The sequence below is a fragment of the Colias philodice genome, chromosome 12 (genome assembly GCF_061535455.1).
Source record: "Colias philodice isolate Cphi_HAF_F1 chromosome 12, ilColPhil1 Martin Lab GWU primary, whole genome shotgun sequence".
Taxonomy (NCBI): Eukaryota; Metazoa; Arthropoda; class Insecta; order Lepidoptera; family Pieridae; genus Colias; species Colias philodice.
In genome coordinates this window covers 11,726,694-11,784,831 of record NC_143097.1, presented here as the reverse complement: position 1 = coordinate 11,784,831, position 58,138 = coordinate 11,726,694, and the positions used below count along the sequence as shown (strand labels likewise).

Below are 58,138 nucleotides of genomic sequence, written 5' to 3'. Positions count from 1 at the left end.
TCAAAGTGGGTTTATCTTCTGTTCTCCAGATATTGGATAGCGTTATCTATCATTTGCTTGCATATTTAATGATATACATACATATTTAAATTATTTCCAATAAATATTTAAAAAATAAATAAACAGAACATCGTATGATGAAACTTCACAACAAATTCGACGAAGTCAAACGAGCGTCAGCAAAATGACAGCACCAAGGCTTAAGGCTGCAGTCTAGCAAAATTGCGTTTTCAACAAGTTATTTGACAATTTTTTCCCGGCTAATGAAATGATAAACTGAATTTTTTTTTCTTGTTTATCAATTAGTGTTATATACGCAATGCGCGTGAATTTTTTCACATTTATAAAGTTACTTTATGTTACCTTAATCAGGCCTTCAAGATAAGTCTCTTTCCCCCAAAATCATTTCGAGCTAAGTTTGTGCACTCACTACGTTGCAACCGATTACAATTTACATAATCTGATCAGCGCATTATTATCCTTATATAGTCGTTATTAAAAACTGCTGAATACAATTGCCGAAAAACTTATGATTTTCTTAATTAGAGCGTTATAAATTCATTAAATTTCCCATTTTTTGCCTTACAAAATCGATTGATAAATACTGCTAAAAGTTATTTTTTCCATTAATTTATTCGAGTTGGTTGAAGACCAATGAGTATTAATCCTTTAAAAAAATTTTTTTTGAATTTTGATAATTCTTTAAATATTAAAAAAATATTTAAAATAATAAGGAAAAATCCTAGCGAATTTCTTTAGTCGCGCTCCTTGGGCCGGAGCGTTCTGACGTGTGCTCTACGCTCGATTTTCCTTCATACCGAAGTGAAAGTTGCTCTACTTCATTAAATTTAATATTTTTGTTAATTGATTATTTTTATCTTAGTTTTGTGCAAATATTCGTATTTTTAAACATTTGATTTCGATATGGAAAATAAACGAAAAAAATACGCGTGTAACTACTAGAAAAAAAATTATCTTCGAACATAAAGTTAATGAAACCAAATAGATTGCAAAGGTAATTGGCAACAATTTCTTTATTTTACGGGGTGTCAGTAAAGGGATGTATATTTCTTTAAAACTAAAGTAAGCTCATAAATTTTCTTATAATATAATTTTTTTGAAGTACCAAAAATGTTTATTTTTCGTTTGAGAAATACGAAATATAATATAAACTTGTATTGAGAACTTGAACTTCCCAAGTTCATCCGGGGAAATCCCCATACGGGGAAAATGATTTGTTTACTCCAAAATTGATCCGAGGTGTTTTAATTTTTTCTTCTAGTCATTTTCAACGTAGCGGCATGTTGTTTGATTATTAATTTTGTAACTTAAATACAGGATGTTGGTTTTATATTCTGATCTTACAGACGCGCTGACAAATTTAGTCCACCATTTCTAGTTTAGTCTAACTACAAAACTACCAAAAAACTCTAAGTACCAATATTAAAACGAATGGATTATCATCACATCATCAAAATTCAGTGGGGTTGAGAACTAAACAAACAGAAGTAACAGAGACGCGAAGAATAAAAAAAGAGGACGAAAACGATAATTCGTTGATGCTTTCCCTTTTCGACGTATTGTTAGGGTACATCACCAATCTGCAAAAAACAAAACTGATGATTCCCAATTGCTGATTAAAAATGAAAAACAAATAATCGACAACAGTGGTGAAAATTTGCTGATCACAATGAAACATCCTTCAGTGGTAGCAGATTTACTCATTTAAAATGTATCGGTGAACAGCGTAAAGGAGAGGAGGACAGGAAAACATTATGAATGTGGATGGTGGATTGTATACAGGGTGTAATCGATAAGTATGTGCAGGCGATTATGACGTTATTATTGCAGGTATCAAAAAACTTAAAACTGATATCGAAATTACTTTACCTAATGAGCAAAATGACAATAATAACTTTTTAAAAGTATAACGAGAAATATCTAAAAAATTTACTTTATACACTCCCATATCAAAAAGGGAAAATGGGACTAGTAGAAGTTAAATGTCTAATTCCGGCAAAAGACATGAATGCGGAAGATGCGGTTAAAAAAAAAATTAATATTTGAAATACAATGCAAAAAATAACACTTTTGTCATAGATAAGAATCATGACTATTTTTTCCAAATTCAGGGACAACTAAACGTTGCAGAAGCAGAAGTCTGCTTATTTGCTGTTTGGACTGGAGTGAATCATTCGTTAAAAATAGAATATGTATATAAAATAGAATATATAAAAAAGTATGTAACGTTTAGGCAAAATAAAATGATGGACCATTATTGGATTTTACATAAATTGCCTACTGTCAGAATTGATTGATTCGAGACTTCAGCATTCGATGCCCATCAAGGACCCATCCTATATCATTCAAGCGATTGAAAAAAAAGAGATAAATCCAGTGCAACCGATAAAGCATCAGAATGCTAGCAAAAGATTTATTAGGTTTATCAATATAAATCTATATATTATACATAATATAATAAATCTGTAGAAGACGCGAAGACTGACATCCGCGCGGACGGAGTCGCGGGCGGAAGCTAGTCAGAAATAAATATCTTTTGTTTTCATTTGCGTATTTTTCTATTTTATAATTTTTTAACACAAACATTATGTACATTTTTTTTATTAAATACAAAATTTGTTTATCCGTTTTAGAGTTATGCATTTTGTATGGAAAGCTTATTTTTTTTATATTTCGTCCAAATTTCTTTGTAAAAGTTGATCAGTTATATAAACATGAAGTTGAAGATATCAATAGAAAGTATTCGCAAATTTTGTGTACTGATAAAAAAAAATCACCCGGTGTAATTTTCACGAAAATTGTTTCAAATTGTCATTTTTGGTACTTATTACGAATATTAAATTATACGAATGATTTAATTTTTAAAAATTAAGTGGAGCAACTTTCCCTTAGTACATTTGTATTATTTACATATAGGATGACAGGATGCATTTGTTTGCACTACTAGACCAAGCCCTTAACCGTAGACAATTTCAATGTTTTTCATAATTTTGTGAATGAATTGCGACGTTGCCGCTTCGCGCCTATTGCATAGCGTGAGCATAGATACATCGACGTTATTCCAAATTTATTTGTAAGAAATTATGACATCCATATTCTTTATTTATTCTTATCATATCTATGCATTGCATAAGGTTTGAATAAGCAAGTTTTTATTTGTACGGCTGATAGACTTTAGAGCATTAAACCAACAGAATAAGTCTAATTGAATAAATAAATGTTAAGGTTTGATAAACAAAGTAAGACATTCCGAATTGAACAATGAACATGTGTCAGATATAATGCATGAAGTAGTTTCGAGAGATTTAGTGAATGCTGTGATAGAACACACTATTAGCGTATTTGTTATGTTATTATGTCTGAGAATGCAAAGACAAATTATTACCAATTGAATTATTTTTACTTACAACTGGAATATTCTTTCAGTTAAGACTTGAGGTGGTTGTTAATCATCTCGATAGATGGCGCGCGGTGTGTCCCTTAGACACATAAAAAACTGAAAGAATAGACTAAATTCGATCGCTCTGGCGGGTCACGAACTCACGAGTGGCCGAGTTGGTCAGGCATCCGCCCCGGAATGGCGCGAAAGGATGCGGGTTCGAGTCCCGCCTCGTGATCGAATTTTTTCTATTCTTTATAAATTTATATTTATAAAGCATTTGAATGCCATTAAATCAAAACTATCAATTTCAGTTAAGACTTAAGTTCTTTACTAGCTTGGATGTATAAAACAGAATTAATAAATAATCATGTGTAAATTTAATTTAACTATGTAGTTACATTATATCAATATATTTTTACCATGTCAAGAAATCATACAATACATATTCCACTGTGCACTATTATACACACATATTTGAGTTATTGCTTATTAATACTGTAAACCTACGTTTATTCAAAAACTCGACGAGTCCACACTAGAATTTGTAAAGATATCAAAAAACGCGCATTACGTGTTATAACTCGCAAGTAACGAGTAAGACTATGTAAAGAAGCGAATACAACAATTATATACTAAATATACTACTTACTATACGAGTACAGATCTCAGTCGTTAAGCGATACAATATAAAATAAGGCTTTAGTATGGAGGCTCTACATATTTTTCGATGCACTTTATAATTGACCCTAATATTTTATAGAGTTCAGTGGATTACAATTTGGTCAAACATATAAATATACTTTTGATATAATCTAGGTAACCATTTCAATACATATATTTTGTTAAATATGTAGAGCCCATCATTTAGTTATTTATAAAATAAATGCATAAGATTCTAGATACAATAGATTCGGCAGTTTGCGCGAATTGAACACACGATAAGGCAGTAGTCACACCGCGTACCTTCCGCCGTCTTAAGGAAACAAATCGATTATATTTTATTATTTTATATTTTCGAATAAGACATCGAAATAATGATTATTGAACGGAGTAAGCTTTTAGCTCGTAGATATAAACAAATCTTATATATAAAATTCTCGTGTCACAATGTTAGTCTGCATACTCCTCCGAAACGGGTGGACCGATTCTCATGAAATTTTCTGTGCATATCGGGTAAGTCTGAGAATCGGCCAACATCTATTTTTCATATGTACCACGGGCGAAGCCGGGGCGGGCCGCTAGTATTTTTATATTATGTTTCTATTCGACTAATTTTTCATATAACGTGTATAATTTTTCATCACGACTCAAGCACACGTGTCCCGCGATCGATTTGTCTTCCTTGAGACGGTTGCGTCGTTCACAACAAAACCCACGTCTTTCCTGCTTACATTATTATGTTTTTTTATATTACTGTTAAAATACACTACATACAAAATTTAATACATTCAAATTCGAACAAAGCGTTATATACATCGAAATAGAGCAATTTTATTAATACAATACAATATAAATGTAAACCGCCGTAATTAACATCGTCCGAGCCCACCGATCGACTCGACCGGCGATTTGGCACCGGCACAATATAGATCGATAATTTCGTACATTATGCAACATATTGACGTCCATCACTCGACTATAAAATAAAATGGCCGCCCTTGAATTTTTACACCGCGGTTTATTCGCCGGACGTGCCGCGACAACGTATTTATATCGCGCTACATTCGACTCGAACACTGTATCTGGGGATAGTTTGATGCGTTATTGGATCGAGGAGCGTTTATATTGACGAGCGGCGGCGATAAGCGGGCGCGCTAGAGCGTGGCGGGTCGCGGGCGGTACGGGCGGCAGCACAGCGCCGCGAGCGAGCGCCGCTAGTTGCGCGGGATGGGCGTGCTGCACGCCGCCGCGGCCGCCAGCGCGCGCCGCTCCACCGGCGACCGCGGGGACGTCACGCCCTCCCCCTCTCCATCCCCGACCCCAGCACCCTCACCCCCCGCAACACCATCCCCTGCACCCTCCCCTTCGCTCGCTCCGCACAGCGATGTGAACACACTACTAGATGACACTTCGCGGACGCAGCGACGCTGCTCAGCTACGATTAAAAACATACATAAATATAACTGAAATTTAAAAATGAATTACGACGTCCGCAAACGTGTTCATATTTATTTTATTAACGTGTTAAAAGTTTCGAAAAACAAATTTTATGCGTGGTCCAAAAATAAAATATGTATTTCAAAATCACAGAGCGAAAGGTTGTATGTTTTTGTTTATTGTGCGGTCGCCCACTGCGGTACTACGCTGAAAATTGCGCGACCGAAATCGTTACTGACAACAAATAACCTGTATCGATGGTTGGTATAATAAAAACAAAATTTTTACCTTATATTATTGAATAAATCGTGTAACCTTTTTGTAGACAGTGGTAACTTTTCCAATTATTTAAGTCACTTTTGTATAAGGCTCTATTATGTTATCTATAGCAATGAATACCCTTTTATTTAATACGGAAAGTATAGTTCATAATTAATTACTATTTACAAAAGTGAGAAACAAAATTCAGAGCTTCATCATTTCTGCTACATACTTATTCACCGGAAACTTCATAACGCCTCCGACCAAAAAAACTATTAACTTGTTACTTGAATTTTGTCATTAAGATAAAATAACTAATTAGGGATGATACGCACCAATCATATTGTGCAGGTTGTCGATGACCACCTCGGTGTTATAAGTGGCGTCCACCGCGCGCTGCAGGAACGCCGTCCACGTGCTTAGCTCGGCTTCCTGCAAACATGTTCTATTGTAGATATGTGCAAAACTTTGCAAAATTCTATAGACTCTTTGAACGCAAATGAGTGACGGTTTGCCTCAGTATATATATGGAAAACCAACCAACCCTAAAATTCTCGAAATATGATACTCTTTGTATGCAGGCAGAAATCGTGTTTCACTCATGCATAAATCTTATAAAACCATAAAGAATTCATACATCCATTTAAATACCATCTCATCTACATAAATATTGTATCGGTATACCAGAAGCCATCTTCAGATAAGCTTAATTGACAATCTAATCGAATGGAAACAAACAGCCATTGACTAGTGTTCTGGGAAGCATCAAATCGTGCACTTGTGCCCGAAGCCACCGTAAATCACCCATTGTATGGGTCGGTCGGTCAACGTCACCAGAAATGATCGTCACGTCCTATTTGTATACCAGCTTTAGCAGCACATTGTTTGCGGCATGTGGACCGTGACGCAGGACATGGGCTAGAACAAGACTACTAACGCGAATCAGCCGTGAGTAGACTGCCTAAAGCACAAACAATGGGAGATTAGGTCATGAGCTGATCGCAGCTGAAGCACACCCTTTATTGTCAGGTTCATTTACATCAAACATACGCATGTTATACCAATCAGTAACGAATATAGGAAGATCAGTATTATCTCACGACCCTAAAACTCTGAAAACGGCAGATAAGCTTGTGATTTTTTCTCGCTTATTAGGCAATCTCTCGCTCGTTTCGGCTACACGTATAGTAACACTCAATCAATGGGTTCATTGTAACAGTGATTAGCGCGCGTGTAGCGAGACAGTGGGGAACCGCTCGCGTCAGACTCCGTGGCTCCCGAAATAAAACATGACATCGCGCTGCCGCCTGGCAACTGGATGTGTTCAGATTTGCACTATCCGTTTATGACTATGTTACTCTAACAACTATAGTTATTATGGTTAACACACTATTTTAGACGTATCGGAGTTTCATTTTGTTTATTTACAATTCGAACTCATAGAAGATACAGCTACATTATTTAACGTAGCGTATGTTTTGTGAATTACTCATTTTTTTAGGAACACTTTGTTTGTTGAGTATTCAGAAAGTATGGGAAAAAGACAATGAATGTTGAGCAATGAAAGTTTTAGTCCGAGTTAGTGCCATTTGTATAAGTTACCGATATTATGCGACAGTTGATATCACATGTGGTGAGAGTAGACCACCGCCGGTAACATTATCGTTACAGTGATCTATTATCACACTATACCGGTCGGAAATATTTCTCAAATATCTATTTTTATGAAATTAACTACAATGCACTTATTTTTAATTTTGTCTCAGAAAATAAATCAAATAAAATTTTAAGATGTATGTACTTCCTGAAGAAAGAAAAGCCGCGGAGTCCTATTTTCCTTTCGAGAGTCGAGCAACGACGCAGCTAGCAGTAGTTTACAACAATTCATATAGCCCTAGATACTAATAAGGCGATCTATCTAAATAAGCTTATATAATCACATTGCAGATCAACACTACTCATGAGCTTTCCCTAAGCAATAAAGGTTTAGTGTCCTCATTCAAATTGCATAATAGTTATCTTTGGCCTTTATCTAGTCCCACTTTTTAATGGTCACAGCGCCCTTTAAGGTAGTATCTGGGGCACGCATAATTTGCGTACAAAATATAAATAGTAGTGACGGTCACGGGCGCGCACTGACCCATACCCGTCACTTTTATCGCTACGTTTTATCGTTATTTTTGGATACGGTACAAAAAGGTCGGGATGGATTAAAACTAGGTTCCTAGTAGGAGATAGTGATGATACGAAGTATCATGTGACAATTATGTATATGTATTTCATTACACTACCATGATTTTAATTGATTTAAAAACTTTAATCCATCAGAGGTAATCTAGTCGGATAATGTTTCATTCATGAAACATTTACTATTGACAATTGTTCCGTCAATATGTAGGAAAAACGTGAACGTACTGTAGAAATGTTTAGCAAGCAGAGTAGGTATAACCCCAGGCGCCCGGCTTACATAATGTAACAGATCGACCTCAAGGGATCCTGCCTAGATTTAGGGCGCATATTTTATTTCCAACACCTTGCCTACCTTATTTACATGAAAGGTGGTTTTAGAAAATATTGCTTTTCAGTTAGATTGCATTCATAATAAAATATATTAAATTTGTATGTAAGTAGGCAATTATAATTGTATATTCCTCAATCAAGAACCGTTCTTTTCCATTCTTGACTAAGATTCCGAAAATACTCTTGAGATCTACGTTTTGCTGATATGTGATGGTATTATAATATAAGTTTTCCTTGTATTCTTTCCGTTTACTAAGCTTGCAATTACTTCTGGACCCGTGCGGCGTGTCTTAATGATATCCTCTGTGGATATAAATCTCAATGGCAGATGTCGCGCGATGTCACACGGTGTGTGTGATCGAATTAGTGGATTCAATGAGTCCTTCCTTCGCCCGCCACCTAACGTATGGCGCGCGATAATTTGCTGACGCCATGCACTAATAATAACTCTGATACACGCTTCAATAATAGATTCATAGACGAAAATTTTTATAACAGCCGTACTCGACATCCATGGTATCGTCTATCGGTGTATGCCCAGAATCTTCCATGAGAGTCTCAAGAAAGGAGATAAAGATTCCAGAAATAAGATAAAGGTATATCAGATACCCAGCAAAAGGAAAGAATAAAGCTGATAACGTACTGTACCATATAACCCCGCCTTTGTTACGTAACCTTGATCTTGCCTGGCATTCCTTTACAACTTATAACATCTCCCAATTAGGCGTGTGGCACGTGCTTCGCTCAACTACAATGAATGAGGATGAGCTAGATATTACAGAAACGTTTATTGTGATTTTGTAATCATTCAAGAATACAACAAACGACACTGAAGCCAGTAACTATATATATTACTGTCTTTCAGCCAATGATGTGAAAGTTTTCAAAAGTAAACAAAGAATACATTTTTGTAAAGAGATACATAACATAAACACGATATGTAGGTCAAAGGCTCTATTCGCTAGAAGATGTATAGCTACTCAGCTCCGAGGAAAGGGGATCAATGTCAGCTCCTTGCAACGCTGGCTTGGAGCTAAGAAAGAAGCGATTCCTCATACATACAACATATTGCATTGGCAGTCTTTTTAACATTTCAAAACTTATACTGAAATACTGAGGTTACGAAAATTGCAAAATATTTAGAATAATGTAAATTGTTATTTATTTAAAAGTATACAGCGTACCAGAAAAATTAATTGCAGTGGTATACTGCCATTTATTTTTCTGAATTTCTTTAATTTTGAAAGTTACTTATAGGAAACAATTATTTTTTAGCAGTTGTTACTTTTATTTATTTGAAAAAAAGTCCATCTCCTGTGTCGTCATAAATGTCTAACATTAATTCGTGCCAAAAGCTTTCGGAAAAAATCTATATAACAAAATATAATATCTAGTAAGTAGTTGTCGCTGTGTTCGTGGCCGTACCCTCCTCTGAATTGGGTCAGTCGTCGGCGCAAGGTTAAGGACCAGCGCGCGCCGCGTTACTTACACTGCCGCGCGATCCCAGCCCGCTATCCTTTGACCTACCACATAGCGGACTTGCTTGTACTTCTAATGTTGCTATATTACTAGAAAGTAGGAGTTTGTTAGGAAATTATAAATTATCAAAGGGAATACTTGTTTACTGATAAGTAACTTGTATGTAATTCGAATGGGAAAAACATATCTCATGCTTCTTGAATTGGGAACTATGTAATTTGGAAATTGGGACGTTCATGAAGTCGCCTATGCGCGTAGCGTGATTGAAAAAAAATCTTAAATTTAAACTTAAACGTAAGTATACATTTAAAAATGAATTCACTGCGCGTCTCTATTGAAGAGAAGAACTTTTACACAAAGATAAATTTAGTGTTCCATTACCATAATCGTTCAAAGAAAGTGGGTTGGTAGGATGCGGCGGGTCGCTTCGATAATGTTTTGTGAGGAAATTGAATTAATTAAGCGTCGGCGTAAATAGTACAGAGATCTGAGATCATCTGAGGCCACCGGTGTTGGTGACCGAAATCACTAATTATTATTAATTAACCTCACACCGACTTGCCAACTCAATGACGCCGAAATAATGGGACACCATCTCTTCGGCGTATAAATGGTCGAATTATGCAAAGGATGTTTTTGTTTGTTCAATGTTTTCGTAATCCTGGGTAGGGGATTCAATAACGAATAACGATGATTGCGATTTTGTCCATAGATTTACCAAGCTTTTGAAAATGTGAATTTTATGATTTCCTTGACCTCCTGACGTAAGCCCATTTCTGTGGCAGGTAAATTATTATCAGACACAAATATTTCTAATTATTTTATAAAAGTAAAGCAAAGCATTATTTTTTCAATACAAGAAATGATAATATTAAATTCACCAAAGACGTGAAGCGTGTGATGGCGTATGTCATTAGACAAGCTTGTTAGCTTGGGACTTTTGCAAGGACGTGGGATGATCCTTTTTTTCCTGTTTTATATGCGTTTATAACGAAAATTTTAATCCGCGCTCGTAATATTCAACGCACACGTTCTTTGTCATCACTGTGAAGTTGTTGAATATTTTATTAGAAAACAGAATGAGAAAATATATTTTAACATTCGTAGAAACAGAATAATAAATCATCAGAAGGTCTTAGATGTTAAAACAAATACTATTTAAATAGCAAACGTTATTTACCGCAGGTAACAGCGAATTTCCGATAAGATTGCAATATTAAATTAGGCATTGGGGACACCCTCGAGTTCTGTATCAGATAAACGAGTAACGATATCACAAGCAGACTAATGTTTCGGATCCGCGATAAGTTATCGAGACATGTGAATATATGTTAATGTGCTATTGGAACGGAAGACTTGACTTATATCCTCGTCATTTGGCAAATTTTATTACAATAAATGTTAAATCTACGTCGTTTTTTATTAAGCAAAAAGCAAAGCAAAGCAAAAGCAAAGCAAAGCAAAGCAAGAAAGCAAACATTAATAAATTTGAAGATTAGTACATTGTAGAGTTGTAGACACGGTATTTAAACAACGCTAAACTAAAGGTTAGTCATATGAAAAGCCTTGTGTGGTAAATTTAATCATTATATGTATCTCTGATTTTTCAGTCAATAAAAAATGTATGTAATTTTATTTTATCATATGTAAGTTTTCTTTTTTATTGTATGAAAGCATTTCAAAAATATATGATAATGCAAAAATAAATAAATGTACAACCGCGGCCGTCGGGTCACCCACACCGCGCACGCGACTGGGCGGTCGGGGTCCTGCGCGTGCGCTTTCACTGAGATTAACGCCAACAATAGATCTAGTAGGGCTGCCACCGCTTTAAAAGTATTCTTAAATTAGATCGTTTTCAATTTATCATAGAAGTAAAATAATTAAATAAATCTCAAAATTTATAACGGAATGTTGATTGGAAGCTAGTAGACCCATACTTTCCGTGAGTATTTTTTCAGAATAAACTCTATTTAAGAATTGCTTTACCAAAAAATTGTTTACTAAGACGCAATAAACACACATTGTTTAAAAGAGATTTAAGGATTAACGCAATGATATTGAATTATGACACTGGTGATTGGATATCAGATATGGGATCAAAGTACTGGATAACAAAGCTCATAGTATTGTATTATGTAGAAAATCAGTTCAAAGCCCTTAACGTATATTAATCACGAATTTTCGACATACACTAGCGCGGAACGCCACTATTGTTTTTTCGATTGAAAAATTCTGTATAACTTTTTAGTTACCTACACAATCAGGAGGAATAAATAATAAAATAATCGAAAAATAGCAAAAGTATGTTGGAATACGGAAAATCTTACTGTTCTCGTTTACGTGGATAAAATAAATGATAATATTGTAGTGCAGTAAATTCGACACTAAATTTATTGACGAATAGGACGCTGTATGACAGTATGAGCTCGTCAGTTCGTCACAGATTAATATTTGGTTGTAGAAGCATTACAATAGTAATTATTGACAACGGCAACCCTAATAGTACATTAGAAAGTGAAACATGTAAATCCCATGCGATATGATTGCGGTAACCCGACTTCCGTCACGGTCCGCGGGCCCACAAAGGATAACTGTCGCTAGCGGTACACACACACACACACACACAGAACACAATGCTGTAATTAATACGTACAACTATTGTCTAAAATCTAGAACACGTATGTGATCCGGTGTAATAAAATACTGAAAAAAGAAATTTTTTGAATGACAGTTATCCGCTTCCGAGTTGTTACATATTTCTGAACTAAATAATAATAGTTTAAAAAAACTAAAAAAACACGCTTTTAGTTCGGTTTTCTATAAAAAACGTTATTTTTTTAACTATTATTTATTTTATCAAATTAGTGTATTGTCATCGGTCCTCAATAAATCTACAAAGTTTGAACGAAATCTGGCCGTTTAAAGTGGGTCAAAATTGCGCCCAAAGAAGTCGGTTACAAACAAACATACAGGTGAAGCTAATAAAAAGCGTGTAAAAACAATTTGATCGATACAGGTTCTATAGTTAAAATTGTCGTAATACGGTAGCATTCAAACCATGAAAATATACTTCAAATATATGCTGTGACTCTGAAGTTACACCCTCTAATAATCTATTTCAGTATCAAACGTCAGATTCTAAACAAAGCCTTCTAGAATATTGGCACGTAAAAGTTTTCAAGGATCTGCACATAGATACTGTGAAGCACCGAAGCGAGCTATTCATCGCTTGCCGGTCAAGACGCTGTAGGATCCCTCATCCCACTCGACGGCTAGGCACTAAGTAAGCACTAAACACAAAGCAGCTCTCGACTCGTCTCGACGTCGCTTACGCCACTTTATCCACGGAGCTCACTACTCGTGTCATTCTCCCCAAAATCCCAACTAATATTCCTCAAAACTCCGGGAGCAAAGTTCTTTTCGGTACCTCAGTAAACATATGCATTGTCAAACACGAAATATATTAAATGCGAACAAGCTACGATTCTCTCATGCATAGCTAAGCAAAGATGTTTCATGCAAACTCAATATAATTTCATGATGTTGGGTTAAAAGACTGGAAAATGCACCGGCATCCGTCCGAGAAAATTCAAGTATTAAACGCTTCACTGGAGACGCTGTCTACACGTATTTATGCATACTACGTGCGTACAACGTCTACACTGAAGATGATTTATTGTCGAGCCAATTTAATAGGCAACATTTGACGTCTATCAATTTTATCTTCGAAGAGAGGTAACCTGCTTAAAAACATCGATTAAAGTGAATTAATCGATACGGATTTGAAACATTTGTAAATCGAATTTATTAATTTATGATGATTTTTGTTCACAAGTAATCAATGCATTCGATTCTAGATGTCAGATCTCGATTTTTAGAGTAACATCTCTGGTATTTAAAAAGAAAAAAGGTTTATTAACACAAAATTGTAGCGACGTCAGTTCTTCAATTCAGAAATTGTTTATTATGTTTAGAATGGTTCATCAGTAAAATGAAATCTTAAAATTACTTGTATCGGTCATTATTATTATAAATATGTAATCGTTATTGAAAAAAGTTAAGCAAATGTGCAGATCTAACAGAAAGAAATATCATGTTATTCTATGTTGTCGTTACTAGGTTACGTTGTAGAATTTTGTTGAACTGTCAAATGTTGCCTATTAAAATGGCTCTTCTTTAAATTATAGTTTATATTTTAGCTGGAGTACGCAAAAAGCTTTTCTGGCACTTATAAGCCGGCCTTAAAAGGGAGATTATTATTATTATCTTTTTCGAACAAAATTATGATTAAAATAATAATCCATTTCGACATGTATATTACCACATTTTTTCTTCATCCTCAAAGACACAAAGAAATCTCAGCAGCGATCGTGTTTACAAAGCTATCGCCTATCAACATGATAGATTGTCGCCGGTCACTGACCGCCCAGACCCACACCTATCTATCCGTCTTGTAATTACTTCGATACGTTGCGTGTAATTATATAGATATTAATTTCCAGGTACATTTGTAAATGTCTTGGTAGGTAAAGGGTTTTTTTTAATGTGAACAATTTATAAAGTGTATCTTTAAACTGAATAAGAATATTAGGACGTTCGGAATTAATACTGAAAATCTGTCTCAAATAAGTCGTGCTCATATCTATGAAATTATGCCCTGTGGCAGGCGCCAAATTCAATTTAAAGCGTCGTGAGGTACCTGATCCATTACCTGATAATCAAGTTGTTTATTACGAATCCTGATGCTAAATTAGTAGTAACGAAGTCATACTGTTACAGGTGAGCTGACAGGCTTAAATCACCATCGTCCGTTAAAAATGCTAAAATGTTTAAAACTATGGACTATTTAAAATGGACATCAATAAATAAGTAAATTATCGAATTGATAACCAACGTAATATATATCAATATCATGGGAATTCCGATTTCGTGATTAAAAGTAGGCATAGAAACAAACTATTTAACTAAATATCTCACAGCAACATGACCTTGTAGAACTGGTTCATGTGTTGAGAGCCTTACGCCTATATCGGGAATTATATAACGAAAAAATAAGACATGTATCATAGAAAAAAAAATTAACACGCTAGTGGAAGCAACGAGTAAGTAAGCACTATTTCACAGGAACTTACTTATAAGTTTTACAACACTCGGAAAACCTTATTGGTTTAATTCAACCAGAGATTAATTTTACCGATAATCTTGACATAACTGATGATTAAACGATGAGTTATATCAAAGGCAAAGCTTTTCGCACAACGGAATATTTTCGCACAAACAAAGGCTTATGAAACGGAAAGTTTTCAGGGTGCTTTTCATCTCTGCCACTCTGGTTATGCTGATGGTTATTGTTTTAATACAAATATTCAAAGCAAAACAAAACCTATTCAGGTGTAACAATGAGCGGAAGGCAAACAAAAAAGAAAGTTGTACGTGCAAAATTATTTTGCAAATTATCCGTAACATGAGACATAAAATATTCGATAGGAGCCTATCAGCTGAATTGTGTTTACAAGATTATCGGCAAATAACAATGGTCTGCCGACTCCGATTAGGGCCGTGTATTGAGGTAAATCGGTCACGTGCTGACATTCGATATTATCGCACAAGCCTGTTATCTAATATCACTTTCATATTGTATCGTGTGCTATGATTTACAAAAGTTCAACACTATCTCTAGATTAGATAAGAAATGGCTACTGTCCATTTATCAACTATTGTCTGTCAATGTTCTAAACTTCTTTTAGATAACCGCTAATTTAAACATAAATTCTGGCTCCTACAAGTGATGTCCTAATTACTGTTGTATAGAGTTGTGAAACTTCTGAAGTTTAATTTAGAAGCAAACTAAGTTGTGCGTGACTTTCCACAGCGATAAACGAGCCTATAAGTTAAGTCCTAGATGCGTAGATTGTAAAAACTCGTTCACGTACAGCCAGTTCAAGTACTGGAACATGATTTTCACTTATAGACTATTAGCACAATGTACTTTGTTTATTTTACTTATTTTCAAACTATTGTGAATTTCAGTTTCCAACAAAACGTCTTTCTCTAAAATGAATCCACGTCAAGGTATATTAAAGTGAATGATATTAAAATCGTGTAGACTAGACGTCGAGACGAGCGAGTCGGCAGTCGGAAGTCGGCAGCCGGACATCGACTTTATTTGATACACATACTCATATGAAGGCAGGCGAGACCTAACAAAATATCAATAACGATTTGATTGATCTTTATTAATTGCTAGATGGACTTCAAATTGACTAATCGACTGCTCTATGCAGCTCTAGCATAAATGAAACTATTTAGAACTGCAATTTGATATTGTCTATGTAAGTTACCTACTGTTTACCTGATAATAGTTACATTTGAAAAAAAAATCGAACAACGGGTTGACAATGACGTCTTCTGAATACCAGCGCCGAGTTTTGCCTATTACAAACGTACAAATACAGATCATGCCCCAAAATGTAATATATCTATTCAGCTCTCCCTTTACTATTATCACACCTGACAACAATTCTTACGAAAATATAGTACCTTGACAAGTCCAGTGCTATGTGTATCGACTATCGACCCAACTCAGGTTTACTCCCGCATTTTACTGGCTTCAGCACACCGCGAGCCGATTTCCCGATTACCTTTAGTCTACCTAATCATATCATTATACAGTATTATATAGAGAAGCCATTCTCTGTCACGCATATCCTTAATTAATAGTTACCGGCCGAGTGTGGAAGATTATACTGGACAATGACTGGTTTTAATCTTTAAATTAACCTTAATTACTGGCATGTATATTTACTTCCTAAGTACAAATAAAGGGTTGTTTTATTCAAAGCTGATTCATTTCTACACTTGTGAAGCCTTTATGCGGATAATTTTGGTTAGGTACAATACGTAGAACGCATAACCTAAATTATCATTAAGCGATCTAACGTCTAATTCAGAACACTTCTTCAGTAAATCGATCCCTTAATTATCTTTATAGCAACATATTCGCGTTGACATGGCGTGATCACTGATCGGCAATTATGCGACATGTCTCGAGGTCGTTAACAAGATAATTGTCCGGCTCAATTGGCCACCTCACGACCACCTCGCTGATTGTTTGCGATGTGATTTCATCGACGTCTGGCGCCGACCGCCGACCACATGCACACATCCGTGCAGGATATAGAATGGAGGGTCTAATGTTATTAATGTAGATACTCTTAGTTGAATATGGTTCGGAATGATTAGTTCACATTATTTAAAGCTGATAAGTTTTTTTACCTAGCATAACAAATAAATTTAACATTTCTGATTTCATATCGTATTGTATATTGTAATGTAATAATATTGTAATGCCAATTTCCGAAGAGCCAAAAAATTCTAATACATACTATATTTTGACTCTGTTGCTATGAATAAGCAGTTGCTATGAAGCACTATACACATCATGCACTTTAGAAATAACTATGACTAGTCAAAAGCTCTCGAGAAAAACAATAACCTAAAATCGATGTATATCTCGAGTGTTGGCAACGAACACAATGCCTCCTCGGGTCCCGGCCTTGCTTCATTCACTTCCTACGACCTCTTTGTTACAAGACACATGAATCCACGGTTTCACACGCCTTTTATTTTACAATTAAGCTCGAATTAACCGACCGGTGACCTTAAACATTGAACAACAAGCACGCATTATTGCGTAAATTTAATTCAGATGACGAAGGTGATTTTAGTTTTTTATGGGGACCAATTGTTTTATCATAAAATAGATGGAGTAGATTGTTTCCTTTTATTTAATTGTATCCAACAGAAGGTCAAGTTCTGGTTACGAATACGCGTATCTTACACCTTTCTTTTTATCTTCACTCTTATCTTTATAATCTACTACCACTACTATCTACTTATCTAATTCATCAGATTGAGACAAACTCAACATCTAGTTAACTGGCTCATCACTTTCCTATCGCGTGTAATGTTTCGAATTAGGATGATCTTGGTAAACGTTCTGACATTACCCACGATGAGCTGGACAAACGCCTGCAAGTGGATAATCGCGGGAAATGATATCATCACTTTCTCCACGCTCTGAATCAACCGCAAGCTTTAACGCTTCTCCGAACATTGCATTGTTTGCTTTTAAATTTGAATCTTTTCCGCGGTCTCTTAATAAGCCGGCCTTAATCTGCGTTCATCATGACGCGGACGCAGTGGCCCAGTACTGAGTTTGGACATAAATTATTCTCATTTCTCAGAATAAATAAGGATACATACCTAATATTTTTTTTAACATTCAGGTAAATAATTTCAGGGTTCAGGTTCGTTTAATTGTATACCTTATTTGTTATGGAATTGTAATGCAAAACCTATCTTGATATACAGCTTTACAGGTTTTTTCTTCTATTTACTAGACGACGATAATTCACGAGAATATTCAACCGTCTGGATTTAATTTATTTACATTTTTGTTGATTTATCACAGAATTAAAATTTTCTGCTTCATGATTATAATTTTAAATTATCTATGGCAGAGGAATGAATTTTTTAAGCTGATGGTTTTAAAAAGTATGTTAAGTGCTTTTCCAATTATATTATTTAGCATTTGCTCTCGTCTTCAAAAGGTGTAATGGTAACTCATAAAAAGTTTTCTCATTATACTTTGGCAAGCAGAATAAATAATACGTTTAAGTACAACCTTAACGACTTCTAAGTGTAGAAAAAATACATTTTTGGTACTCAAATCATCGAATCTGTAGACAGAGAGATATTTTATGTAAGGGGGGATTGTTCAAGCGTACGATATAACATAGATAGGACAACACCGATATAGTACATACGAAAGATAAATCTTTGTTAATATTGACTAAATATATTGCAGCATACACTCCGTTTCATTAAACACCACAAATACAACCTGAATATCCCCTTACCCGCAAATAAATGCGGTTCTCACTGAATTAACTCCGCGATTGGCCACAGTAGTTAGTCTAACTGATTTGATGGATAGTTAGCTGAACGTGAGCAATAACAAGATCAAGTGTGAAAAATTGCAGAGGTCAGCGGGGGCGGTAATCATAGAGCCGGGTTAACGGACCCGAGGTCAACCAGCCACGAAACTTGCAGCCCTACAGGCTACAATGTAAATATGGTAATTGCTTATTTGCTCATTAGTTATATCACGACTTTGCTAAGAGATTCAAAAGACCCTCTCTCGCTCGCTAGTTTTGATAATGAATGAGAGGTTTGTTTAACTTTATGTTTTAGAAAATAATGCTCTTTTAATATTTGGCTATTAATATGTGCCACGATATATGTGCGTATCAATAACAAGTGTGCCTAGTACCTACGTAAAATTAAGTAAATAGCGGATGGGATTTTCTTCGAATTTTTAACATTATCCTACCTCAAACTTTTTTTGCCGCTGTTAAATGACGTCGAAAATATAATATTAAATATTCCATTCCCATTTAGACTACTTATGATTGCTTTTCAAACGACATTTCAATATATATTATTGGCAGCATCATGCTACTTGTAAGTAGTATGCGATAAGGCCACTCATACATAATTCTTACGTGCTCTATTTCTTTATAGTCCATTGAATGAGTCCCTCCAAGGGGGGTCTAGAATGCGTGAGTTAGTAACGTAAGATGTTTCTTCGGAAACATGTCAAGAGTCCCTAGGTAATAAACATACTAAAACCCCGGGCCACTAGGAGGAGCCCCGGAGTGGGGGGAGGGGGGAAATGGGTCCATTTTTTCATTTTTCGCTTAAATCTCAAAAACGGTACATGTTAGAGAAAAACTTTCAAGGAAAAGTTTAAAGGCCATAAAATTATCTACAAGTTGTACCTAAATCATTTTTTCCTATATCCTACCGTTTCTGAGTTATACGCAGTAAAACATGATTTTGGCTCAAACAATTTCCACATCAATCGATCAAAAAATATTTCTTTCTTCCAAAAAACTCAACTGTGCAACTTGTGACCGGTACTGATAGATTGCTCTTAATTAGGTCTATAATTGGTAAAATAAACACATACCTCCATGGAAGCCTTTAGGAGGAATCGATTGTCAAAATATTATATTATGGTAGTTTGAGTTACTGAACTTGATCTTTTTATTTTTTTCTTCCAAAAAACTCAAAAGTGCAACTTGTGACCGGTACAGATAGATTGCTCATAATTAGGTCTATCATTGCTAAAAATACCAGATTCCACCACGGAGGCGTTTACGGGGAATTGAATTTTATCAGGGTAGTTACGATTCATGAACTTTTTATTTTTTTTCTTCCAAAAAGCTCAAAAGTGCAACTTGTGATCGGTACAGATAGATTGCTCATAATTAGGTCTATCATTGATAAAAATACCAGATTCCACCATGGAGGCGTTTACGGGGAATTGAATTTTATTAGGGTAGTTAGTTAAAAAGTTCATGTATCGTAACTACCCTAATAAAATTCAATACCTCCTAAACGCCTCCATGGTGGAATCTGGTTTTTTTATCAATGATAGAACTAATTATGAGCAATCTATCGGTACCGGTCACAAGTTGCACTTTTGAGTTTTTTTGGAAGAAAAAAAATAAAAAGTTAAAGTATCGTATCTACCCTAATAAAATTCAATTCCCCGTAAACGCCTCCGTGGTGGAATCTAGTATTTTTACCAATGATAGACCTTATTATGAGCAATCTATCTGTACCGGTCACAAGTTGCACTTTTGAGCTTTTTTGAAGAAAAAAATAAAAAGATCAAGTTCAGTAACTCAAACTACCCTAATATAATATTTTGACAATCGATTCCTCCTAAAGGCTTCCATGGAGGAATGTGTTTATTTTACCAATTATAGACCTAACTAAGAGCAATCTATCAGTACCGGTCACAAGTTGCACTTTTGAGTTTTTTGGAAGAAAAAAATAAAAAGATAAAGTTCAGTAACTCAAACTACCCTAATATAGTATTTTGACAATCGATATCTCCTAAAGGCTTCCATGGAGGAATGTGTTTATTTTACCAATTATAGACCTAATTAAGAGCAATCTATCAGTATCGGTCACAAGTTGCACTTTTGAGTTTTTTGGAGAAAAAAAATAAAAAGTTCAAGTATCGTAACTACCCTAATAAAATTCAATTCCCCGTAAACGCCTCCGTGGTAGAATCTGGTATTTTTATCAATGATAGACCCAATTATGAGCAATCTATCTGTACCGGTCACAAGTTGCACTTTTGAGTTTTTTGGAAGAAAAAAATAAAAAGATCAAGTTCAGTAACTCAAACTACCATAATATAATATTTTGACAATCGATTCCTCCTAAAGGCTTCCATGGAGGTATGTGTTTATTTTACCAATTATAGACCTAATTAAGAGCAATCTATCAGTGTGGGGTGCGTGATAATGGATATTAATTACACTAGGTACAGTACCTTTGGGTGATGCACAAATAACCACACACTCACAGTTTTAACGTTTATTACTCCACGTAGAAGGAGAGAGACAATTATCAGATACAAGCAACAATTTGGGCACGAAAATACAAGAACAAAAAAGACACTGACTAGATGCGCATTCGGTAACTAAGATCGAACTGTTAATTTTACAATTGTGAAGAAACATGAAGAAATATTCCGATCTACCCGCTGGGACCGTGATAATTTCGTCGCGGCACGCATACTACGCGAATACCGCGACTCCGTCATAAAATAATAAATATTATAATTATTTTGTATGAGTGTAATGCATGTCTGTATTTTTTGTGTTTTGTGTAATGAATGTTTAGTGTTATAATTAAATACGAATATAAATATGAAATAAAATATTTAAATACATGTTGTGTGTAATATATACGTATGATAAAATACATACACTAAAATATCGTGTGTTAGCCACATCACTCCCCTCCAGAGACCGGGTTAAGGGCGATAAAAGTCTGGAAAGTGAACTCTCCTCCCAGAGCGAGTGGTATATGCCACAGGAGCACTGGGAAGAGGTAGGGGAGGATCGGGAGGTGGAAGAGCGGGAGAAGGAAGGATTTCAGTAGGAGACGACAGTAAGTAGGCTGGCTTAAGGCGGTCTATGCTAACTGTCGTTGACTTTCCTTTTAATTTAATTTTGAAAAATTTGTGATCTCTTGAAATGACCTCATGTGGCCCTGTATACGCGGGTTGTAAAGAGCCGCGCAGTGCGTCTTCCCTAAGGAATACGTGACCACATGAGGCTAAATCTTTGTAGATGAATATGTTTTTCTTACCATGATGTTGAGTTGGTACTGGCCGAATATTCCTGGCGAAATTTGTCAACCGAGCTGATAAGTCGGTGATATCGGTAGTATAAGACGAAGTGTCGTGACCAAAAAATTCACCTGGTAGGCGAAGTGGTTCACCGAAAACCAGCTCAGCTGAGGAGGAGTGCAAGTCCTCTTTCACAGCGCTTCTTATGCCGAGAAGCACGAGAGGTAGTGTTTCTACCCAATTTACGTCAGCGTGACAGGTAATTGCAGCTTTCAATTGTCTGTGGAAGCGCTCCACCAAGCCGTTGCACTGCGGGTGATATGCGGTTGTCTTACGGTGATCGAAACCGATAGACTTAGCGAGCTGCTGGAATAGGGCCGATTGAAATTGTGCACCGCGGTCGGTAACGACGTCGGTTGGACAACCATAACGGGCTACCCAGCAGGACACAAAAGCTTTCGCGACAGTTTCTGCGGTGATGTCGGTAAGTGGTACAGCTTCCGGCCATCGCGTGAAGCGATCGACGGCTGTTAGGCAATACCGATAATCACCACAAGGTGGTAAAGGGCCGATTAGGTCTATATGGACATGTTTGAATCGCGCTGAAGGTAAAGCGAGCGTACCAATAGGTGACGCGACATGCCTGTTCACCTTCGAGCGCTGACAGGTCAAACATGCCTTAGACCATTCGCGGCAGTCCTTCCGCATTAAAGGCCAGACAAACCTCTGTGCAACGAGCTTGGCTGATGAATTTGCGCCTGGGTGACTCAATGAGTGCAGACAATTGAAAACCTGCTGACGCAGTTGTGTAGGGACGAAAGGTCTGGGAGTCGGTGTACTGACGTCGCAGTACAGTGGAGTACGACTTCCAGGTAAATTCATCTTTTTAAGGCGAAGAGATGATTCACCTGTGAGATGTGCAGTGAGCTCAGGATCTGTAGCTTGCAACCTTGCCATCTCTTCTAAGTCGACAGGTCTCTGCAGTTCACATACGCGCGATAAAGTATCGGCGACGACATTGTTTGCACCGGATATGTGCTGTATGTCGGTTGTGAACTGTGAGATGTAGTCGAGGTGTCTATACTGACGCGGCGTGCAGTTACTTTTCCTCTCGTGGAAAGCGTAACACAACGGCTTGTGGTCAGTATAGATCGTGAAATGATTAGCCTCCAGCATGTGTCGGAAGTACCTTATGCTCTCGTAGATGGCAAGGAGCTCTCGATCGTATGGAGAATACTTCACCTGTGATGGGCTCAACTTGCGCGAGAAGAATGCGAGCGGCTGCCAATCATCGACCACCAGCTGTTGTAGGACTCCACCTATCGCTGTATCTGAAGCGTCAGTGACGAGTCCTAATTTAGCTTCACTGGCAGGATGAGCGAGCAGGGCTGCTTCGCAAAGGCTTTTCTTGCAGTCTTGGAATGACTGCAGCGAATTCCCTTCTATGACCACGGGATGAGAACCTTTGACGGAACCTACGAGCAAGGCGTTTAAAGGTGCTTGAATTTGGGCAGCATTGGGCAAGAAACGTCGATAAAAATTAACCATGCCCAAGAATCTTCGAAGCTCTCGAACAGTTCTTGGGACAGGAAAATCGGCGATAGCTTGCACCTTGCTGTCCAAAGGTTTGGTTCCCTTTTCAGAGATTTCGTAGCCTAGAAATGTTACCTTAGGAGCGCCGAAGACACACTTGGCTGTGTTAATAAGAACACCATAATCTCTCATACGGGTAAAGAGTTGGCGCAGGTGGTCTTCGTGCTCTTGTGCTGATCTGCTGAATATCAGGAAGTCATCAAGATAAGGATAACAGAAATCTAGGCCTCGCGTCAACTCATCGACAAATCTCTGAAAAGTTTGACCTGCGTTGCGAAGTCCGAAGGTCATAAAAGGAAATTCGTACAAACCGAAGGGTGTGGTGATCGCTGTCTTCGGGATATCGCCTTCAAAAACAGGAATCTGGTTGTAGGCCTTAACTAAATCGATGACAGAAAATATAGTACAACCAGACAGACAGTGTGAAAAGTCCTGTATGTGCCTGATTGGATACTTATCTGGTATCGTTCTTGCGTTGAGAAGTCTGTAGTCACCGCATGGACGCCATCCATTGTCCTTCTTCGATGCGAGGTGAAGCGGAGACGACCACGGGCTGTCAGATGGACGGGCTGTTCCGTTGGCTATCATAGCCTCGAATTCCTGCTTCGCTATTTTTAGTTTATCAGGAGCCAAACGCCTAGGAGAACAGGAGACAGGAGGGCCAGGAGTTGTGCGAATGTGGTGTGTAGTGTTGTGTTTGACAATACCTGGAGTACCAGCGGGGCGTGTTAGTTCTGGGTATTGCGCTAAAATTTTATGATAATTACTATCACCACCAGTTACAACCTTAACACTAGAAATATTACAATTAATCATATTACAATTTATTGCTGAGCTGCTGACATTGGTTAAGCCATCGATCAATTGTTTTTTACTTACGTCAACAATAATTTTGTAGTGTGAAAGAAAATCTACACCAATAATAGCTTTAGTGACGTCAGCTACAACAAAACGCCATGGAAATACGCGACGTAAGCCTAAGTTAAGGTTTAATTGAATGTAACCGTAAGTATCGATGACGGAACCATTGGCAGCACACAGTTGGTAATTAGTTTTACATCTTTTTTCAGACACAGCGGTTATAGGGAAAACACAAATATCACTACCGGTATCTATCAGGTATTCAACATTAAGAGTGGGGTCCGTAATGAAAAGACGACCGGGGGAAATGGGGCAGGCGTTAGTCGCCATCACTGAGTGTCGTACGCGTTTCGTGTCGTGCGATGCCTTGAAGTCGCATGGCTTAATGCATCTGTTAGCCTTTGTGCCATGTTTATTATGATACCAGCAGATAGGGTAACGCCGGTAATTAGAGTGGGACCGTCGAGAAGAAGACCGTTGACGACGATGGGGAGAGGGATCTCTGCGCACACGGGGACCGGGTCGGGAACTGCTTACTTGGGTGGATAGCGCGCTCGCCTGGCGCGTCAGCTCCACCACCTGGCGTGCCAAGTCGTCCATTGCCGAAGATGACGATGAAGAAGTCGCTGCAACATGAGTAGTGGGAGCCGCGATCTCGTACACGCGGTCAGCCAGCTCAGCCAGGGCGTCCAGGGACAGCGTAGGTTGTGACGCAACGATCGGCTGCAATCCAGCAGGTAATCGGCTGGTCCAGATTGTCTTTAAGAAATCTTCTGGAATTTCGGGACCAGCTAGATGCTGCAAATGCCGCAGGAATTGTGACGGCTTGCGTAATCCCAGCTGCTCGTGCATCAACAGCTGTTTCACTTTATTATCTCTAGACACGGATAATCTTTTTATTAATTCCGATTTTAATTTAATATAATCAGCAGGGCCGGTAAGGATGTCTTCGACCTCGACCGCATACTGTCGATCTAATATGGCCAGAATGTGATAAAACTTGGTAGTATTGTCAGTTATGTTCATTATAGCGAATTGCCCTTCAACTTGTGCAAACCATATTGCAGGCTTTTCAGGCCAAAAAGGTGGGATCCGTAAATTAACGGATGGTTGCTGGGCGGGCGACACGTGCGGCGGTCGTTCCGCCATTTTGACGCGCCTTCGCGGTTGAGTATTAACTCGATCAGCGTTTTCGGAATCACTTGCACTGGACATAGTTTTTATATATATAGTGTTCAGAGGGGTCACCAATTTGTGGGGTGCGTGATAATGGATATTAATTACACTAGGTACAGTACCTTTGGGTGATGCACAAATAACCACACACTCACAGTTTTAACGTTTATTACTCCACGTAGAAGGAGAGAGACAATTATCAGATACAAGCAACACTTTGGGCACGAAAATACAAGAACAAAAAAGACACTGACTAGATGCGCATTCGGTAACTAAGATCGAACTGTTAATTTTACAATTGTGAAGAAACATGAAGAAATATTCCGATCTACCCGCTGGGACCGTGATAATTTCGTCGCGGCACGCATACTACGCGAATACCGCGACTCCGTCATAAAATAATAAATATTATAATTATTTTGTATGAGTGTAATGCATGTCTGTATTTTTTGTGTTTTGTGTAATGAATGTTTAGTGTTATAATTAAATACGAATATAAATATGAAATAAAATATTTAAATACATGTTGTGTGTAATATATACGTATGATAAAATACATACACTAAAATATCGTGTGTTAGCCACATCAGTACCGGTCACAAGTTGCACATTTTAGTTTTTTGGAAGAAAGAAATATTTTTTGATCGATTGATGTGGAAATTGTTTGAGCCAAAATCATGTTTTACTGCGTATAACTCAGAAACGGTAGGATATAGAAAAAAATGATTCAGGTACTACTTGTAGATAATTTTATGGCCTTTCAACTTTTCCTTGAAAGTTTTTCTCTATCATGTACCGTTTTTGAGATTTAAGCGAAAAATGAAAAAATGGACCCATTTCCCCCCTCCCCCCACTCCGGGGCTCCTCCTAGTGGCCCGGGGTTTTAGTATGTTTATTACCTAGGGACTCTTAACATGTTTCCGAAGAAACATCTTACGTTACTAACTCACGCACTCTAGAACTTTTTATTCAATGGACTATTACGTTCATGTCAAATAATAATAAAGTAAAATATGCATCCATTCATAATACAGTATCGTGTTCTCGCTTTTTTCAGTAAAACAAGCGACCTGTAAATTTTAAAAGTTGGCTAGTAAAGGTTTAGTTATTCATTTTACAGTAATGCAGCCTCTTGTAAATAATGTTAGAAACTTGATTCTAACTATTAATTATGAATACGGTTTTATGTTTAACGACAACCACGTCTGAAAACGTATAATTAACATTTAATTGTAACAATATTTGTTTCAAGTTTTTACAATCACAACGACGAGCTTTCCTTCAGTTTTTGGGAAGAACACAAACTACCAAAATATCGTCAAGGTTTTTCCGTCGTACCCACGATATATCGTAGCCAACATATCGTCAAGACCCACAAGGCACGCGCTGTAGCCTGTAAGTGTGTCAGCTAATCACCATTACATGGCTTTACGCATTGTTTCTGTAAACCGATCTCGGACACTCAATGTTGACGCGATCGTTAAATAATTCGGGTTCACGACACGACCGCGATTACCTTTTATTTTACGTGTTAATGGCGCTTAGTGACTAAATTTATAAATATAAAATACACATAGAGATTAGCTACGGAATAATCGATACAGAACCTAGTAAAAATTAATAGAGACGAGACATTATTAAATTTTTGAATGCGGTCTCTTGATTGCGAATATCTAAAAACGTGTTTTTTAGTTGCTAAATACATATTTGCTATAATTTATATGCTACGTTCATAATGTAAAATAAAATAATTGTTACATAATTATGTTTATATTTTAGATTTTAATAAAGCGGAAGATTGTACATTTTATGAATAAATTATATCGTAACAGTATAACACATAAAGTTATAGTTACATAATATGCGAATGAAATAATATAAATTGATGTGTCTTCGTAATAAGAATATTTAAATAAAATTTTATAGGCGAAGCATATTGCACTACATTTTTATACGATTAGACCTATCAACATTTCTTCAAAATTACCAAGAGCTTGAGCTAATTTTCTGCTATTGTAAAATAGTCTCTATAAATGACATCATGTGAAAGTACAGAAAAGTTACATTTGAATTGAATAGGTACATAATATGCGTACGATTAGCCGGTTATCCCGCGGAGAAAGCGTACATTTCCTCCATTAACGTGTAATTGTCGCAAGCGCACAAAAACGCAGCGTTCCGCGTATTTGTGCTGAGTGCTGTTTAGTTCTCAGATGTGACAGGAAATACTAAGCAACCATTAGGCGGGTCCACACAGAGCGAGCAGCCTCGCGAAGAATCAAGTCAGTGTGAAGATTTGTTCAGACGAACAAGATGTGTGAATATGACGCGTGATGTCATTTTTCTTCAGTAAGGTCCCAGCTGATTCGCGTAGCAATTGCTTCGCGAGGATGCTCGCTGTGTGGACCCGCCTATTGACTTGCGTATAAGCACTCATAGATTCTTTAGCGTTTTTATGTACATTAACGGCATATGGCATATAGGTAATGTGGTTTCGTGGAAAAACCACATGGGTAGGTGTTTTTTGTAGTGATTATAAATTTCGGTTTCAAATTTGTACTTGATGGTAAAAAACATATCATAATAATTGACTTATACCTACAAGACGTTATACGTTAGAAGAATTAGATATACATAAAACGAAATTTATAGTGGACAAACATTATAAATACTTATCACTCTTAAAAAACAGTAAAAAGCTTTTGTTTTCATTTAACCAAGGTGCTTAACTAAATGAGCAGTTTCAATACGGTTGTTTCTTGTTTTCGATGTATCGATCATATTTTTTTGTCAACATAGCATATGTACAGGTCCGACTTTCCTCATACGGTTACAAATACCTTGGCTGGGACTCGTGCTGGACAGCGACCCGACACAGTGACCCACTACCACTCTACCACTTAGCACCTTCATTAATCAACTGACGGTATTATTGATACTATTCAATATTTATCGAGATTTTAGTGTACAGTTAGAGAAATCGTCATAACTATTTAATTGAGGCAGGCATGTGTGAGATTCACGGATAGTTTGCCTTGCAACTAAGAGTTAGGTACCTACCTAATATATTATGACGAATTCCCACGAGTACGATGTCGGGGGTACAATTAATGCAAGTTTATTACTTCATGTTAAAACAATATATTGTTTAGCAATAACAACTCATTAACACCAAAAGTTATAAACTATTAAAACCAAAAGTTAGTTCGGAAAACAACTCAGTCAGTTTAATTGCTTGCGAATAATTATTATAATTATTATACGTTTCTTACGTACATAGAGGTGTACTCGCTAATTAAAGAAGTTAAACTGTATGAATGTGTGGTCAATTATGAAAAGACGTTAAACGGTAAAAATACAAACGGAAAAAGAACTACAATTATTTTTATTTTAGCTTGCGCTTTATAGCATAATGAAGCGATAAAATCAAAGAGCTCGATTATGTACAATAATATTATGAACGCTATTTTCGTTTGTTTTTTATATTTTAATACAAAATTAGGTTTTAAATAAATATCTAGATGTTAATGATCCTAACCTGTTATATAACGTAGAATCAGCTTGCAAACCCGTGCAGTCCACAGGTCTACGATTTCCTAAACACTCGCATTGTCATGGCATTGTGAATATTTCCCACTGTTCGGCTTTTTGCTTTTTTATTGTGAAGTAACACGAGTCTATTAGATGTCATAAAAACATAACGAATTGTAGTACATATTTGCATTTATAAACATCAACGATGAAAAGTGTTAGTGTTAGTTACTTTTTAAGTTCTTACACTGATTTCCTACGTATGTATATAGTTGTATTAGTGTATGCCCGGTTTTATCTTCAAATTTTTAATTAGGTCAGATTACTTGAAGGAAATTTAGTTCAGTAGTAGGAAACAGATCTCAAATCAAAATAAGTTTTATAAAATGCATAAACCACAACACTTTATCATGACTCTATCGTTCATCGAAAATTATTGACAATACAAAACAACTTATCGATAAAAAGAAAACAATTTCAACTTCACAAAAAGGAATAGCAAAAACATTTAATCCGGAATAGATGGCTTATAAATAATAACAACCCGATCCTGCCGTAACAGAAGTATCGGTCTATACTTGAAAGTTAATATTTAGTGGGTATTTTAAATAAGGAACGCGCAATTGTAAACAATAGATACGAAAGTTATTTCATTATTAGTAGATCAAATTATAGCATAATTAATGTGAGTTAACCAAAAATGATTTTACTACAATAATACCGCTCTATTTTAAATGGAGAATGTTTACTAATTTTGATTATTAGCACTCCATATTCTCTGTCAAAAATAAAAAATACTATATAGTGAAAAAATTAATTCGATACGTCAATTAGTTTCCGATTTAGAAGTAAAACAAGTTGTAAACGCCCGGTGATGGTGTGACGTCACACCACAACACGCTCAATCTGGCTCACTCAGTCCGCTAGCGATCGCGCGCCCGTGCCGTCGAAATTATAATTAAATACTTTTAAAAATGTCCAATCCAAATACCAGAAAATCATGTGTTGTTCCTACATGTAAAAATACAACTACCAATTCGCCGGATAAGTTGTTTTTTATAGTTGCAAAGGACGTAAACAAAAAATGGTCAGAGGTGTCAACCTTTGGTGTCAGAATTTTCCGTGTTCTTACATAGTACTACATATTATAATAACATATTACAAATCTGCGTAGGAGAAATAGCCTGTTCAGAACTTCTTAGCTTAATAAATTATCGCATCCCATCCAGATCAACACGCTCAAAAGACTTATTTCATATACCTACCGCCAGAACCAATATGGGTCTTCGTGTGCCTCTTCACAGAATGTCTAGTTTTTATAATACCTATATGAATGATCTTGATATGTTTTCTTGTTCCTCTTCGTCTTACAAAATGAATGTAAAAAAATTGCTATTGAACATAATATAAGAATGTTAATATGTAAAGATTTTGCAAATACGTAGACCTAATTTACCTCCGTCTTTATGTACGCATGAAAATATTAATCAACCGTCAACGATTGTCTTTTGTGGTTTTTTCCTTGTCTCTCCTACTGCTGGGTGTTGGCAAAAATAATATTATATGTTCACAGTGAAAACACTATAAGGAGGCATTTTCATGTATTTTTAGATAATAAGATTTTTTTTTGTTTTATATCTTATCTCTGTCTTTGTCTCTGTATGTTTTCCAATAAAGAAAATAAAATAAAATAAAATAAAAAATATTTTGAGAACATTGCAGCTGTTTTGCGTTACTTATCCTTTGTTTTCTATACAAGTTTTAATATACCTATACTAGACTGTGCTTCTGCTCTGCTCGTATGGGCTAGTATAGGTAGATGGCTAGTAAGATTTTTTCTTGTTTTAAGTTGAGAATGATATGGAGAACTATACTAAAATATAAGTTGGTCGGGGGAAGAATTAAACAAAAACAGGGTATAGTTCCACACAAATTCAAATGTCAGCAGGAAAATGAAGATAAACCTCAGAGATCAGCAGTGCAAAAACGCAATCGTATAGAATATTTTGAGAAACTATTAAATAAAGATGAAACTTTGGCATGACTGTTATTTTATTAAACGAATAATAATTACTATTATTGGACTATTAACGAAATTCGCGGACGAAAACCCATCAAAATACTGCGCAAGCTATAACACCTACTACAGCGCTGCCGACTTGATACTAAGCGCGGGGGCGCGGCCGCGCGGCGCGTTGTGACGTGACGTCACAAGCGGTCACGTGACTATTAGCGGGACTCGATATTTTTCGAAACTTTGAATGCGTATAAAATCAAAACTACTTGGTATTTTTGAATACTACAAAAACTAGTGTATTTGTATACATACAGGCTTTACTGAGACACAATTTCAAGGGATTTGGCATACCTAGTAACATTCTTCATTGCATCGTTTCACAATATACATCATTGCACATGTGTTTTTATAGTTTATTTGTATTGAATGATAATGAATACCGGAAAATTCAATTTAATAGAAAGTTGCTATGAACCTGTTCTAAACGGAGTAAATTATACGAGCGACCAACTTGAATACCACTTGTTTGTAAACAATATAATTAGTTCTTTAAACTTCAAAAACATTCAATTATTAAAAATATGAAGTAAACATTTAATTAATTAAGTATAATTTACGAGACGTCTTGTATTTTTATCAAAAGTTTTAATATTTGTGAATTCCCATTCAAATTCGTGGAAGTGGAATGGAAAAAACAACGGTCGTGTTAGCGCCAACAAAGACGTAGCTTGTGTGTAAAAAGTTCATTGTGTTTTGCAACAAATTGAATATAATGTATCGAGATACATTGCCCTCTGGTAATAACTTTTTTATTAATGCTTTACCCAGGAGACAGCTATAATCTATACATATAATAAATCTGTAGAAGGGTCAATTCTGTACATTGAAAATATTGAAAAAATAAATAGCAGGGGGTGTTACTGGATCGATAGCAAACCCAAATATGTGATTAAAAAAAATTTTGTCTGTCTGTCTGTCTGTCTGTCTGTCTGTCTGTATGTTCAGGCATCACATGAAAACTAACTGTTCGATTTCGATGAAACTTGGTATAATTATACCTTATTATCCTGCCCCCCTAGTCAAGTGGCTTTCTGTTAGCGTAGCGTTCAATAGAATAGACTACGAATGTATGAGATTGACGTAACCTATAGATACGTTTATCTACAGCCTACGTCAATCTCATACATTCGTAGTCTATTCTATTGAACGCTACGCTAACAGAAAGCCACTTGACTAGGGGGGCAGGGCATAAAATAGGATACTTTTTATCCTGGAAAAATACGTAGAAAAAAATAAATCTTAATTTTTCAGTTTTATCCATAGACGTTGTTCTGTAGAACCGAGAACACACGTTGCGTTAATTATTATAGGTATTTGGGTCCAATAGATATTTATAAGATGTCATTGTCAGAGTTACTCAAAATGGAGAAATAAACCATCCACGCGAAGACCGACATCCGCGCGGACGGAGTCGCGGGCGGAAGCTAGTTATCAATATTTAGCTAAATTGCAAGAAACTTGCGTGTTTCGTGTTTTACTTTTTCGTTCGATGAATTTTGTCATACGTATGTATTGAACAGGGTTGCTGACCCCTAATTTAAATGATAGGGGGAATCTAGAAACCCAAAACGCTACTTAAAACTATTCGGGACGTTGAAGGACGCTGCAAAAACCATTCTGGGAAACAGGATATTTGCATAGCATATAATTTACGATAGTTTTTCTATCCCTAATACCGCGTGTTCTATGAGTTGATTGATGAATGACAATCTGAATTTTAATTCTGTTGAATAATTTACGATGCATCTCAATAAAGTTTACGTGAGAATCATTCTTAAAAATCATTCTTATTAACAACATCATGATGTATATTAACGACATAACAACGTACGCAGTCGCGTCTAAATGCCAAAATTCAGAACCATATTCTAACATATTTACAAGAGGACGTTTCACCCTTGTTGCAATTAAGAGGGAAAGTCCATCACGGCATATCATTAAAATGTACGTCTCGCGTGAAATGCGCTCAGCTGTCGCTGTCGTTTATAATTTATATTAATTTTATCGCTTTCTACTTGCGATATGTTTCACTTAAGATAACACGATCGGAATTACAATTGCATTGTGCCGTGATATTTACTTAGACGTTATCGTCGTATCTTGGTCGTTATTACAGTTATTTGTGTAATTATCTTGGAGTAGGTACTCACTATTAGACATTAGTGCCAAAAAGGCAAAATGATCTTGGCGCCTTGTCTCTGTGATTAGTAATCACTATATTCGTACTTTACGATGCTTCAACCAACGTAAAAGATTCAAAGAACAAACAAAAAGATTCTTATTATTGTTTTCATACCAAGGATTGTTTTGGAACTACATATTTTCTTTTTCAAGAATTTATCAACAGTCCTAAAATTTATTGCAATTTTAGCAAGTAAATCTTATTTAACCTTTTTAAATTCGCTATGAGTCTTGTAGTTAACATACTTAAAACAATTACAATTTAGTTATGTACAGCAGTCATTAATTGTAATTAGAGGGAGCGAATGCAATGACAGGAAGAGAGGGGAGAGTCAAGGCAACGAAATGCATTTTAATGTTTTAGCTTTTTACTATATGTATATAGTATTGTATTACGAGCATTGTAGCCAGGCAAAATAGGGCGATATACATGATAAATAAGTCATTGTCTTTAAAAGACAAGGTTAGATGAATTCTTTACTATACGGTGTATTTTTTTAAATAAAAAAGTTGTATTTAAAATGTCAGAATCTTATAGTTTAAATCAAGAACAACAATTGTAAGTTCACAATCCTGTACACATTTTCCACAATAGTATTCCTATAAGTTTTCATAGACGTAATATATGCGAGTGGATTGGAGAAACCTAGTACGAAGGAAATGAGAAATCCCGCAGGACCGATTTGATATAACTTCATAAGGCTTCGAAGGAATAAGAACTAGGAACGTATATGGATCACTGTCTAGGGATAGGAAATGCATATTACATACGTGATATTTTCTACGGACTTGATTAATGAAATCTGCATACATTATAAACTAGCGGTCCGCCCCGGCTTCGCCCATGGTACGTATTTACGTTTTCTCTACATAAAAACCATCCTCGTACTTCAAGGAATATAATAAAAAAAGAATTATCGAAATCGGTTCAGCCGTTCTCGAGTTATGCGCTTACCAACACATTTTGCGATTCATCTTATATATAAAACTAGCGGTCCGCCCCGGCTTCGCCCGTGGTACATGTTTACGTTTTCTCTACATAAGAACCATCCTCGTACTTCAAGGAATATAATAAAAAAAGAATTATCGAAATCGGTTCAGCCGTTCTCGAGTTATGCGCTTACCAACACATTTTGCGATTCATTTTTATATATAAGATTCTCGTGTCACAATGTTAGTCTGCATACTCCTCCGAAACGGGTGGACCGATTCTCATGAAATTTTCTGTGCATATCGGGTAAGTCTGAGAATCGGCCAACATCTATTTTTCATATGTACCACGGGCGAAGCCGGGGCGGACCGCTAGTTTTTATATATAAGATTATATTGTATGAAATATATGATGAACGTTTTCTGTAATAAATATTTAAATTTCAAAAAGTATTGAAAGTTAGCTAAGCTGATTATTTTAAATTTTCTTTATCTGGGATTCAATCCTAGCAAGCATCTCACATAATATTCCTACATACCCGAGAAACGTTTAAATAATGTTATATATAATACGATAAACGGCAATTATTGTTACTTTATAGTGTGCAAATGTGAGTACTGCGTGCGCATACGCCCTGTACTCGTGGCGGTGTCGGGAAGTGAAGTACTCACCATCTTGGCGAGCATGTTGTCCATCTGCGGCTGGTGCGCGGCGGTGAGCAGGCGGCGGATGCGCGCCGCGTTGGCGACGCACTGCGCCATGCAGCGCTGCAGCGCGGCCGCCTGGCGCACGAGCGCGGCCGACAGCGGCACCGCGTCGCCGCCGCGCAGCACGCTCTCCAGCACGTGCGCGTGCGTCGACACGTAGTCCAGGCAGCGCTTCAGCTCCGCGGCCTCGCGCTGCTGCCGCTCTGCAGATAAAGTAACGATGATGACTCTGTCTTCTAGAAAAATCGTACAAAGAATATGCAACATAGTCTTTATTTGTTTAGTTTTGTAGCTATGCATAGTCTAGACAGCGCATTAATTCTGCTGACACTCTAAGGAAAATGCCACTCCTTTTAACCACATTGTTTATACTTGAATAATACAAAAAAAATACACCGAGCAAATTGAGAACCTCCTTTTTTTAAGTCAGATAAAATTTGCAATATAATTTAATTCAGTTGCATAGGTTACCATCGATTATTCTTTGATTTAATTGAATAAAAGTGACAGCGTGGTTTAACCCATTGACCACCGAGCGGGCCGATCGGGCCGATCGGGCCATCACAGACACAATAGATTTTCTATTGTGTCTGTGATTCCGGGGGCTGAGGCATTAATAGTGCAATCAATTGAGAAGATCATTGCAATATGTATTGTATAAACGGGTTGCCTGGAATAAATCTTATTCCAATTAATAAATTCTGTTTTAAATAATTAATTAGTGCATTTATTAAATAGTTTATTTATTACATTAAAAGTTTGTAGTGATTCATAAACTTTCCCTTATACAAATACTATATGAAAATGAGTTAATATTTTTTCTATTGTATAGAATAGCTGTTGCAGTATAATTTATATAGGATAATATAAAAATAAAAAAAAAAATAAAAATATCTTTATTGAGTACAAAAATTAATACAGTACAATTACAGTGAGGCTCTGTCTTCCTAGCTAGGAAAATCCTGTGTTAAGGAAGACAGTTCCTTCCCAGAACATGTTCAGTACAACAAAAAGATTACATTTAAAAAACAGAGAAAGTAAAAAAAAAAAAAAAAAACATATAATAAAATATACAGTTGTGCGTTTACAAGCTTTTACAAGTATAGTGCGTGATTTTGTTAGTGTGAGTGTGTGGATATGTGTGTGTGTGTGTTTGTGAATGTGTGTGCTTGTGCATGTGAGTGTTGTGTGTTTGTGTATGTTATATTATTGACATCTATCCATTATTTATGAGCTGCTCTATTTCATCATAATCATAATTTTCAAGCCATTTAATGACCGCTTTTTTAAATAAACTGTTATTTAAAGTCCTAACTTTTTGGGTCCTACTTATAATATTGTAAAACTTAGGGGCAGCAAAATGAAAAAATCTTTTAGCAAACCTACTATTAGTACGCGGCATAGGGAATCGGTCTCTTCTTTTATTAACAATCTGTAAGGCTGGTACTGTCTGTGTATGGTATCGTCGTAGGATTTCCTTTAAATATATTTTCCGTACGCTTAATAAGTTTGATTCCTTAAATAGATTTGTAGTGGGATATCTGAATGGTAATTTTAGCGCTACTTTAATAATTGCCCTCTGAACTCGTTCGACATGAATAAGGTGGGACTTAGCCATGCCTCCCCATGCACATATGCAATAGTTTAAGAGGCTTTCTATTAGTGCCTTGTATGTTAGTAAAACGGTATTTTTATTTACTACTGCTCTTAGATTTTTAAATATATAGATCATTCTTCGTAACCGCGTTACTAAATAAGAGGCCTGAACATCCCATTTTAAGTGACTGTCTACCTGTATACCTAGGTATTTGGTGTGCTCGACTCGAAGTAGTTTCTCGCAATTGCAAGTTGTCTGCAGTCTGGGAATCCTATTGCATGGGAAGGTATGAATTTTTATTTCAAAATCAGGTGAAGGAGAGAGAGTTTTACTCTTAGAAAAGCAGATGTAGGTCGTTTTTTTAGTATTTAAAGATAGTAAATTATCCTCAAGCCATGTTGTCACGGAAGCGAGCCCTCTCTCTACAATCTGTCTGAGCTTGAGCCAATCTTTATCATAGAACAAGATGACAGTATCATCCGCGAAAGTAACAATTTCTGCGTTATTTATTTTTAACTCACATAAGGGATTGATATAAATCAAAAACAGGATAGGAGCTATAGTACTACCTTGCGGAGTACCATAGGAACATGTAGAATGATTACTCATCGATCCCTCTACTTTGACACATTGGACTCTATCACTTAGATAATCCTGAAACCACTTTAAGACATTGCCACGCACTCCTATGTTCTGGAGTTTACACAAAAGAATAGGTATGCTCACTGTATCAAATGCCTTTTGAAGGTCAAGGAAAATACCTAAACATTTATTGCCTCGGTCCAGGTGATGAGTGATACAGTGAGTGAGTTTGAGGAGAGCGTCTTGGGTCGAGAGTTTACTACGAAATCCAAACTGATTTTTAGAAATAATGTTATTAGCATCTAGAAATTTTATCAATCGAGTTGAAACCACTTTTTCTAGTATCTTAGAGATACTAGATAAAAGGGAAATTGGCCGGTAATTACATGGTAGGGTCTTTTCTCCTGATTTATATATCGGAACAACAACTGCTTTCTTTAAAATTTTGGGGAATTGGCCCGTGCTTATGCTTAAATTACAAAGGTAGCTAATAGGTTCAGAAAGAATATCAACATGGTTATATAACACAGATGAGCTTATACCGTCCAGGCCTGCCGAAGCACTTTTCTTCATTGAGACAATTATATTAGCAATTTCTTTAGCGTCAGTGGGGATTAAAGCCATGGAATTAATCGGTCCATTAAAATGTGTAGCTTTAGTAGAGAGATCCGCGACAGTTTTATTGATTGTAGTTAAGATATTGTTAGCCAAATTTGATCCCACATTCGTGAAATATTCATTAACGGAGTCTAATGATTCAGTGTGCGTATTTTTTAAATTCAACAGGTCAATAGCTGAATTGTTACATCGTTTCAGATTACATAATTCTTTAATAGTTTCCCATGTACCTTTGATATTTTTTGCGTGAAGTTTAAATTTATTTTGGAAGTAAAGTTCTTTCTGTGATTTAATAATGTTATTGCATGTATTTCTGTACTTTGTATAGCGGTTTCTGAGTACTATATCGTTCGGTGTCTTGTTAGATTTTTTGTGTAGTACGTCCCTTTTCCGAATTGATCTAAGAATTCCCGAGGTTATCCATGGTTTTAGTATCTGCTTTCGTTTAGGGATATTCTTAACTGTAGAACTAATATTAATTGCTTTTTGTAAGCAACTTATTAATATGGATGCAGCAACATCAGGATCAGTTAGTTCAAAAAAGTTAGAATGCAACCAGGTCTTTTGGTTAAGGGCTTCCTTAAGCAGGCGTATGTTTATTTTTGAAGAAGGAATGACATTATTATTATATGATTCGAGATCTTGAACGTAAAGCAATATAGGTTTATGATCGGATATTTCAGGAAGAATGACGGTACGGCATGTTTTTGTGGACTTTATCATAAAATGATCCAAACAGGCTAGCAGCCGTGTAGGACGATTAATGCCTACTTTTAGTCCGTGTGCAGCTATTATATTTAAATATTCGTTAACGTGTGGCGTGTTACTATTCTGGATAATATCAAGATTTATGTCACCCGTAAGAATAATATTTTTTGTTTTTGTTTGCTCCAGTATACATACGAGCGAATTAAGAAAGTTAGATGGATTAACGAAGCTAGGAGGTCTATAACAACAAATAATACTATATGAGTTATTAATATATAAAATCAGACAGTTTCCATCCTGGAAAAGAGGTTCAGTATAAGTACATCCTAGGTTTTCCTTTACATATGCAACAATGCCGTCATTTTGATTGAATGATTTTTTTGTATGAAACATATTATATGATTGAAGCAGGGGGGGAGAACTGTTAACATCTGTCCAGGTTTCGGTTAGGACAATGATATCAATTGTCATGTTCATAGTTGATAGACTTGATACAAGATAGTCAAAGTTGCAGTTAATACTCCTGATATTAGCGCATAGTACCGATATTCCTTGAGTAGCATGATATTCAATTAGATAGGGACATTCAGAGTATGTATTTGCATTTTGACACGTGATATTAAGGCTTTCAGTTATATCAGATTCTAAATTATCACTTAAAGTATTGAATTTTGTTGTAAAGTTTAAACAATTGTGCTGTTAAGAGAAATATATAAGTAATTTTAATTATAAAATTCAACCGCCTTACAATATATGAGAGTTGTGATTTAATATTTTTAACTAAGTTGAGGAACCGCAAAATTAAATGATTGAGTTTTAAAAATATTATTGGATAGATTATTAATTGTAACATTCCGTAAAACAATATTATTTTGTTAGAAAATTTTAGCAAAGTAAGCGATCGTTGAAAATTTTGTAAAACAAAACGTGCAATATTAATCAATATTTGTGTAAGTATGTGGAATATGTGTGATGTTGTTTTGAGTGGTTTTTAAATCATAAAGTAAAAGATTGTACATTAATTTGAGCGTGTAAAGTTTGTAATTCTTGTAAACTGTTATGTAAATTGTTGAGTAAATTACAATTATTTTTATATGTTTTTTATAAGAAAAATAGAAAAAAATTATAACTAATTTTTGCTTAACATCTAGTCACTTCTTAAGTTTTAATTGGTTCAATTGGTCTTCGTTTAATATAGATATAGAATAGCTGTTGCATTTTGTTTTATTTAGGATAATATTTATTTATCAGAGAGCTTGGGTTATGGAGTGAACAACAGTTATAATATCAACATACATTAATTTAAAAAAATACTTAAATATATTGAAGAATCTTATAAAATCAGATTCTCTATAATGTGAAGCCCTGCAGTGGCAAGATATTACAGGCTTATGATGATGATGGGAGATCTTTAATTTAAAAAGTAAGTTATTTTAAATTATGGATGTAAAAAAAAAATTATTCATATTGAATAACTCATATAAAAATAATATCTAGTGCACTTTCATACATACAGGATTTAAAATTAAGCAAAAATCATAACAGCTAACTTGATAAAGTAGGAAATCAATATGAAACGAATTCATTTAAGTACTTATAAAAACTTATTGTGAAATAATTTTTATTGATTTAATTCCAACACATGTGTAAACATTTGCTTCTAATTAATATAACCAAAAATACTTGTAATTAATTAAACATATTTCTACGACTACCAAAAATTTTATAAATTTAATAATTAGAAAAACAGGTAGGTTTCGAAATAGTAGTACCTATTTAATTTAGAAGTAATATTCAGTTAAAGTCAATTACTCAAACGTAAACAACAACTACGAAGTTATATCAAAAATAGAAAGAGATATTTTACCGTGAAAATCATATATTTTTTGAGTTCGTCGTTGATATTTTTCTTCCTGTAATTGTCTTTCAGCCTGAGCTTGTTTATCCCGTGCCTCCAGGACATCCAAAAAAGAAGAAAACAGAGATTTCCTCTCATTTGAGTTTGTAACGGTTTCTTGCATTTTAAAATTAAATTTCTTTAAAACTTTGAGAAAAAGGTGCCCTGATTTTTTGCACTTATTGTTTGGAGCGTCTGTACTCGACAGAGGTACTCAGGAAAGTAAGTAAAATTGCAAAATTAGGATAAAAATTAAAGTAAATTAAACCAAAACCACACAGCCTCACTCCGACCCCCACGGACAAATACTGATAAACAAACGTCAAGGTTTAAACTTCAACGTCAAGCAGATAAAAATATGGTCGCGTTCTTTTACAATTTTGATAATTTTTTATTCAGTAGGTATATTGTTACATGCATGCATGATCAAAAACTGTGATAATATTATATTCAAAAGAATTATGACTATAGAGATTTCAAAATTCGAAGTCTTTATTCGAAAATTAAACCGTAATTTATTTGTTTGAGTTTGACTAAGGATTTTTGTGAATTGATTTAAATTAATATTGACATTAGAATTTAAATAAAGATCAAGATTTTATAAAAAAAACTGCTTGCAGTTATTTTTCTAAAATGTATTACAGAATAAGTTGAATGTAAAAAAACGAAGCATACATAGCGTAAAATGGAATAAAATAGGATGACATTATACATACTATTGTCTTAAAAAATATTGTGATTGGCTGTATGCATTTGTCTGCAATAGAGCCGAATAGAGCTGTTTTGTGATTGGGTAAAATATTAATGACAATTATAAATGAAAACTAATCGTGAGTGTTAAAAATTCTAGCCGCTGTCGAGAATACAAGAACAATTTTATAATTCAATTTCTACGTTTATTATTGTTGTAGTACACGTTTGAATTCCAAAATATGGCTCGTGAAAGTAGCGCTGGTTTTGATAGACACATTACGATCTTTTCCCCAGAAGGACGATTATATCAAGTCGGTATGTAAACTTGTTTCCACTTTTAACCAAAAACAACCATCATATAAGTTTTGATAGGTATTAGAGCTGTTGTTTTACAGCATATAATTCCGCAAAGCGTATATACGTATAGTTCATATATATTCTGATAAATTAGTTAATTCCTATATCCAAAGGCTATGCTAATGAGCATGTTTTCATTACAGAATATGCTTTGAAAGCGATAAACCAAGGCGGTCTGACGTCAGTGGCGCTGCGCGGTGCGGACGCCGCCGTGGTGGCCGCTCAGCGCAAGGTGCCGGACCGCCTGCTGGACCCTGCATCAGTCACACACCTCTTCAGACTTACAGACCGAATTGGCTGCGTCATGACGGGCATGACAGGTATATTTACAAACTTACAAGTAAATATTTATGTAAATATTCATTCTATAAAGGGCTGGACTGACAGCATTGGTATATTCCTATATACAGGTGACTAGAGAGCACTCAGCTGTTGTATTCAATGTAGTGTTACATTCAATCCACCATTAAGTTAATTGATGTTGTTTATGTACAGTAAACTCGCATCCACAACAATAAAAACAACTGAAATTCTTCTGAAATTTTTAAAGATCTGATTTTTAAAGATCTTCAGTTGAAGTGAATTTCTCTATTTTCATAAACATAATGTATAGGTATCTACCCTTAATACAGCTTTCTAGCTAGCAATAAATATAACTTGCATACTCTAGTGATGCAAATAATAATTATTATACATATTTTTTTGTTGGTACAAGACACAACAGTTGAAAATAGAACAAAAGTATAATTGAAATGGAAAGCTTACAAATTTTAATACGAATTACAAGGAGGCCCCAACAAAAAGTCTAGTTTACTTTTTAAAACTACATTTAATTAAAAATAGACTAATAATAATTATACCTGCGTTTGCTATACATACCAGAGTAATAGAGTAACATTGTAATGGAAAAAATTATAACAATGAAAACTTAAATGCTAACTTAGAAAAGCCGTTCCCACATTCTGTTTCAATGCAAACGGCATCCTCAGCAATTTAACAAGTAGGCAGGGCCATAGCATATGCTGTATAATTTTTTTTATTACGCATGATTTTTTATGTGATCTACTATTCTTAACTCAATAATTGTAATATTACCTATAACATATGACAAGATTTACTTATTAAAAAATTTACTTGATTATAGAATAATTTCTATTCAATACTGAATGATAATGCTCCATGTTCCAATTTGTTTACATTTCTTTTAAGGAATAAATTTCTATATTTTTGCATACAAAAATTAACTATCTTTCAAAAAATACTTACAAATCGAACTCGATTAGCTGATTAGCTTGTTCAAATAAACAATGAAATGAACTATTTAAATTTATATTATTGGTGGATACATTTATTGTTAATTCCTTATTTCATTTTTCGATCAACAAATAATTTTTGAAAAAAAAGTTGAAGTCCCATGTCCCCCTAGTGGGATAAGGGGCAGATGCATTATTCATACATTTGTTTCACTCATCGATTTTCTTTAGGCACAAGTAGGTGTAATAAGCCTCCTGTGTCCTGCCAGACCGAGACATTTTTTTTTGCCTTCCTTTGGTTATTTTCTGAAGAGCTATGACATTGCAGCGGACAGCAAGTCGCAGGTGCAGCGAGCGCGCTACGAGGCGGCCAACTGGCAGTACAAGTACGGCACGGAGATCCCGGTGCACATCCTGTGCCGTCGCATCGCGGACATCTCGCAGGTCTACACGCAGAACGCTGAGATGAGGCCGCTCGGCTGCAGTGAGTTTTTACTTATTGTGTTTTAATTAACTAGCTAACTTTTCCTATATCCTAAGGTTGCCTGGAAGATATCGCTTTTTAGCGATAAGGCCGCCTATTTGTACCGCTCCAGTGTATATGATAAATGGTAATTGTTATGTTAATGGTAAATGTTAAAAATATTTATGTAATGAGGATTCGAAAGTGCTACTAAATAGTAGTCAAATTGAATAAATGAATGTTTGAGTTTGAGTTTATATTATTTTTGTTTGATTTTGTTATGTTTTGTGAGTGCAAATAGTGTTTTTTATTTTTATTTATTATTTAGCTAACCTCCGCTAACAATAATTATCTTTCATAGAAACTTTATCCTGATAGTTACAAACATAACAGAAAAAGAATTTTTAGGTATGGAACCTTGGTTCATATTATTGCAAAGTTCATAGAAGTCTATTTTTTTAATAAATATAGCCTATCACACAACAAATGTGTGTTTAAAAAGCCATAATTTATAATACAAGTTTAGAAATCAATTCTACCTTGAGGAGGATACGTTTGTGCTATTAAAATAATGTCAATCTCATATTTTAAATCTATGCTACAGTACCAATAAAATTGATGCCTAATGTAACACTAAACACATTTCAACACAATTCCAGGCATGATGTTAATCGCGTACGACGACGAGTCAGGCGCGAGCGTGTACAAGACGGACCCATCCGGCTACTACTGTTCCTACAAGGCAGTAGCCGCGGGAGCCAAGGCTACAGACGCTAACGCTTATCTCGAGAAGAAACTAAAGAAACGCTCAGATCTGTCTGCTGATGATGCGATACAGCTGGCCATCTCGTGCCTGTCACAAGTGCTGTCTGTGGACTTTAAGTCCTCGGAGATCGAGGTTGGGGTTGTGATGAAGGATGATCCCAAGTTCAAGTGAGTTTTTTGTTTGATTGTGTAATGCTATGCTATGCTTTTTGGAAAATAAAAACAAAGATTTCCAAAATGTCAAATCTGCTTTATGGCAAATTTTAAATTCTTAAAAATATTATGTAGGTGCCTTGCCTCTGACAATCAATACCAGAATATAGTATGTAAAATAACCAACTTTAAGTCTAACAGTAATTTGAAACAAAAAAAAACTATGCATTTAATGTTAAACTTTCTTTTGTTTCAGGGTTTTAACGGAGACCGAAATTGATAGACATTTAACTGCCATTGCTGAAAAGGATTAAGGGAACATCATAAACACATTATTATTAAAATTCATTTAATAAAAACTTTTACATATACATTGTGTCTATTTTTCATAACTTCCAATCTTTAGTAAAACAAAGGTGTTCACTTAGTCAGAAATGAGAAAGTATTATGTACAATTAAATAGTAACTTTTTGTAAGAATAGAATTAAACTATATAATATCCTACAGTACCAAAACGTTAGGCATACAATTCCGTAAGCATTCCACTATTCCCTCCTGGAACATTTTTCAATATCTCTTTCGGCATCTCATTGACGACAGACGTAAAGTTCTGCACTTCGCAGCAGAAAGTCAGGCCATATAAAGGAATTTCATAGTTTCTTTGTTTCCTTAATCCATGTAACCAAGATACCCGCCCACATGCGCTCTCACAGAAAACTGCGTCGCGAATCTCGCTCACGGCAACAAATGGGTCGTTTAAAACCACTATAGCTAACGCTTTCTCGCTTCTCTTATCGTGGACTAGTGTCCAAATATATTTGGGCACCGGGAACCGCTCCGGTTTTAAGAATATCTCTGCTCTAGTATGACCAGTTCGCAAAGAAAGCACTCCATGCGTTCCCGCGTACACGTCCAAAGTGGCATGTGGTCTTGTTAGCTTCATGAACTTGGCGACATCCCGGTGTAAATGGTGTAGATTTCCATTCGCGACGCTCTTCCAAACCGGCACTTTATTTGACACAAAGTCCGTAACTCGCATGTTCTGGTCGTCGAAGTAATAGCTGCTGAGCAGTTTGGTGCCGGTCAGCGATTGGTCGGCGAATGTGAACTTCTCGTGTCGGAATATTTCGTGTAGACGGCGGTTCATGCGTATGTCGTCAGAATATAGTTTTTCAGCGGCGTGCCGCGTGTTGGCGTCGAACATGTGGTTAAAGTTTCCAAGTAAGGTGAGTGGGGAGCGTTGTTCGCTGTGTGGCGGCATTCTTAGTACATTAGCTGCGGCGTTGCTGACGTGTGCGAGTGTGGGGATGCCGCGGTCTTCGTCGAAGCACAGCGTGGCGAGGTGGCGCGCGTTTCTAGAAGCTTCTATGATTTGATACGCGCGGCCTTGTAGCGGTGATCCGCAGTATTCCACCTACAATGAACGGATAATAATAATTGTTTAAAAGTTAACTTGAGAAATTACGGTTATTAACTTTACCTACTTTAGGATTAGTCATGCCTAAGAAACAATAAGCAATATTAAGTTGTTTGCAGAGACAACAGCGATAATATTTTGCTTAGAAATTGCCATGTCATAAGATATTGCTTCGTTATTTATTAGGGAAATTTTGTCAGCATAATCAAAATATATTGAAAACAATAACACAAACAAGCTCTTTTATTTGTTCTCATTATACACGATAACCAATGACATTCATGTTATCCATTACATGCTTTTCTGAGTGGTCCTAATAATCCTATTATAGAATGTCTGTATCTTATGATCTCAATCATGAGTTTAGCATCATGTTAAACTCTATTCACAAAAAAATATTATGAAAAAAAAAACTCACCGTATGCAACACATCTTCGAATATATTCTCCTGGCAGCCCAGCTCGAGCAAATGCCGCAGCTTACTGTCCTGTCTCACGCGATACCGCCCCGCCTCGCACACCGCGCTCACGGTACTCAGCAGGGGGTAGGCGAGTAACCTCCCCCCTCCACATGAGAACACAACCTCATCCCCCACGGGAATCACCACAGAACTGTTGGACGCTCTGTGTGAAGCCACTAGTGGCATGTTGTCCGGGATACACTCCATGCATTCTAAGTCTATTATGCATGGTGCTGGAAAAATAGGAAATTGCATATAATTATTAAAAATTATGACAGTATTTATGAATAGTGGTATATTTCATATTTCATACAATGATGGTAGTTACTTTGGTGATTTAAGAACAACTTTGCATACGGATAGCTTTTTCTGATTATATTGCTATAAAACTATTAAGTAATTGCAAGTCTGTGACTGTAAAACTTAAACTGAGCTCCAAATGAAATTCAACAAAATAAATTGTTAATAAGAACCCTGCGCCATCTATGATTTTGTTTGTGTATGAATTAAGTATGAATAAAAAGTGCAGTAGAATCAACTAACTATTAAAATTCGAAGCATTTAAATTAAACTAAACAACTTGATAATTTATTAGTCTGTTGTTGACGCTACTGAAGCTAATTTCTTTACATTTTCTAGAACCGTCTCTAAATAGTAGACTCTACGTCTCAATTATTCTGTTACCAAAATTCAGATTAACAAAAAAAGCAAAATAGTATCAAGAAAATAGTTATATTTCGATAGAGTAGGAAAAAAGTCTATATTGCTGATTTAAAATGAACATTATACACTTACCATCACTAAAGAAAGCAATTTGGAAGAAACAACACAATAGAATAAGACGCAACATGTCTGTTTAGCGCGCTGTTTGACTGAGGAGTGATATCTCCTGATAACCCGCCCTGATCCCGCTATCGGCTGTATTGTTTACTACAATACAAGGTCTACCAGGTACTGGCCTATAGAGATCCTGTTGTTTCCTTATTGTGTTTGAGTTTTGAGCAAATGGGTAGGTTTTGTAAGCTGAAGTTTAACCACTAACTTAGGTTTGTAGATTTTTACATAGAGACTCGTTGAATCAATGCACCACTCTTAATATTTATCAATATAATGTATGATTAACTTAAAACAGAGCATCAGCAATGCGCAAACATGTTACTTGGATTTTAACGAAAATAATGAAATCTGTTCACTGATTGATCAATGCCCGTTATAACATAACTTTCTTGCTTCGTCTTAATACGACTTATAACAATGTAAACCATTATTATCTTTTCAAGGAAATTTCCACAAACAAATCAAATTCATATCTTATATAGATGTTGAAACAATCACAAATTATGTATGGAGGTCTAAATAAAAACAACAGTTTCGATAGATTGTTTATTATGAACATAATATACAATGCCAATGTTTATTTGTAAAAGCGGGTAAAATCGACGAGACACATACACCGTACGATAAAACTGTAATATATATATTTATAACATATAGAGTACATACTTAACCTCCTACTGTGCGACCCACTTACGAATGTCTGATCTCTTGTATATAAAAACAAAGACGGTTACCGATAAAAATATTATATTTTAAAACATGCAAGAGGAAATTACTATACAACTTATGAGAATATAAAAAATCATTTGAGAAATGAATATAATTCACCCGTCTTCGGGAGTAGAATTTATATATTGCGACAATGACCCGTACGACTAATCAAAAACTATAACAATAATTAAAAGACAAGTTCATTTTACTAAAACATGTGGTAGTTTTATAAAAGTTATAGGGCTTATTACATTGAGATTAGTTGAATGACTGAAATATAACAACAACGCTTCAGTGATGGATTGAAATTTTTTGAACTTTTTTCAAAACTTTCCACTCAAATTATTTTGATGTTGTATTACATGCACATTTCATTTAAAAATCACAATATAAAACAATAGGGCCTTTAAGCGTAATTTATTAGTTGAGATAATATACATAAAAGAGAACGAGACAACAATACATATGTACATTATAAGACTTCATTATTATAATTGTTAGCGCAAACAAAATAATCGAATCATTTCGACATATTAAGCGCTAGATTTTAGGAGATTAAAAACGTCTAAATAAAAATATCCACAAAAATTGACATTTAAGCACATTTGAGCCGTAAGAATTCGAAGCCGTTACATCATTATTATTAATTATTATATAGTGTTAAATAAAACGTTACAGCGAAGCGCAGTGCATGCATCGATATACAAACAATATATGTGCTAGGTATTTAGACTTACACTACTCTGAGGGTACCAGTTTTGGTAATTGAGTTCGCACTAAACAACATTCCATTTGTTTGATTTTTTGTGAAAAATAAGAAATTTTATTCGTTTAGTGTTTAATGACCAATTTGAACATAACTTCACGTGTGGTAGAAAGAGACAAAAAAATCGTCTCATTAAGGTTTGACGCGTCTGTGCATTTTCCATATCACGCTATTATATTGACGTCGTACACGTGAGAGATACATGAATTGAGTTTCGGACTCGTTTAAATTCATTAAAATATTATTTTACACTACACAGGTATTAAAACGTTTCCATACAATGATACTTCAATGCGAACCCAAAACTTCAACAAATGTGTGCGTGAACGTATGCAGTATGCACGCACACATTGACACGACGAACATGTTATTACCACTGATGATATGCATTGCAATTACAAGCACACTCGAAAAGTACGAGATCTATTTACATAAAACATTGTAATCTCAATATTAATCACTATTTTCGAGCTCAGATTATTATTTGTAACACGCTAAGGGCGCGTGTTCACTAGACCACAATATGTTGTATTGCACAGAGTCGCCCGGCCAGAAATATTACCGCGCGACTTATAACCGGAGCCTATATTCAATCTATCTATTGAAATTATATTTACGAAAAGAAAATATTCATAAAAAAGATTACTTTTTGAGATAATTTTGACACAATTTGGATTGTTTTTTCAAATAAAAATAAATAAAATTGTTTCTTTAGTACTTTACCCGCAAATTAGATTTTAGATACATTTAATATAAGATCCGGAATTTTTAATTACTTGAGATACGTTATAATACAACTACTAGCCATATATAATTTATTGCGACAAATAGTTGACATACATTTATAACATATAATATGCAATTTCGTGTCTCATACTATACTTTGAAAACTTGGCCACACAAGCATATTGCTCGTTAAAAATACAAACATACAAATTATGAACGTTGTAGCCTTGTATTAAATATTATATTGATAAAACAGTCAAAATTACTAGGTACATATCTATCAAACCATGGCAGAAATATATTGATAATAATTAAAGTTACTTCTAGGACGATCTACGAGTCCACGAGAATATCAAAATTCTAAGCTATATTAAAACTACACAAAATATACTTCTGCCAGAATGAGATAGATATTAAAGGCATTTTTACATAATATAGTTTATGGGTTACAATGTACGTACTATGCATTACATATTTTTATTATTATCGATTTATAAAAATTGCTACAATCCTATTGCTTCTCTATAGATAGGTGGAGACCTGTATCCGTACTTGTTGAACAAATAAACAATTCAAGCTTACATTTAATTGAAATATCTTAAAACTACAATTTTTTTTAAGTATTTGTTTCAATTTAACCAATAATAAAAGCGAAATACAGGTCTCGAACACGCGGGACTATAACTCAATTTAAAACAAAAATCCAAACGAACCGAAAAAAAAATTACCGCTTCACAATTCTACACCTATCAACCGACATTATAAAAAGAAATGACTCGACATCCGAAAATATCTATTATACAGGCCTGTACCGGCGCGGGAACCCCACACGGTACCATGCGGCAACCCCGCAAGGGTCCGCGAGCGTTACCACGCGGCAACCCCGCACGGCTCCACCAGCGGTACCACGCGGCAACCCCGCACGGCTCCACCAGCGGTACCACGCGGCAACCCCGCATCACTCCGCGGACGCTACCGCGCGGCAACCCCGCACTGCTGGGGCCGCACACCGCCAGTCGCCTAGGAGCAGCAGGCGCGGGCGGGCGGCGCGCGCGAGGGCCGGCGCTCGACCGCGATGCGCGCGTGGTCCGCGTCCGCCTCGCGCCCCGCCGTCTTGTCCAGGATCGCCTCCGCCAGCTCGGAGAACGCGCGGTCGATGTTTATGTTCGACTTCGCTGACGTCTCCATGAAGCGGATGCCGTGCTCGCGGGCTATCTGCAATTGCAATATCGCCTTGTTATTGAACAGTCTTTTAATTGTATATCTTTACTATAAATAACAAGTTGTCATGTCAAGTCTCGATAAACAAACATTGTGATTAAACATCTTAACAAATAAAAATGAGAGATATGCAATTAGTCCCAGATATTTTTTATACAAGAGAACGTTAATTAAGAAATTCATTAATAAGCATGAGCACTAGAAGCAAGGAGAAATAAATAATCATCCTTGAACTTTAATACCTTTGTTCACATATTATATCAAAATGCAATGTACAATAATGTGTGATCATGCTATACAATATTTTACGAAAATGAAATAATTATTAGCAGAAATACTCTCAAAGCACACCAATTATTCATTCTCAGAAATACCACACTAATTAGGTGCGACAAAAATTCCATTTCAATTAATTTTGTACAATAAAGCAGAGAATTGGACGTCTAATTATAATGATAAATGTTTTGTGTACACGAGTCTCGACCACAATAATAGGCCTACAGTTATCATGCAATACCGAACTTGTGACTCATTGAAAAACAATCATATTGATGATTTCAAAATCACTTGTATTTTGTAATGAAGATTCACAAATTAACTATGGAAATTTATTATAACAAATTTAATAGTAAAATATTATGCTACATGCTTTTATTACAAAAAATTTGAAAGTCTGTGTGTCGGTTTCACAACACAGCTATAACTCACACTAGTAACACAGGGTTTGTAATTCCATCAATTTATATAATGGGTTACTTTCCATTCAAATATGAACAGGATTTCAGGAACAAAGCATTGAAAACTTTAGCTGATGTTTTAATGAATTAATGGAAAATAAATTTATTTATTTTTATTTATATTTTGTTTTTTATTTATAATATTTAATACCAGTATCCCATTTTGACAGATTACAGATAAGAATACAAGGCAATGCAAAAAAAAACATTCTTACATTGTATGCAAATGAACTAGCTGAGTTCTTATGATAATGACTTTATTATTAAATGAGAACAATGTTACTTTAAACATTTGCATGATAATATAAATCATAACTTTCTGAAATAAAAGACAACCCTTACTATCTCAACCTACTTTTTTAATATATTTTTACAAATAGTTAGTAAAAAAAAGTTTTGTTTAATGTCAATAGGGTAGCGATTAACCACAATCTCACGGGATGTTAAGCTAAGATGTGCGTAAGCAAGATGGTATGTGCTTCCCTTGAAGGAAGGCATTTACTCTGTGCTTAAAATACTCTAGTATGGAAAATTTTCAATGACACAGTCTTCCTTATGTAACCTATCTCACAAACACAATCCATCAATATATTAGGTATATATTATATTTATAGAGAATCATTATACTGGAAGAATTTTGATGTATATTTGCATATCATCTTTATCTGTATACTTTTAATTTTCGGAAGTATTAACTAATTCATGAAATAAAAATTACAAAAGAAAAGATTGAACAAGAACAATAATCAATAAAACTATGTAGATATTGCTAATGTTATTGCAAAAATAAAATGTTACTCACAGCCTCCCCGCGCTCTTTGCTGACTACTCTTTTCTCCTCCATGTCACATTTATTTCCAAGTATCATCTTTTCTACATCTTCATTTGCATGCTAGAATAGATAATTATTACATTTATTCAATAAAAATACACAAAGAAGTTCATAACCCTTTTCAATTAAAAAAGTATAAGTCTACATCCTGATAGAGGATCGGTTAATTATTACTGTCATCTACTTAGTTCAGAAATATGCCTAATTTATTATAATTTTTACTACTGCTTTTAGAAAACAACTTTGAAGGAGTCCAATAAATTTTTGATTACTTAAACAAAGATGTCTTTGAATTCAATATGATATTGGCTACATTAAATCTTGTTTGCAAGTTTGAACAATTATTTTCCAACTCATTTACATACCTCATCTATGTTTCTTAACCATTTCACGATATCATCAAATGTTTTTTCATTTGTTATATCGTACACTAACATGATGCCCATAGCACCACGGTAGTATGATGTGGTGATGGTGTGGAAACGCTCCTGTCCCGCTGTGTCCCATATTTGGAGCTTTATTTTCTTCCCTCTTAGCTCGACTGTTTTGATTTTAAAATCTATACCTGGAAAAATATCAATACGAAATTAATAATGCACCAAATTGGCAAAAACATGAATTTAATTATTTTAGAATTCAGCCCACAGTATTTTTGTTCATTGTCAGAGGATATATTACAAAAAACAAAGAAGATTCGTACCGATTGTAGATATAAATGTAGTTGTGAAATGGTTATCAGAAAATCTGAATAATATACATGTTTTGCCTACACCAGAATCTCCAATTAAGAGAAGTTTGAACAGTAAGTCGTAAGTTTTCTTAGCCATAGTTTATAACTATTTAAATGAATAAAAACTAAATGCAATCACAAATTTCTTTTGATCCAAAAAATTGACAGCTAATAAATCGTGTGGTAAACCTTACCAGTACAAAAAAAAATTATAGATAAACATAAACATTTAAAAATATAAATGAAAAAATCTTGGAACAACATAATAAATATTTCTCTATCATCATTATATCTGTTAGATATATTGAATATTTTAAAACTTACACATAATATACACAGATAGACAAAAATTTAAAATATATAAGTTTGCGTGTAATGTGACTACATCGCCATCTGTAGAAGAATATAAATACTCAATGTTTCTGCAAAAAATTAATAGATGTCGCCTTACAAAATCGCGGTCTTATGACGCAAATTCATTATTCAAATTTTAAATTCATATCTAGTTTATTAATTATTAAGATAATATCATTAATTATTATTATGAAGGTATTCATTATACTTATGACCACTATAAACTATATGATACGTCTTTCTATTGCGTATATTCGTACTACCACAGACTAATAATAATATACTACGTATACAAGTACTACTGACGTATATTAAACGGTATTTCTGTAAACACAATAAATAAAGAGAATAACATACGTATAATGGGTATATAGAGAATATTTTTAATAATAAAACCAACAGGCTTCAATTAAAGCAAGCAATAAATAAATTAATAATTTTTAGGAGTACTAGAAGATTTTAATTATTTAAATTGAATTTTGATCCGAACACCTGCTTACCTGGTTTCAATCAGTAACTAGTAAGCCGTAACGAAACGAAACGAAGCCAAAACTATACGAATTATTTCCGCTGATTTTATTTATTTTTTCATACTTTATACCTATTATTTTGCGTGTCTTGGCGTAGAAGTAACAAGTTTTCATTCCGTGGAAATGACAATGTCGTAAATTGAACATTCATTTAATAAATTTAAAAAAAGTACACAAAGTCTAACAATCATATTGTTAAACTGTGCTGTCGATAGTGGTACAGCTGTAATATCTTAGTGTAATATTATCACATATTATGTAATTAATTTTGAAACATAACGTGACATAACGGTAAATGTGCATCTATGTGTTGCATTCCTGCGTTATCTGTGCAAGAACGCGCGGACGCGGGAAATCCGCAGAGCGCATTATAGACGACGCGTGGCGGCGCGAGGCGAGCGGTCGGCGCGGGCGTGCGCAGGTGGGCATTCCCTGCGGCACGAGAGTTGACTATCATTATTTAATAGGTACTAATTAAGTATATTGTATTATTTGAGTAGTTTTTATAAGCGAGAAAGCTATAAAGTAGACACAAGGTGCTTGTTATCATTGTAACGGGATACGAAAATTTTATTCTTTTAGATTCTACAAGTTGCCCCCAGAAAATTAACAAAATTGATTGGGTAGCCACACAGGGTAGCCACCTGTTTTATAAAGTTAACAAAACAAGGTAGCGGAGGGAATTGGAGACATTCGATTCTCTCCACTCTCTCTCACATACGCGAGGTGGTGACGTAATATGTGCATGTCTTTAAGTATACACAGTTCTTGGGTACATGCGACTGTGCAGGCACCCACATGTAAATAGTAGTAATATTATTTAATTTTTATAGTTTATGCAGCTCTTGGCCTATATGACACAGGGAGTAGGGACACGTCATTTGTTAGCTAAGGTCGGAATCGTGTCATTTCTACATACGTGTACGGTGTAACAGAGATCAATTATTATCAATCATTATGATCATTATGAATTATTCAAAATCATTATTAATTCAAACAGTTCGAAAAAATACTTCCGAATAGTGATTTATAATATTTGGCGAGTTGGTAATCGATAATAAAAATATCTTTCACCTTTCTTTATATGTATCTAATATTTAATTAGCCTTTTTATACATTTATAATATATTAGGTATGCGCTATAATTATTAATTATTTAAAGTCAGAAGTGTTCTAGTCGTATCTGACTGTCTATATCTATAACTAGCTGTGCCCCGCGGTTTCACCCGCATTGCTCTGCGCCTGTAATTATGGTCTTAGCGTAATGATATTTATAATATAGCCTATATGTGTGTATAGCCTTCAATTGTATGTAATGTAATATATTATGTTATCAAATAATTTTTTTAAGTATCTCTTTTAATTTTTATATACCTAGGTAGTTACCTATACCTATGTAATGTGACTTTTTATTGCCATTCAACATTTTTTACTTTTATACTTTTATTTTTACCCACTAGGCTACTACATTTCATAATAAGAATTTCTTATTGCAATGAATTAATAGGTAAGTAATTAAATGCGATTAGTCCGAATGATTCAGAGCTATTAGGTCCAGCCTCGCTCCACAGAGGCGAGTCCAGCGTGGAAGGTATAACGTACGGCGTACCTACCTTCTTACTATTGTATTTTCTCACTACAAATTGAAATGATGATTAAATAGTAATTCCAGTATAACGTGTACAAAGATGAGCGTACATAATATTTGTACACGAAAAATTTATGTAGGACGTTTGCAAGTAAAGCCAAATTGTATTCTTACCGCGCATTATACTATCACGTACTAATTGTAGAATTGCTCGCGCCTCGCAGCGAATTTTTTTCGTCAAATAATATTGTAATTCTACATATTTGTATTGCCGCTCAGTATTGAGACAAAGTTTTATACTGCTACGAAAATCGAGTAAAACTGATTTCACTTCCCGTTTACTTCACTTTCATATAATGATGATTTCCACCTAAGCATTCACAGTGTTTAATGAAAGCTGTTGGGAAACAATTTTTTGTAACGAACACATTATAACGAAGGTCCTTATCGCGTGGAACGTTGGCAAGGGGGCTATAGCGAGCGTCATGAAAAATCCTCACGACACTTTTGCGTAGCGCTCTACGAGCGCAATATACGCACTATAGCAAAAGTAAAAGTATTAGAATTCCTTTAATTATTTCATTTATCATTTAACTCCACAAGTACCACGGAGATGCCTACTAGGAGTTTAATTTAAAAATAATCATACTTGTTTGTTGTTTTGTTATATTATATCCTGCTATTTATTATAAAGGATATCCGAATAAACAGCTATTTTCATTGATTATGTAGTGTAGTGACGTCAAAAGATATGTATGTACATAATAAAATTAATTCAATAATGTTCTCAATTAAAAATAATTTCAGCAAAATACTTATTCTTCAATTCTTTTGACAAATATCGTAATGCAGCTCTTGTTTTTGTCGGTCGGTTTAAGTCTCCGTCTGTTAATAGAAGTGAAGATTTTGAGCACTCAATTTAAGAACTAGCCTGTCTCCTCGGCTCCTATCTACGGAGTATTTTTGTAAGTTTGTTACGAATGTTTAGAAAAAAAGAGTAACTATGTGTTCCGAGCACACGTGTCAAAAGTGAAACCATTCAAAGTAGGTAAGTACCTACTTAGGAAATTTTTCATACTTATAATGTGGTATACATTATAAGTATATATGTTATACATTATAGTATATTATTATTACCTATTACCTACTCTTACTTTTTTTTTGTAAATTTAATTATTTTGTTATGTAGTTAAGTGTTGATCAAAACTTTCATAATCGAAACCGCGTTGGATTCAGTGACATTTCCTCCATCCCGACAGCAATTATTATAATTGATATTTTATATAATTATACTTACTCTATCCTACTTTTGATATGATTGAGCACATCATACAGTATTTGATTGAACAGTTATTCAAACTTTCCTATTTGTGGTTAGTTGGTAACTCTGAGATTGACGCAGCTCCTTGAACCGACGAACTCTGCGGTTTCTACATCCGCATTCAAATTAAACAAAATCCTAATAACGGAACTATATAATTAAAAATACCGAATTATTTATAGCCTGCGATTGGATTTAGCATAAGACATAACCTGGTGACCCAATTACTTGTTTATTTTGTTTGCTTCTTGTTGAGCGCATCGTAGATAAAATAACTAATGTTTGTTTTTGTTCAAAGTTGATTTTCTTTTTTAAGGTTCCTGCAAATGAAAATAATGTATTACGTAATGAGTTATTGTAGTAGAACTTACTCATTTACAGTAGTACTAGCTCTCGATAAAATATGAAGGTTTTATTGCTAAATAACTTCTTTTTTAACCGGAAGGTACCGAAGTTTCTAAATGCTCTAGTAGGTAACTTAACTTCGGATATCGCACCTATAATTCTACTGGTCTCTTTTTTGTTAAATTAGAAGCATAATTTTAAACAAATAGGTACCTACTTACCCACCCGGAACAGTTTTTATCACAATTAGATTGTGCGATGCTATACCAACCTGTTAACTATAGGTAATCTATAAATTCGATTCGAATATTATTATAAATGCAAAAATAACTGTGTATGTCTGCCTTTCATTTCATGTTAACAAGCCAGAACCGTTAAGCGAATTTATATTAATTTTTAATACACATTTATTAAACCATAAAGAGCATAGGATTCATATTGTTGATAAAAAACAAGCTGATGGTATAGAGACATGGGATTGTAATATCGACAGGGAAGAATTAAACCGCGAAAGTTGAAAATGCAAGTGAAGTGGCAAGCAAAGCTCTGCTTTCAAATGAATAACTCTACATTTTTCATTTATGAATTAATTACATTATTGCAATTGACACGGTATTGAAATAATTGAGAAATCGCAGATTCCTCGTGAGATTTATTTAAAAGATAGAGTGGCCTAAACATCTCTAAAACCTTTTTAATAAAAGCACACCATAAGAGCAAGAACTATGGGTTAAAAGTTAAAACGGACATCTTCGTCCATAAATGTTCATATAAGTATTGCAATGTCCATGTATCTATCGCAGGCAAATTGTAGAATTTCGCCGTTTACAAACGGCGCCCGTCACTTTACAAACGGTCGGCATCTTGTAATATGCCGAAAATTCGTATTAAGAAATTTTTGGTTTTGATAAGGGGATGGGTTAGGCTAGGTTCTTGTTTTTAAAACTACCTATTTCCGACTGTTTGGAAACGGCGAAATATAAGTTTGCCTGCGACATATCGATCAAGTCTCTATCACGCACACACGCTACGACCAGTAACAGTGGATCATCCACTAATAATTTATCGAAAACCTAAAAAAAAATTCCTTTTCAGAGCGCGTCGTAGGTCACCTAGCTATAAATAAATCTGTGACGTCAACAGGACTCGGGATTGCCTTATAGTGTACAGTGTACTTGTAGTTTATATAACCCGTGACTCATGAGCGCTCCCGTTCTTGGAGAGGGAATTAATCAATTGGCTTATAATATGGTCTAGTCAGTGTGAGTCACGGCTATCGAAAAACGTATTCCGCTAAAAATTAAACAAGTGCGTCAATTGTATGTAAACTTGTATTGACGTTACTTATATGAGTGATTATAACATGGAAATGTAAGAAGAGGTTAAAGCGCGTGCGTGGTTTTCTATGAACTGGTAAAATAAGCTTATAATATTTACTGA

The 58,138-nt window shown here is 35.2% G+C and overlaps 4 protein-coding genes and 1 non-coding gene across 5 annotated transcripts; 2 read left to right on the top strand and 3 right to left on the bottom strand.

Moving 5' to 3' along the window:
* Positions 1–3,463: 3,463 nt before the first annotated feature.
* On the bottom strand, positions 3,464–40,753 carry LOC149484300 (uncharacterized). Its single transcript, XM_089701887.1, has 4 exons — positions 40,410–40,753; positions 35,002–35,240; positions 6,097–6,193; positions 3,464–5,498 (listed from the first exon to the last, which is right to left on the bottom strand). The coding sequence occupies exons 1-4, from the start codon at positions 40,561–40,563 to the stop codon at positions 5,278–5,280; spliced, it is 711 nt and encodes a 236-aa protein (XP_089558013.1). The 5' UTR covers positions 40,564–40,753; the 3' UTR covers positions 3,464–5,277.
* TRNAP-CGG (transfer RNA proline (anticodon CGG)) lies at positions 3,562–3,638 on the top strand. The gene is given in 2 exon segments: positions 3,562–3,598; positions 3,603–3,638. It is a non-coding gene; the product is annotated as a tRNA-Pro (tRNA).
* A 507-nt stretch (positions 40,754–41,260) lies between the features above and the next one.
* Positions 41,261–44,496, top strand: LOC149484299 (proteasome subunit alpha type-6-like). Its single transcript, XM_089701868.1, has 5 exons — positions 41,261–41,447; positions 41,633–41,809; positions 43,071–43,226; positions 43,865–44,138; positions 44,380–44,496. The coding sequence occupies exons 1-5, from the start codon at positions 41,372–41,374 to the stop codon at positions 44,435–44,437; spliced, it is 741 nt and encodes a 246-aa protein (XP_089557994.1). The 5' UTR covers positions 41,261–41,371; the 3' UTR covers positions 44,438–44,496.
* A 12-nt stretch (positions 44,497–44,508) lies between these two features.
* LOC149484298 (uncharacterized) lies at positions 44,509–47,131 on the bottom strand. The gene is made up of 3 exons (XM_089701867.1): positions 46,796–47,131; positions 45,959–46,233; positions 44,509–45,537 (listed from the first exon to the last, which is right to left on the bottom strand). The coding sequence occupies exons 1-3, from the start codon at positions 46,848–46,850 to the stop codon at positions 44,641–44,643; spliced, it is 1,227 nt and encodes a 408-aa protein (XP_089557993.1). The 5' UTR covers positions 46,851–47,131; the 3' UTR covers positions 44,509–44,640.
* A 238-nt stretch (positions 47,132–47,369) lies between these two features.
* Rab10 (RAS oncogene family member Rab10) lies at positions 47,370–52,743 on the bottom strand. Its single transcript, XM_089701866.1, has 4 exons — positions 52,531–52,743; positions 52,196–52,395; positions 51,801–51,890; positions 47,370–50,255 (listed from the first exon to the last, which is right to left on the bottom strand). The coding sequence occupies exons 1-4, from the start codon at positions 52,655–52,657 to the stop codon at positions 50,061–50,063; spliced, it is 612 nt and encodes a 203-aa protein (XP_089557992.1). The 5' UTR covers positions 52,658–52,743; the 3' UTR covers positions 47,370–50,060.
* Positions 52,744–58,138: the final 5,395 nt, after the last annotated feature.

Bases quoted from the DNA above. Each gene is read 5' to 3' on its own strand.
- LOC149484300 (XM_089701887.1), bottom strand. From the start codon at position 40,563: ATGCAAGAAACCGTTACAAACTCAAATGAGAGGAAATCTCTGTTTTCT. The intron at 35,241-40,409 runs GTAAAATATCTC...CTTTATCTGCAG, and splicing joins AAAAATATATGATTTTCACG to AGCGGCAGCAGCGCGAGGCC. The intron at 6,194-35,001 runs GTGAGTACTTCA...ACATGTTTGCAG, and splicing joins ACAACATGCTCGCCAAGATG to GAAGCCGAGCTAAGCACGTG.
- LOC149484299 (XM_089701868.1), top strand. From the start codon at position 41,372: ATGGCTCGTGAAAGTAGCGCTGGTTTTGATAGACACATTACGATCTTT. The intron at 41,810-43,070 runs GTATATTTACAA...ATGACATTGCAG, and splicing joins CGTCATGACGGGCATGACAG to CGGACAGCAAGTCGCAGGTG. The intron at 43,227-43,864 runs GTGAGTTTTTAC...ACACAATTCCAG, and splicing joins GATGAGGCCGCTCGGCTGCA to GCATGATGTTAATCGCGTAC.
- LOC149484298 (XM_089701867.1), bottom strand. From the start codon at position 46,850: ATGTTGCGTCTTATTCTATTGTGTTGTTTCTTCCAAATTGCTTTCTTT. The intron at 46,234-46,795 runs GTAAGTGTATAA...CTATTTTTCCAG, and splicing joins AATTGCTTTCTTTAGTGATG to CACCATGCATAATAGACTTA. The intron at 45,538-45,958 runs GTGAGTTTTTTT...CGTTCATTGTAG, and splicing joins TCGAAGATGTGTTGCATACG to GTGGAATACTGCGGATCACC.
- Rab10 (XM_089701866.1), bottom strand. From the start codon at position 52,657: ATGGCTAAGAAAACTTACGACTTACTGTTCAAACTTCTCTTAATTGGA. The intron at 51,891-52,195 runs GTATGTAAATGA...TATCTATTCTAG, and splicing joins GGTTAAGAAACATAGATGAG to CATGCAAATGAAGATGTAGA. The intron at 50,256-51,800 runs GTGAGTAACATT...TTGCAATTGCAG, and splicing joins GCAAAGAGCGCGGGGAGGCT to ATAGCCCGCGAGCACGGCAT.